The sequence below is a fragment of the Rhinoraja longicauda genome, chromosome 14 (genome assembly GCF_053455715.1).
Source record: "Rhinoraja longicauda isolate Sanriku21f chromosome 14, sRhiLon1.1, whole genome shotgun sequence".
Classification (NCBI taxonomy): Eukaryota; Metazoa; Chordata; class Chondrichthyes; order Rajiformes; family Arhynchobatidae; genus Rhinoraja; species Rhinoraja longicauda.
In genome coordinates, this window is record NC_135966.1 from 43,768,380 (window position 1) to 43,829,327 (window position 60,948).

Sequence of the window (60,948 nt, forward strand, 5' to 3'; positions counted from 1 at the left end):
CTGTAAAGGGGCGAACAGAACTGCATGCAATACTCCAAACGCAGCCTTACCAAAGTCCTTCAGAGCTGTATCATGACTTCCTGACTCTTTACTTCAATGCCTCTCGCAACGAAGGCGAGCATAGCATACACCTTCTTTACCACCCTATCTACTTGGTGCCACCTTCATTGAGCTATGAACTTGGACTCCATGATCCCTCTGCACATCAATGCTGATAAGCATCTGGCCATTAACTCTCTCCTTACATTCAACGTCTCAAAGTGCAATGCCTCATACTTGCTCGATCCATCTGCCATTTTGTGGTCATGCCCACTGGGGAAAAGGCAATTGTGGATTTGGTGTTGGGTAATGAACTTGATTTGCTTATGAAGCTTAAGGTGAAGGACCACTTAGGAGGCAATGATCATAATAAGAATTCAACCTGCAGTCTTAGAGGGAGAAGTTGAAATCGGATGTATCGTTATTACTGTTGAGTAAAGGTAACTATAGAGGCATGGAAGAGGAGCTGGTTAAAGTTGATTAGAAGGGAACCCAGGCAGGAATGACAGTGGAACAGCAATGGCAGGAGTTTCTGGAAATAATTTGGAAGGCGCGAGATCTTTTTATCCCAAAAACAATGAAACATTTGATGGGGAAAAAAGGCCATCGTGGCCGACAAAGGAAGTCATAGAAACATAAAAACATAGAAAATAGATGCAGGAGGAGGCCATTTGACCCTTTGAGCCAGTACCGCCATTCATTGTGATCACGGCTGATCATCCACAATCAGTAACCCGTGCCTGCCTTCTCCCCATATCCCTTGATTCTGCTAGCCGCAAGAGCTCTATCTAAGTCAGACAGCATAAAAGCACTACAATCCTCTGGTTGTTACCATGATGCTAATTCTGTACAAGTTAGCTAACTATTCCTGGATTCCATAGTGTAAGAAAATAACTGCAGATGCTGGTACAAATCGAAGGTATTTATTCACAAAATGCTGGAGTAACTCAGCAGGTCAGGCAGCATCTCAGGAGAGAAGGAATGGGTGACGTTTCGGGTCGAGACCCTTCTTCCAGAGCAGTTTGCCATGCAGAACCTTATCAAAAGTCTTGCTGAAGTCCACACAGATTATGTCTATGGCCCTGCCCTTATTCACCGAAGCTGGGGTGACATTGGAGCAGCAATGGCAGGAGTTTCTGGGAATAGTTCAGGAGGCAGAGGATCTTTTCATCCCATCAAGGAAAAAAGATAAGGGGAGCATGAGGTGACTGTGGCTGACAAAGGAAGTCAAATATAGCATAAAAGCTAAAGAGAATGCATGCAACAAGGCAAAAATTCGTGGGAAATTGAAGAATTGGGAAGCTTTTAAAAACCAACGGAAAGCAACTAAAAAAGCAATTAAGGGAGGAAAGATGAAATATGAAGGTTGGTTAGCCAATAATGTAAAAGACCATACCAAAAGTTTCTATAGATATATAAAAAGTAAAAGAGAGGCAAGAGTGGACATTGGACCATTTGAAAATGGCGATGGAGAAGTAGTAATGGGCAACAAAGAAATGGCGGATTAACTTAATATTTTTTTTGTGAATGGTTCCAGAGGACTGGAATAATGCACATGTGATTCCACTGTTTAAGAAGGAAGCAAGGCAAAAGAAACACGTGAGCCTACTAGGCAAGATCAGAGCCCATGGCAGTAGAGGCAAGGTTACCAGCATTGGAAGAAGAGTGGCTGACTGGCAGAAGGCAAAGAGTGGGAATAAAGGGGGCCTTTTCTGATTGGCAGCGGGAGACTAGTGGTGTTCTGCTGGGGTCAGCGTTGGGTCCACAACTTTTCACATTACATGTTAATGATCTGAATGAGGGAATTGATGGCGCTGTGGCCCGGTTTGCAGACGATACAAAGATCGGTGGGAGGGCAGGTAGTGTTCAGGAAGCAGATAAAGGGTAGAATACTGATCTAAAGTGAGGTTCATGGATACAAAACAGTGAATGGGAAGAGGCCATTTAGGGTTGGGAGGCTGTGGCTAGCGCAGTACAGCAAGGATGGGTGTTGGGGCCCTGCGGTTTACAATTGAAACCAAGAATTTGTAAGACAGGACCAGGCAAAATGTAATTATATTTGTTCATGATAACAACCTGCAGGGGTGTGTGTAATGTGAGGAGGATACAGAGATGCTTCTGGTGGAAATGGGTAGGCTCAATGATTGGACAAGGATACTGGCAGATGTAATATTATGTGAAACAAAGGACTTTGGAAGAGAAGAATGGAAAGGAGGAGTACTTTTTAAATGATGGGAGATGGATGGTCAAATCTGTAAGGTCACCTCGTGTTAGATTCCCAATTAAGGTCTTGGGCAAATTCAGACCTGTTTCAGGATCCAAAATTAATTTGTGTAGGAAGGCACTACAGATGCTGGATCACACCGAAGATAGACACAAAATACTGGAGTAACTCAGCGGGACAGGCAGCATCTCTGGAGATAGGGTATGGGTTATATCCATTCCTTCTATCCTGAGATGTTGTCTGTCCCGCTGAGTTACGCCAGCATTTTGTGTCTGTCCAAAATTCATTTGAGGTTCATTGGCCACAGATATATGTTTTTATTTGTTTTCATTTAAATGTTTTTATCTTCTCGAAATCTAACTTTTAAAATTATTCACGTTTTAAAATGTCTCTAAACATTCTTTTAAATTGTTAAAGCCTTGGCAACTGTGATGGAGGCAGACTGACTTCAGCTTTGCCTCAGCCAGGGCATTTCAGGGGTTGTGCTTCCTCACCTTTCACCATGGCCCATTGTCATACAGACTACATCAGTGGATTGGATAGACTGGAGGCCCAATGGTCTACATCCAGCCCAAGTTAGTGCAGGTATTTTGAGTGATGATTTGTGCAGGGAGACTGGCTCAGTGTGATCCTTCCTAAAATGTTCCCTTCTCATTGCAAACCTGCCATAATGGCAAAGAAACCATACGAAACCATCATCGTCTACAGGTAAATCTCTTGTTTCCCTTTCCCGTAATTTTCAGTCTGAAGAAGGGTCTCAACCTGAAACGTCACCCATTGCTTCTCCAAAAATGCTGCATGCCCCACTGAGGTACTCCAGCATTTTATATCTATCTTCACAGTAAAGCACTAGCACTCCAAACAGATGGACAATGTGTTTAACAGCATGCTGTTGGGAATGATCTTGTGCATTGCCAGAGCAGTAGTCGTTTATTTTGTTCCCTCTACCATCAATTTCAACCAAGATTCTTTCCCAAAATGGATGACGATACAAATGGTGGATGAAAACCAGGCAGGGCCAACTTCATGTTTTGTCCAGACGTGATTTATTGGCCGAAGAAGTCAATTATTCTTTTCCATTCACAGATCTGCTCAACCTGCTGAGTTCCACCCGCTCCAGATTCCAGCACCTGCAGTCTCTTGTCCTCCAGAACTCTGCATGTTCATTCACAGTTTACTATATGTACAGTATTCATCCATCTTCAAATATGTGAGCTTGTGCTCCAAATGTGTGATCATGGGTGTCACACGGCAGAAGCCTGCCCAAAGGCTCAGCGATCGACGGGACCAGGAACCCGCCTGAAGGCTGGGCGGTCAGCAGGATCGGGAACCCGCCTGAAGGCTTGACGGTCAGCAGGACTAGGAACCTGCCTGAAGGCTTGACGGTCAGCAGGATCGGGAACCCGCCTGAAGGCTGGGCGGTCAGCAGGATCGGGAACCCGCCTGAAGGCTTGACGGTCAGCAGGACTAGGAACCTGCCTGAAGGCTTGACGGTCAGCAGGATCGGGAACCCGCCTGAAGGCTGGGCGGTCAGCAGGATCGGGAACCCGCCTGAAGGCTTGACGGTCAGCAGGACTAGGAACCTGCCTGAAGGCTTGACGGTCAGCAGGATCGGGAACCCGCCTGAAGGCTGGGCGGTCAGCAGGATCAGGAACCCGCCTGAAGGCTTGACGGTCAGCAGGACTAGGAACCTGCCTGAAGGCTTGACGGTCAGCAGGATCGGGAACCCGCCTGAAGGCTGGGCGGTCAGCAGGATCGGGAACCCGGCTGGAGGCTGGGCGGACGGCGTAACCGAGAGGGAGCTGGAGAAGTCGGACGCGAGGAGTGAGGACCGGTAGGAGGGTGAACCGAGGTAATGCCTCCAGCACCTTCAGCTAGGCTGCAGGAGGCACCTCCGGAACACAAAGATGGCCGGGTGAGGAGAGTAAAGGGATGTCAGTTCGTGGGAACTGCTCCAGTACATCGAGTGCACGGGCCCACCGCACTTTTGACTTTGAATAATGCAGCCAAGAATGGAGATGCCTGCATATGTAATATATACGAAATGAATTTCACTGTGCAGTTGCATATGTGACAAATAATGCACTATTGCACTATTGAGCTACGGTATAGTTATATTCATGTTCGTTTTGACCACCCATCATGAGATCTTGAAAACCTTCATGGGACCTCTCCTGAATTATCTCACCCCAAGAATAATTAATTCCATTCTTGGGTAGGTGTTAATTAAATTCTATTTTGTTTCTGCTTTCATTGAGGGATGAAAACTTGGCATGGTTTCCCCAATTTTTTCTCGCATGTTCACTGGTTGGATTAGCAGATGTTCTTTGTTCTAGCTTTCTTCTCTCCTTTGTGAAATTTCCAGTCAAGGTGACCATTCAACACCTGATGCTGGATAGTGAAGAAGAAACATAGAAAAATAAGGTGCAGGAGTAGGCCATTCGGCTCTTCGAGCCAGCACCACGAGTAGGAATCCTTTCTGTACGTTTACCAGGAAGCCTACGTGTTGCAAATATAGGAATTATCTTCCTGAGCTGGAATTATTAGACACTAACCCAGCGGTAAATTTTAAGTCCATCTCAGTTTGTATGTAATCTGGACTGCAACTGATTGCCAAACATTCAGAGCATCGTGGTGTTAGTTGTGTTTATATGGCATTAGGAATCGGTAGATTGTCCTGACTTGGGCTGGCAAAGTTGCTGATCATTATCACTGCATCATCTACCTCACTGGTGACCCTGGGACTATCCTTGATCAGACTTTGCTAGCTTAACCTTGCACTAAACGTAATTCCCTCATCGTGTATCTCTGCCCTGTAATGGTTCGATTGTAATCATGTATTGTCTTTCTGCTGACCGGATAGCACGCAACAAAAGCTTTTCACTGTATCTCGGTACACGTGACAATACACTAAACTAAACTGAACTGGCCCCTCGTAGCCAATGCAGGCATGTGAACAGAAATTGGTTTGACTTGCGTTACCTTCATAATCACAACACTCTGTCTAGTGAATGAATCCCCTTGGTGAGTTTCTCTGCATGCTTCTTGGGGATAGCTGGCACGGAGGGAAGCCTCTCCAATATAAGTCTGTGTCCTGAGGAAGAAGAAAATAAAAATATGAGCACATAATAATTATCTGTATAATTTGCCTATTCACTGTAAAAGCCCTGTTTTGATAGTCCTGCACTATATTCACAGTGCATCACGAAATAGTCCTATATTCACAGTGCAGTCCTATATAGTCCTATATTCACAGTGCAGTCCTATATAGTCCTATATTCACAGTGCATTCCTATATAGTCCTATATTCACAGTGCAGTCCTATATAGTCCTATATTCACAGTGCAGTCCTATATAGTCCTATATTCACAGTGCATTCCTATATAGTCCTATATTCACAGTGCAGTCTGTATTGGCAAGCGTACGAGAGAGCCATGCAAGAACAACTAAACACAGGGATTGAAATGTAAATGAGTTTCAGATAAATTCCTTTTCCCTAACCAAAAAAAGCAAAGATGAAGATGATAGAGGAGGGGAATAAATGTAAATACAATGTGAGATGTCTCATCATTCACACCTCTTGAATGACCCAGTTTTGTCACGGTGGATTCAGTATCTTTAACATTATCTGCTTCATGATGATTTGCATCCAAGTGCAATGAAAGATAGCACTACTTTTAAAATGATTAAGTGGGAGACAGAGGATAGAGAGTGTTTCGCAATACTAGCTGACATGGCATTATCATAGTTTATGGATCACTGCAATCTTTCACATATTTGGTAGCCCAATAATTTCCAACCTGCATAAAACCAATGAATCATCCCCTGTCCACAGTGTAAAAAAGATCTGATTTCCAGGCTTTGCCAACATCCTTCATTGGATATAAATAAAATAGGCTGTAATCTGTTCCCTTTTCTATAAAAAGATACCCATTACAATTTGAAGTTGCTGGTGTTTTTTTCAAATTATGAGAGCTATCAAATGCTTTCTCGTCTCCAAATCAGGTGCCAGGAAGATTAAAGGCTGATGGTCAGAAGAAGGGTCTCAACCCGAAACGTCACCTGTTCCTTTTCTCCGGAGATGCTGTCTGTCCCGCTGAGTTACTCCAGCTTTTTGTGCCCGTCTTCGGTTGAAACCAGCATCTGCAGTTCCTTCCGAAACAATGGCAGAGTTATCCTGGTTAATAGTTACGCCAGCATGATCCCCAGAAAATCAGTCATTTCATTTGAATATAATGTTTCTTTTCTTCAGTAAAACTTTTCTGAAGCACTATATTCATCTATTCCAGGCACCATCCAATAGAATATTGCCTCTGAGACTAATGGTGTTGCAAATAAACCTATCGGATACTTAAACCATTGAGGCTCTTGACAGATTTATCATTTAGTATTTATTCCAGCTTATATTCACCATGTCCCTGGCAGGGGTGTTATAAAGTTGGATAGATCTCAGAAAATGGCCCCAAACCCCTTCCATTTTGCTTCAGGGGTGCTCCTCACATAAAAACACACTGACAGCCTCATGCAGCGACTGGTCCCAGATGTGCCCTCCTGAGTCTCACACTGCTGATTTAATACATATCTTTTGTAGAAAATGTCTCATGAGCCTTAAAATGGCCACCAATTCTACACTAAACGTTGAAATCAGCGAGTTACTGGAATGTAGGCTGATTAGGATACAGTTTCTTCATCACACGTTGAATTCTTTGTTAGTTCTAAGTCTGCTGACTGCACCAAACATTGTAGCATATGCACAAAGAATGTGAAAGCTTACTGTCCTCTGACTGCTCAGGAGAGTGTGTGTGGCCAGTGAATTAGAATTGTGGAAATATTGGACAATAAAAATCAAAGATCCACACGCTACCTGAATCCTGAACAAATCTCGTCTCCTTATCAAGAATTCCTCTCACGGTGCTGATCTTGTTTTCTATTCATTTAGTTTAGTTTAGAGATACAGCGTGGAAACAGGCCCTTCAGCCCACCGAATCCACGCCGACCGGCGATCCCTGCACACTAACACTATCCTACACACACTAGGGACAATTTACAATTAATACAATACGATACGATAGAACTTTATGTATCCCAGGAGGGAAATTGATCTGCCAACAGTCATAAAACACAAGATACATGAAACAAACCTACAAACCTGTATGTCTTTGGAGTGTGGGAAGAAACCGGAGATCCTGGAGTAAAAACCCACACAGGTCATGGAGAGAATGTCCATATGGGGAGATGTATACAACTCCCCATACAGATAGCACCCATAATCAGGATCAAACCTGGGTCTCTGATGTTGTAAGGCAGCAACTCTACCGCTGTGCCACTGTTTAGTTATTTTTCGTGTCTGCCTTAACTTGACTTGTCACCTGCTTTAGATGACGCTCCTCCAATTTTAATATCATTTTATAAGACGATCATTTATAAATCAATGAGTTATATTCAGGTACTTCACACAGTTGTGTTATCTACCTCTGTGACACCCAAGATTGGGTACCAATCTTCCCACAGATCCAATACTTGTTCTGTTTAAGGTATTTGAAATACATGCACAAATATTTATTTTTGAAGATATGTTAATGAATTTAATCATATAAATAAACATCTTTAGCCCCATGAATGATTAATAATTCTTGCACTTGGTTGGAAATGATTATTTCAGACTTTAATCTTGCAAATTCTTCAGCCTCGTTACATTACAGTTTTACTGCAGAAATCCCATTGGAGCTCTGTTTTGCAGAAGGGAGAAATATTTCATTTTGTCTTCACAAATTTAAGATGCAGGAGAAACTATTTAGGAATAAAACATTTTCTTAAATCTTCTCAGTTTACTGCATTGTAACTAATGATTGTGGGACTTTTTGTATAAGCATTTAGCTGAACAATAAAAATGTTTATTCCCTTTTTAATTAGAAACTCACATTTACAGATTACCCCTCTGATTGAATCCAGATTGTTTTATATAAGCAATTAAGAATGTTGTAAAGAGTACTTTTAATGAGTACAAGACATGTTTGTACTGCAAGCCTTTTTGCTGTGCGACTAGAAGGTATCATGTTATTGATCTACCCATTACAAACAGTAGATTACTAAGCATTCCTGTCCCAATTCCAAGTATTTCCTTTGTCATTTACAGCAAGGTTGCCACGATGATTAAGTTTTTAATAAAATCGCAGTTTTCTCCTTGGAAATTAAAGGGGGGTATTAGATGCTTTCCTTCTCTTAATAAAACTGAAGCAACCAATGTACGATTGCACCTGCCTATGTTCTGTTCCTGGTCCATCAACCATCGTAGTTTCTCTGCTACGGTTCATGAGGGAGTATTGAAAAATAAGTGCAGCATTGGAAATTAATTTGACTGATGACACTATACATTACACACACCGTCAGACCAGTAAAAGTTTATATTTCAATTTAGTAATCCGGTGACACCCCAGAATTACATGAATGAATCTCCTCTTTCTTGCTGTATTTTCTCTCTGTGCTCCTGCCCTTCTGCCTTGTGAGCGATCCACTTTACTTTGGTGTAGGAAGGAACTGCAAACAGTTAAAAATGGCTTGTTTCCTTTATCATCGTTACTTTTTTGCTTATCTTTCATTCATTGTTCTTTATCTCTCTACATCATCGTCAAAATCTCTCGTTTCCCTTATCCCTAACCAGTCTGAAGAAGGGTCTCGACCCGAAATGTCACCCATTCCTTCTCTCCATAGATGCTGCTGAGTTACTCTATTTTGTGTCAATCTTCGATTGAAACCAGCATCTGCAGTTCCATCCTAAACAATGGCAGAGTTATCCTGGTTAATACTTTTGCCTGCGTCATCCCCAGAAAATCAGTCATTTCATTTTGGTATAATATTTATTTTGTGCCTGTCTAAGGAACTGCATGCAGACGCTGGTTTACACTGAAGATAGACACAAAAGTAACTCAGCGGGACAGGCAGCATCTCTGGAGAGAAGGAATGGGTGCCAGCACACTCTTGAGAGATCAGCTTGTGCAGAAATACACCTGCACCCTACTAGCTTTCCTTTGTCCAAGGAACCTGCAGTGGCACTCGACATCACCCTGCACACTGGGAAAATACCTTGGCATCGTGTAGCTCACTCAACGTCCAATCAAACTATAACAATGTTCGAAAAACAGAATTAATAAACATGACACAGGAAATAAGCCCCTCAAGCTAATCTTCCACCTTACTGTCATTTTCTGCCCGACAAGAACATTTGAAACAAGCAGGAAGGAGTCCATCGTTCGACCCTTTGAGTCTGTTGTGCTATCGAAGCATCTGGAATTCACACATTCTCCTTGTGCTCTGGCTTCCTCCCATTGCCCAAAGACACAAGGAGTTGGTAGTTTAATTAGTCACTGTAAATTCCCCCTAGCGTGCAGGGGAGTGGTAGAATCTGGGAGGAGTTGATGATATTGGTGTGAGATTAGCATAAATTGATGCGAATGAATGTTAAGGAATAGTGGGCTGAAGGGCCTATTTCTATGCTGTGGAAACTTGTGACTCTATTATCACTGATCTACCCAGCATAATTTTTCAGTACAATCCCATATCTATTGTCTTGATGTACAGAAATCTACTGATCTCTGTTTCAAATTTAGCACAATAACTGGATCTTCGAGCTCTCTAGATAAGAAAATTACAAAGGTTTACTATGTGTTGTGTGGCCGCTGCAAGTACCAATTTTATTGTCATACGTACCGTTGACACGCTTAACTTGAAACAGCTGTAACTGGTCTGTTAAACTCTGTTAAACTTTGTAAGAATCTAGAGTCTTCAAGGTTATCTACAGAACACAGTCCCAATCTGCTCAATGTCTCCTCATTAAACAAATTCACTATTCCTACAGTGTCTAGTGATTCATTGCTCCACTTTATGGCAAGAACATATTTTTGTAGATAAGGAAACCAAAACTGCACACACTACGTTGGGTGCAGTCTCGCCAAATCTCTACAATAAAGCTTCCTTGTTCCTCTTTTCAAATATTTGTGTCACAAAGGCCAAATACCATTGCCATGTAAAATACCATTTGCCCTCCTAAATGTTTGACACTTTTTTTTTTTAATCAAAAAATGTATTTGATTATTTTAAAATAATATTTACAATGCAATAAAACAAAACAGAACCCACCACCAGAATACAATACAAACAAATATACCAAATGAAACTATTACACAACTATATTACAATCCCAATCCAGGATGCATCCAATCCCTCGCGGTGCCCAGCGGTCCCGGGAATCCCCCATGGTGCCCGTGGACAGCGCATAGTCCCTCTCCAACACCACCCGGGCGCGGATGTAACCGCAGAAAAGGGGCAGGCAGCTGGCTCGGGCAGAGCCCAATGTTTGACACGTTTGTTACGCCGGAGGTGGAGCCTCACAGAATGCCGCGAGTTGATTGAGACCGCGGTTGACGGCGCCTCAGTCGGCGGAGCCCACAGCCGGCCCCTGGAGAGGACCCGGTGGCGATAGTGGAGAGGTCGGTGAGACTGTATCGGAGAGGCCGACCGCGTGGAATTGAGGACGCTGCTGCCAGGGGAGGAACAAAGGAAGACCCAGCATGGAGGGACCGCCATGGGGGGGGGGGGGGGGAGGGAGGGGGGGAGGGAGGGAGGTGAGGGGGGGAGGGGGGGAGGGGGGGTGAGGGGGGGAGGGGGGGAGGGGGAGGGGGAGGGGGGAGGGGGGAGGGGGGAGGGGGGAGGGGGGAGGGGGGAAGAACAAAGAGGGACCCGATGCAGATATTTTGTAACTTTGTCAGCGGCCTTTATGTGGCGATTATTTGCATACCTTGGGCATGCAAGCAAAGAATCTCTCTGTGACTTGTCACATGACAATAAAGCATGCATGCATTCATTCATTCATTCATTCACATCAGTGTGTTGTCCTCCAACAGCCCTTTAAACACTTTCCAAAGTTTCATTTTCTAACAAATACTGATCTTTTCTGATATACCAGCCAGTGTAGATAACTTCACATTTCTCCATATTCTGTCAAGCCTTTCTGTCCACTGGGAACGTAAATTCAGAATTGCCTAGTGAATAAATCACCAATGAGGATGGATCTCTGTTCTCATACCCCAGAGAGCTATGGATATATATTCAAGGTGGAGGATAATGAACATTTAAACTATAAGGAAGTGGAGAGAAATGGGAAGGCACGTAAAAATGGAGTTGAAGATTGGATCCCATTGAATGCTGGAATGGGGCTCATGATTTTCTGCTTCTGTTTTCTATGTTCTTATACAAGGATGCACCATCCACAAGAGGCACTGTTGCAAGCTACTAACAAGTTATTGATAGCATAGTCCAAGTCCAAGACTTTCATTATCTGGAAACAACAAGGCAAAAGGCAAAACCCCATCACCTTCCAAATCCCATCCCATCCTGACTTGGAAATGTTTGGCCATTCCAGCGTTGCTACTGACAAAGACTTGGAACTATCTTCCTTAAAGCAGTGTTTGCAAACTTTTCACCAAGGATCCCAATCAGCCAATAAGGCATCTCACTTATTATCAACCAGGTCAAAACTCACCAGGCTGTCAATGTTTAGTTTAATTCAGTTGAGAGATACAGGGCGGAAATAGGCCCTTCGGCCCACCGAGTCTGCACCAACCAGTGATCCCCACACACTAACACTATCTTACATACAGTTAACATTTATACCAAGCCAATTAACCTAAAGACCTGTACGGCTTTGGAGTGTGGGAGGAAACCGAAGATCTCAGAGAAAGCCCATGCAGGTCACGGGGAGAATGTGTAAACTCCGTACAGACAAGCACCTGTAGTCAGGATTGAACCGAGTCTCTGACGCTGTAGGTTGTAGCTCTACCGCTGCGCCACTGTGCCACCCTCAATACCTTTGCAAATGACAGATGCCACCCATGAAGACACTTTAAAGAAGACCATGCAATGAGGAGTCAGAAGACGGGAAAAGACAGATGCAGGGGATGATCATCGCTTGGCATTTTATGGGTCAGACTGGAAGAGGATTTCTAAAAACATTAAACATTAAACAGTATGTCGATAAGAATCTTATATATGAAAGAATATTTAATCCTGCATGAGAGAGACAGGTCGGTTCACCACGGAATCATTGAAAGGCACAGCATTTATCTGGCCCTTCGGCCCATCGAGTCCACACCGACCATCGTTACCATTCACACTAGTGCTATGTTATCCCACTTTCTCATCCACCCCCTAAACACTCAAGGCCAATTAATCTACAAACCCGCGCGTATTTGGAATGTGGGAGGAAAGTGGAGCACCCGGAGAACACCCACGCAGTCACAGGGAGAATGCACATAGTGGAGGAAATACACGCGGGATAACTAACGTGCAAGCTTCACACAGACAGACCCGAGGTCAGGATCGAACCCGGGTCTCTGCAGCTGCGCCACCGTGCCGCCCTTATCTTTCCTTGGGATAAGTACAGCGGGTGTGCAGTGTGAAATAAATAACAGGCTTTACTTACACACAACTATGTAGCTGGTTCAGTTATAATCTATTGAAAGGTGACTTTATTTACAGTTTATTCAATTACTCAAACTACTGATGGTTCTTTCCTGCTCATTGAGAGAGGCGCGCACACACACAGAGACACACGCACACACACACACACAGACACACTTAGACATACACACACACACTTAGATCCACACACAAATACGCACACACTTAGACACACGCACACACACACACAAACACAAACATGCACACAGAGGCGAGTCAGGGAAGAGGGAGTCTAGAGTTATGAAGGGGTAAGGTGTGAAAACGATAGATCAAAGCAGGATCTCAGGAAGTAATCAAGATGCACCATCCGTATAGCACATCTGTCTGAATATGGTTGCAAATCCCCCCACTCATGTGCTTGTCTCTGCCTCATCGTAGATAGGGATGTTCCATATCAGTCTGAAGAAGGGTCTCGACCCGAAACGTCACCCATTCCTTCTCTCCCGAGATGCTGCCTGACCTGCTGAGTTACTCCAGCATTTTGTGAATAAATCGATTTGTACCAGCATCTGCAGTTATTTTCTTATACTGGATGTTCCATGTGCTGCTCCCACACTTATTAAACTAGTGTTGGTCCCTTGGTTTCATTAGTAAAGATAGTGGGATAGCCATGAACATCAAAATACTGCAGATGCTGGAAAACTGAAACAAATGTAGAAAATGTGGAAATGCTCAGCAGATCACACAGCATTTGATTTAAATAAATAGTTATCATTTCATGCTCAAAGACCATTCATTATAGTATCAGATATGTTGGGACAATTAAACTACACGTCACAGTAGAATGTGTTGATCACTCTACTGCGCCAGATTGAAACTGAAGCTTAATTGAACACCCCCCTCCCCGATACTTTCCCCCACAACCGCAGGAGATGCAACACCTGTCTCTGTACCTCCTCCCTAGACTCCGTCCAGGTACCCCGACAGTCCTGACAGGTAAGGCAGAGGTTCACTTGCACCTCCTCCAACCTCATCCACTCTATCCGTTGTTCACGATGTGGACTCCTATATATTGGTGAGACCAAGCGCAGAATGGCGATTGATTCGCTGAACACCTCCACTCAGTCCGCCTTGGCCTACGTGATCTCCGGATTGTCAACCATTTTAACTCCCCTCCCGTTCCCACCCTGACCTTTCTGTCCTGGGCCTCCACCTTTGTCAGAGTGAGGCCACATGCAAATTGGCGGAACAGCTCCTCATATTTCGTTTGGGCAGCTTACAACCCAGCGGTATGATTTTGTTGATTTCTCTAATTTCAAGTAACCCCTGCATTCCCTCAATCTCTGCCCCTCCCCCACCCTAGTCATCCTGCCAGTTCCACTGTTTGCATCCATATATCCCTTCGTTATCACCTCTTCCTCAGCCAACAGTGGACCATTGTGGGCTCCACCTTCCGTTGGTCATCGGTGCTGGCTCTGACTTGTTCTGAACATTTTCATCCCTCTAGTTTCCCCCTCCCCTGACTCTCTGTCTGAAGAAGGGTTTTGACCCGAAATGCCAACTATTTGATCACTGGGATCTCTTCTGCGGCAGGGGTGACCTGTACAAAAGGGACGGGTTGCACCTTAATTAGAGGGGGACGAACATTCTGATGCAGGTTTGCTAGTGCTACACGGGTGGGTTTAAACTAAACAGTGGGGGGGGGGGGTGGAATCAACAAAGTGGAAGCATAGGCTTGCAGTTAAAGGGAAAGAGAGTTTAGGAAAGGTCCCGTTTAAACTAACAGGGCAGGGGGATGGGAACCAATGCAAGGAGACAGGGGGGACATAAAAGGAGGACAAAAGCAAAAGGTTGAAGGGAGTTAAGAAAAACATACCTGAAAGCTTTATGCCTTAATGCGAGGAGCATTCGAAATAAGGTGGATGAATTGAATGTGCAGTTAGTAGTTAAGGAATATGATATAGTTGGAATTACAGACACATGTCTCCAGGGTGACCAAGGCTGGGAGCTACAATGCAGGGGTATTCGATATTCAGGAAGGATAGACAGAAAGGAAGAGGAGGTGGGGTGGCATTGCTGGTTAAAGAGGAGAATAATGCAATAGCAAGGAGAGACATTAGCTTGCATGCTGTAGAATTGGTATGGGGAAAACTGCGAAATAGCCAACGGCAGAAAACGCTTATTGGAGTTGCATACAGACTACCAAACAGCAGTAGGGAGGTTGGAGATAGCATCAAACTGGGAATTAGGGATGTGTGTAGCAAAGGTACAGCAGTTATCATGGGTGACTTTCATCTACATATAGATTGGGCCAACCAAATTGGTAGCGGTGCTGAGGAGGAGGATTTCCTGGAATGTATACAATGTATAAAGGATGGTTTTTCAAAGCAATATTGTATTGTATTGTATTGTAATTAATTTATTAGCCAAGTATGTAAAAACATACAAAGAATTTGGTTTGCCAGAGTCATACCAAAAAAGCAGCCAAACACACAACTACATAATATTTAACATAAACATCCACCACAGCGGCTTCCCCACATTCCTCACTGTGATGGAAGGCAATAAAGTCTTATCTTCTTTCCTCTTTGTTCTCCCACGGTCAGGGCAGTCAAGCCATCCGCAGTCGGGGCGATCGAAGCTCCCACGATCAGAGCGGTCGAAGCTGTGGAAGAACCAACAAGAGGACAGTCTGAAGAGTCTCGACCCGAAATGTCACCCATTCCTTCTCTCCGGAGATGCTGCCTGACCCGCTGAGTTACTCCGGGAGTGGGGTGGGGAGGGTGCTAGACTAATGCAGGAGAGGTTTTGGGAAGTTTTAAGGGGGGGTTGAGGGGGGGATGGAGTGGGTGAGTGGGGGGGGGGGACAGGGGTGTAGGGGGGGATGGATTGGTGAGTGAGGGAGCGGGGGAGGAGGGGGGGATAAGGGGGGTTGAGGGGGGATGGAGTGGGTGAGTGGATCAGTGGGGGGGAGGAGTGGAGGAGGGGAGGGTGCTAGACCAATGCAGGAGAGGCTTTGGGTCCACAGCTCCCTCTGGCTGTAATGCTGGTGGCACAGGGCCGAGGTGAGTGGCACCCTCTCCCCTTCCCTGTTCCTCCTCGCCCGCCCAGGACCCCGGGGGACACTCCCCGCCCGGCAACAGGCTTCGTCAGTTGGAGAGGGTTGCCGTGCCCGCAGGATCATCAGTTGGGGGAGGGTTGCCCCAGGAGAGGCACGCCGTGGAGATTTGGACCCAACGGGTCCACCTCAGTCTAGTATCTATTAAAGATGCCACCTTTCAGCAAAAAGGCAAATCCTATTGAGAAAATGAACAGCCAAAATATTAGGAACATTGTCGAAAAACAAGAGAAGAATGAAAAGATATTAAAGATGGAAAAAAAATTAGATTAGAGCATGGAAGAAAGCAGCGCAGAAACAGGCCCTTAAGGAAGAACTTTTTCAGTCAGAGAGTGGTGAAGGTGTGGAATTCTCTGCCTCAGAAGGCAGTGGAGGCCAGTTCGTTGGATGCTTTCAAGAGAGAGCTGGATAGAGCTCTTAAGGATAGCGGAGTGAGGGGGTATGGGGAGAAGGCAGGAACGGGGTACTGATTGAGAGTGATCAGCCATGATCGCATTGAATGGCGGTGCTGGCTCGAAGGGCTGAATGGCCTACTCCTGCACCTATTGTCTATTGTCTATTGTCTATTGTCTATTGTCCACAATGTTTGTGGCAAACATGATGCCAAATTAAACTACTCCCATCTGGGCTATGGGCTATACCCCTCCATACCCTGCATGTCCATGGGCCTGTCTATATGTCTCTTAAAGATCACCATCACATTGGCTTCAATCACCACCCTTGGCAATGCGTTCCAAGCACCTACCGCCCTCTGTGTAAAACAAACTGTGTAAACTCTCTGACATTGAAGCTATGCCCTCCAACATTGGGCATTTCCATTCTGAGAAAAAGGCTCTACCCTATTCATGCTTCTAATTTTCTAAACTTCCATCAGGTCTCCCCTCAGTCTCCGAAGCTTCAGAGAAAACAGCACATTTGTCCAATCTCTCCTTAAAGGTCATACCCTCTAAACTAGGCAGCATCCTGGTAAACTTCTTCCGCACCCACTTCAAATCCTCCACATCCTTCTTGTAAAGCGGCAACTAAAACTGCACATTATACTCAAAATACGACTTTACAAATGTTTTATAAAGCTGCAAGATGACTTCCTGACTCTTTTATTCAATGGCCTGACTGGTGGAGGCGTACACCAATGAGCCAAAACATTATGACCACCTGCCTAATATGCTGTTGGTCCTCTGTGTGCTGCCAAAACAGAGCCGACCTGCTGAGGCATGGACTCTACAAGACCCCTGAAGGTGTCCTGTGGTATCTGGCACCAAAACATTAGCAGCAGATCCTTTAGCAGCACCCCACAAGCCTTGCCGTTTCAGAGATGCTCTGACCCAGTCATCTGGCCATAACAATTTGGCCCTTGTCAAAGTCACTCAGGTTTTAACTCCTACCCATTTCTCCTGCATCCAACACATCAACTTCAAGAACTGACTGTTCAATTGCTGCCTAATATATCCCACCCTTGACAGGTTCCATAGTAACTGATTGATTAGTAGGACTGGATGTTACAATCCCTAAGTTTGCACTAACAATTGACTGGTGTTGTTCTTGGGGGTGACCACTAGGTGATGTTGCCACCATTCAGACTCATCTTCAGTTGTGTACCTCAACGTCACTGGGTGTTTCGGCCTTTTATCACAAGACACCCTCAGTCGAGGCAGGCCCACCACAGGGTGATCAGCCCTGGGTGTGTGTCTTATGGTTAGCCTCTAGATGGTCACGTGGCAGACCAGACAGTATCTTTTCTTTTCAGCCACAGCCAGTGACTGCTCCGTTCGGCGGCATTTGCAAGTTCTTTGACTGCCCTCCTTTGGGCCTGCCCTCTGACTCCAACTTCCCTCAGGAGCCTTGCAGTGGAACTGGCTACAAAGCCCCTGCACCCCACCTCCACTGGACGCACTCTTACACTCCAACCTCGCTCCTCTGCCTCTACTGCAAGGTTGGAATATCTCAGCCTTTTCCTTCCAAATGCCTCGTCCACAGCCTCCTCCCAGGGCACCGTCAGCTCAATGATGAAAACACGCCGACAGGAGCTGGACCAGAGGACGAGGTCTGGTCGCAGGTTGGTAGCTGCGATTACAACTGGGAAGGAAAGCCTCTGGCCTAGGTCAACACGCTTTTCCCCAGTCCCTGGCTGCGTTCAGTGGGCATGAGTTGAGAGGCGAGGGGTTAGTCTTCCGTTTCTCTCCTTCCTGGATGAAGGATGGGATTTGCGGGAATGTTATCTGGGCATTGATAGGCATGGCGTTGGTGGTAACTCTCTTGCACTGGAGTTCAGCTGACAAACACCTCAGCACCTGGTTGTGTCGCCAGGTGTATCTGCCTTGTGTTAGGCTGATCTTACAACCGACCAGGATGTGCTTGAGGTTTGCTGGAACTGCACACAGGGGGCAGGATGGATCCTCTCCCAGCCAAAGATTTAGGTTTGTGGGAGAGGGAAGGACGTCATATGTGGCTCTGATAATCAATGTTATTCACTTCACCTGTCTGTGGTCATAATGTTTTGGCTCCTCGGTGTATGTGCCATATGCCTCCCTACTGTTGTTGCAATTTTCAGTGAGTTTGTAAAAGCACCCCAAGATCCCTCTGTACATCTGTCTTCCTAACATTGACTGTATACGTTTCCGCCCATAGCTGACCATCCAAAGGGCAACACTTTGACCACTGGTTATAGATTTCAATCAGGAGAACACTGCACGTGTGTAGCTGCGTATATTTATATTTGAGGGTCAGTGTTGGAATGTCTGCATGTGATTCCCTTGTATTTTCTTGTTTAGGTGATTGTGTTTATGCATCTTTGCGGAGGGTTATTTTTTAATATCTCTACTTGAATTCCAAGCGGTCTCAGGGTGTGTGTAGAATGTTTGTGTCAGCACTTAAGTATCAGTGTAGAAACAAGAAACTGCAGATGCTGCTTTACACAAAAAGGCACAAAGTGCTGGAGGAACTCAGTGGGTCAGGCTGCATCTCTGGGGAACATGGATAGGGTCCTGGGAAGGTTCCCAAACCAAAACGCCACCTATCCATGTTCTCCTGAAATGCTGCCTGACCCGCTGAGTTCCTCCAGCACTTTGTGTCCTTAAGTATCAGTGTGTTTGTATCTATGTGACTCAGTGAATTAGTGTGTCTGTTTGCATCAGTGTGTCTGTTTGCATCAGTATGTCTGATTGCATCAGTGTGTCTGATTTTTTAACTGTGTATTTGTGCTAGTGTGGGTGTTAGTATCAGCAAATATGCTGGTGTATTTGTATCAGTGTGTCTTTTTGTATCTGTTAGTTTGTATCCGTGTGTCTGTTTAGTATCTTGGGTTTATATGTCTTTGACGTAGTGATTTTGCACATAGTTTCCATATACTTTGCATATAATTTCTATATGCTTTACATGTGTGTGTATGTTGTGTGTACCATTCATGATGTATCTTTGATATTCTTGTGTGTGTGTGCGTGTATTAATGTGTGTGCACAATGTGTGTGTGTGTGTGTGTGTGTGTGTGTGTGTGTGTGTGTGTGTGTGTGTGTGTGTGTGTGTGTGTACAATATATATATGTGTGGGTATGTGTACAATATATGTGTGGGTGTGTGTGTGAGTGTGCACAATATATGTGTGTGTATATGAATTTTTCTATGTAGAAATGTGCGTGTGCATGTGTGGACGGCACGTGCACACATGTATGTGTGTGGGCATTTATACGTGTATGAATGTACGTGTGTGAGTGTGTGTGTGTGAGTGTGTGTGTGTGTGTGTGTGTGTGTGTGTGAGTGTGTGTGTGAGTGTGTGTGTGTGTGAGTGTGTGTGTGTGTGTGTGTGTGAGTGTGTGTGTGTGTATGTGTGTGTGTGTGTGTGTGAGTGTGTGTGTGTTAGTGTGTGTGTGTGTGTGTGTGTGTGTGTGTGTGTGTGTGTGTGTGTGTGTGTGTTAGTGTGTGTGTGCGTGTGAATGTATGTGAGTGTGTGTGTGAGTGTGTGTGAGTGTGTGTGTGAGTGTGTGTGTGTTAGTGTGTATGTGTGAGTGTGTGTGAGTGTGTGAGTGTGTGTGAGTGTGTGTGAGTGTGTGTGTGGGGGGGTTCTCGGATTGTGGCACACCAGACAGACAGTTTTCCAAGCAGGATCTCAGTACCATTGATCCCTCCCTCTAAACCTTCCTCATTTTGCAAGACATGCTCTTCCCCTAAGTGCTGAGTTCACTGAGACATTCTCCTGCGTGCCAGGAGGGCTGTTTAACTGAGCTTTGCTGATGGGATTGGATTTGTGTCACTGACTCAGTGAAGAACTGTCAATTTTCGCATCACTTCAAAAGCCAGATCATTTCACTGATGAATTATTAACAACACTCAATTCGCTTCTGGTCTGTCAATTCTGTTCAGAGATATTGAAGTGAAGAGTAAAGGTGAACATGGTCCACAACCACTGGCCAGACTGAGACATGCTTATGATGACGTTCCATCCAGCAGAAGGTGTATTGGTGAGGTCTGCAGTCTTCATGTCCACTCATCAGATCTGTGGACAGGGCAAGGTTTTGTGTTGAGAGATGAGAGACTATGCAGTTAGTGCCCACAACAATGTCTGAGCAAAGAACATTAGCAGTCTAGTCATGAAAATCAATCGGATGGAACAGCAATCCATTTTCTGGCCATTGCAATAGTTCAACACACAAAATGTATTTGCAATAAAGCAGTTAAGTAATAACGTGCTGAATTGAAATTAACGTTGCTCTTCTCAGCTGCAATCACCACACACACACTGTCCACAAGCCCATTTTTATGGTCTCTCTGCCTTGCATCACTCTCCATAGATGTTGTCCACAGGGGATTCCACACAGGTTCACTCCTCCTAGCTCACTCTGCAGGCATCCAGTCTGCCGGGCCATTCATCACAACGAAGACAGGCACAAAATGCTGGTGTAACTCAGCAGGGCAGGCAGCATCTCTAGACAGAAGGAATGGGTCCTTCTATCCAGAGATGCTGCCTGACCCCATGAGTTACTCCAGCATTTTTTTGTCTATCTTCGGTGTAAACCAGCATCTGCAGTTCCTTCCTACACCATCCGTCACAACGTCATTTTTCACCCAGGATGGCTGTCTGAATAGTTACCCACCCAAGCCACCTGCCATCGTGCCACTCTAACCATGGCCACCTGCTCCACAACCTCTGCCAGCAGCCCTGCTCTCCAGAGCTTCGCTCTGACACGACTAGGTCACTGGTACCACAATGGAACAGTCTCTGCATCAAGGGCTACGTACTCCATTGCCAGTTCTGCTCCATTACGCTCCACTGGGTCATACGTCACAGGCTGATCTATTGAATAGCAATCTCAATGTGTCACTGAGAACCCAAGCAATAACAGAAGGAGGAGATGGAGTAACTCAGCGGGACAGGCAGCATTTCCAGAGAGAAGGAATGGGTGGCATTTCGGGTTGAGACCCTTCTTCGGACTGAAAGTCATGGGAAAGGGAAACAAGAGATATAGACGATGATGCAGAGAGATATAGAACAATGAATGAAAGATATGCAACAAAGTAATGATGGTAAAGGAAACAGGCCATTGTTAGCTGTGGGTTGGGTGAGAACGGAGGTTATTCAGCCCCTTGAGCCTGCTCCACCCTTTAGTGGCTGAACTTCAACCTCAACATCACTTTCCTGAACTACCTCATGTTCCTCGACTACCATTATTATCCAAAGTTCAATTATTGAATATACTCAGTCACCACATCTCCACTGTCCTCCCGAGTCTGTAACCAAATTCCCCAGACCCCACTGAATGCACCCACCCCCTACCTGATGGACATCCAACTCTGCTCCCCACATCCTGGCCCCAACCAGAAGCAGGGGGAGACACACTGGTCTGCACGTGAGACTGAAACAGCAAAAACACAAGCTATTGAAAACCAGCTGGATGAACTTAAAGCTGCACTCACGTACCACAGGGAATTGAGGGACTACTGTGCGCCCTGTTTAACAGAGATATGGCTCATCCCTGCTTAACCTGGCTCTGCCATTTGATCTGAGGGCTTCTCAACTCTGGAGATGGACTGTACCGTGTCCTCAAGCAAGGTAATGGGTAGAGGATCTGCAGATGCTGGTTTACATGGAGGATAGACGCAAAATGCTGAAGAAGGGTGTCGACCCATACCGTCACTCATTCTTTCTCTCCAGAGATACTGCTTGTCCCACTGAGTTGCTCCAGCATTTTGTGTCTATGACGGGTAGAGGAATTCTACTTTGCAATCACTATCTCCTGGTGCTCAGAAACATGGAGGTCCTGGTGAGTTTTTGCTGAAGTCCAGTCCCTATTACCTTTGAGAGGAAATCACTTCAGATTCCTGACTGCAGTTTGCATCCCAAAACAAGCTGAAGCTAAACTTTCACTGGATGAACTATACACTGCTCCCAATAGCCTTGAAATGAAGTTCCCCGAGGCCTTGTTCATTGTAGTTGGGGACTTCGGTCAAGCCAACCTCAAGAGGGTGCTACCAAATACTGTTAGCATGCCCCTGTCCCACCAGATGTCCAAACACCCTCAACTAATGCTACATGATCATCAAGATGCCGACCACTCTATCCCATGTCCGCTCTTTGGAAAGTTTGCGCACCTAACTATGCTCTTACTCCTTGCCTGCCAGCAGAAACGGGCAAGGATCTAAAATACAGAGAGACAGTGAGGGTCTGATGAAACAGATGTGCTCCCACACAACTGCTTTGAGTCGATGGACTGGTCCATGTTTAAGAACTCCACAGCCAACATATCTGAAGAAGGGTCTCGACCCGAAACGTCACCCATTCCTTCTCTCCTGAGATGCTGCCTGACCTGCTGAGTTACTCCAGCATTTTGTGAATAAATACCACAGCCAACGTAAATACGTGAGCTACCACTACCACAGTCATCAGTGTGTGTAGAGAACTGTCTGCCAATAAAAACCATCCATGTGTTCCACAATTGGAATCCATGGATCAACAGCAGGATTTACTACCTGTTAATATACTAGTCCATTGCGTTCAAGTTGGGGGATAATGACTTGCACAAATAATCTATAGAGAACCTTTGCAAAGTCATCAAAGATGCCAAAAGAAACTTCCTAACCAAAGCCAGAGTTGCAGGATAATTACATGAACGTTTGCCGCTAGCATGCTATGATGAACAACAGAGCAGAGGTGGGCAAAATCGCATCTCCAGCAAGGTAAGAGATTGAAAAACGTTACCCCTGACCCCCCTCCCCCACCCCCCACATAAAATAAACCAGAGAACATTAACACATACTTTTTGAAACACTAAAAATAACAAAAAAGGCAAAAAGACAGACAGACCGTTGGCGAGGCTGCAAACTGTTACAGATGTTCGACAGAAAGCATGCACCCTGGATAGTATGGTAACTGCTCTGCTCAAGACTGCAAAATATTGTAAAGAGTTGTGGATGTTATCCAATCCATTACACAAATTTGGGTGGCAAATGTTATGCCTCTGTTCAAGAAGGGCTACAAGGAAAAGCATGGGAACTACAGGCCAGTGAGCCTACAATCTGTGGTTGGAAAGTTACTAGAGAGTATTCTGAGGGATAAGATATACGTGCATTTAGATGGACAAGGGCTGATTAGGGATAGTCAGCATGGGTTTGTATGTGGGAGGTCGTGTCTCACAAATCTGATTGAGTTTTTTGAAGACGTGACCAAAAAGGTTGATGAGGGCAGAGCTGTAGATGTTGTATATATGGACTTCAGTAAAGCATTCGACAAGGTTACTTATGGTAGGCTGCTCTGGAAGGTTAGATCACATGGGATCCAAGGAGAGATAGCTGAATGGATAGAAAATTGGCTTCATGGAAGGAAGCAAAGGGTGATGGTGGAAGGTTGCTTCTCAGATTGGATGCCTGTGAGTAGTGGTGTGCCTCAGGGTTCGGTGCTGGGCCCATTGCTGTTTGTCATCTAAATCAATGATTTGCATAATTAGCAAGTTTGCAAATGACACTAAAGTGGGTGGTATTGCAGATAGTGAAGATGTTTGTCAAAGGTTGCAGCTGGATCATGATCAGTTGGCCAGGTGGGCTGAGGAATGGTTGATGGAAAATATGAAATTTTACATTTTGGGACGTGTAAGCTACACCGTGAATGGTAGGGCTCTCGGGAGTGTTGTAGATCAGAGGAATCTAGCAAGTGCATGGTTCCTTGAAGATGGAGTCGCAGGTGCTATTGGTAGCAGTGAATCCAGTGCAAGTTTTGCATCAGCTTGAGGTGGGATGCAAAGTCAATGTGTGATGGAGAGAAAGGAAAGAGTGTGTGAGAGAGAGAGGGGAGAATGTGTCAGGGGGAGAGTTGGTGGTCAAAAAGACCTTTGGCATATTGGTCTTCATCAGTCAGAGTATTGAGTATAGAAGTTGGGAGGCTATGTTGCAGTTGTACAAGACGATGGTGATGCCACATTATGTTCACTTTTGGGCACCATGTTATAGGAAAGATGTTGTCAAGCTGGAAAAGGTACAGAGAAAATAGACAAAAAATGTTGCACAAACTCGAGGGCCTGAGCTATAGGGGGAGATTGAGCTGGCTGGGACTCTATTCCTTGGAGCGCAGGAGGATGAGGGATCATCTTATAGACATGTACAAAATTATGAGAGGAATAAATTGGGTAAAAGCACAGAGTCTCGTGCCCAGAGTAGAGGAATTGAGAACCAGAAGACATCAGTTTAAGGTGAGGGAGGAAAGATTTAATAGGAATTTGAGGGGTGTCTTTTTTACATGAAGTGGGTATATGGAACGGGCTGCTGGAGGAAGTAGTTGAGGCAGGTACTAAGGCAACGTTTAAGAAACATTTGGACAGGTACATAGATAGGACAGGTTCAGATGGCTATGGGCCAAACGCCAGCAGATGAGGCTATTGTAGCTGGGACATGATAGCCGGTGTCGGCAAGTTGGGCCGAAGGGCCTGTTTCCACACTGTATCACTCTATGACTTTCTCTCTCTGACTCAAAATCAGCCTCCCACTCATTGACTTTGTTTACACTTTGCTAAACAGCCAATGTAATCAGGAACCACTCACATCCGGTCATTCTCTTTATTCCAAGTAACAGTTACAAAAACACAAACTACTAAATTCAAAAACAGATTCTTCCCTGCTGTTATCAGACTCTTGGCAGACCTCGTATAAGAATGTATTCTTGATCTCCTGATCTACCTTCTTGTAGCACTTGCACTTTTTCTTTCCACACTTTCTCTGTATCTTCTGGAATTTGTTTCCTTTCTCTCATTGTACTGTTGTACTCATTCCTAGATTGACTGTACTGCTGTATGGCATCATTCACTGGGATTGCAGGCCTAACATTAAACAAAAGTATTGTAGTAATTCTAAAGGTTATCTGTACAGTAAGTAAACAGGCTGAATGTAGAAAGTGGAGAGGAGAGGTTTTTGCCCTTCATTACAAAGGGTCGGTGTTTAAAAATAGGAAGATTTTGTTACATTTGTAGAGAGTGCTGCTGAGGCATCACCTGGAGTACTGTGCACAGTCGTGGTCCCCTTACCAAAGAAAAGATATACTGGCATTGGAGCCCATACAAAGATCTACCAGGCTAATTCCTGAGATGATAGTTACGTGCCACCAAGGCAGACTAAATAGTTTGAGTCAGTGATAGAGTTACACAGAATGGAAACAACTCCTTTGGCTAAACTGGCCCAAGCCAACCACTTTGCCTGACCAGGCTAGTCTGACTTGCCTGTGCACGATCCATATCCCAGCAAACGTTTCCCATCCACGTATCTGTCCAAGTGTCTTTTGAATGTCATAATTATACCCACCTCTACCACTTTCTCTAGCAGCTGGTTCTATATAGGCACCACCCTCTGTGTGAACAAGTTTCCCCTCAACTCCCCTTTAAATTGTTTCCTTCTCACCTTAAACCTATGCCATTCAGTTTTAGGCTCCCATACCCGGTGGAAAAGATGGTGGCTATTCCCCTTATCTCTGCCACTCGTGATTTTATAAACTTCTTTATGTTCACCATTCAGCTTCCTGCGTTCTATGGACAAAAGACCCAGCCTGTCCTACTTGGTAACATCCTCATAAATATTTTTTGCATCCGTCTCCACACCACAAAAAACCCAGGGAGAGAGAGGGAGAGAGGGAGAGAGGGGGAGAGGGGGGAGGGGGAGGGGGGAGGGGGAGAGGGGGAGGGGGAGGGGGGAGAGGGGGAGGGAGAGGGAGAGGGTGTGTAAAGGAGAGTCAGTGTGTGAGAGAATGTCAGTGTGTGAGGGAGAGCCACTATGAGAGTCTGTGAGACAGACAGAGACAGAGACAGTGGGGGGGGGACGGGACGTAGTCTGTGGGGGGAGAAAACGTGGGGGAGAAAGAGTCTGTCTCAATGAATCTGAATTAGAGAAGGAAATAGAGCGAGAGAGTCCATGATGGAGAGAGTGTCAATCTTCAGTATGTGGCAGAAGAGGAGAGAGTCAAAATGAGATGGAGAGTGGGAGCTAGTGTGTGAGGGAGAGTCGATGTATGAAGAAGAGAGAGCAGGGGAGTGTGTGACGGAGAGAACGTCAGTGTGTGAGGGAGAGAGTCAGTGGTATCACAACATGCTGGAGTAACTCAGCAGGTCAGGCAGCATCAGCAGGTCAGGCAGAGGGAATGGGTGACGTCTCGGGTCGAGACCCTTCTTCAGACTGAAGAATGTGTGTGTGTGTGTGTGTGTGTGTGTGTGTGTGTGTGTGTGTGTGTATGTGTGTGTGTGTGTATGTGTGTGTGTGTGTAGGAGAGATTAATATGAGGAGAGAGGAGTCCAAGTTTGTGTGTAAGAAAGTGACTGATAAAGAGTCCATGTATAATGGAGAGAGTTTGTGTGTGAGATACAAGGAAAATGTTGACAATGTGGTCATAGACTGGAGAGCGGGGGGGATCACAGAGCAGGGGGGATCACAGAGCAGTGGGGAATCACAGAGCGGGGGGGATCACAGAGCAGGGGGGATCACAGAGCAGGGGGGATCACAGAGCAGGGGGGAATCACAGAGCAGGGGGGAATCACAGAGCAGGGGGGGATCACAGAGCAGGGGGGGATCACAGAGCAGGGGGGGATCACAGAGCAGGGGGGGATCACAGAGCAGGGGGGTCACAGAGCAGGGTGATCACAGAGCAGGGGGGGATCACAGAGCAGGGGGGAATCACAGAGCAGGGGGGGATCACAGAGCAGGGGGGGATCACAGAGCAGGGGGGGATCACAGAGCGGGGGTAGCGGGAGAGGGTGTTGCCGACCTCTCGTTGGAGAGAGAAGGAGAACTTTGGCATCATGTTTGGCATGATGTTGTGAGTGGAAGGGCCTGATTCCTGTGCTATATTTTTCTGTTTAGGAAGGAACTGCAGATGCTGGTTTGAACAGAAGATAGACACAAAATGCTGGAGTAACTCAGCGGGACAGGCAACATCACTGAATAAAGGAATGGGTGACATTTCAGGACGAGGCCCTTCTTAAAGGGTCTGAAGAAGGGTCTCGATCCGAAACGTCACCCATTCCTTCCCTCCAGAGATGCTGCCTGTCCCGCTGAGTTACTCCAGCATTTTATATTTTTCTCTTGTCTATGTTCTCTGTCCTAAAGTCAGAAGAGTTACTGCTGGGTGCAGGTCCGGGTGTGCAGGTAACTGTGATGGTGGCAGTCAATTATAATGGATAGTTTGTGTTGGAGGGAACTGCAGATGATGGTTTAAACCGAAAATAGACACAAAACGCTGGCGTAACTCAGCGGGACAGGTAGCATCTTTGGATAGAAGGAATGGGTGAAGTTTCGGGTCGAGACCCTTCTTCATACCTAGTGTGTTGAACAGTGATGGTTACAATGAACTCCAAAGACTGGAAAAAGGCATCATGGCGTGTATTATGAGCTTTTATGAAGTACAGTTAGTAAATTGTCTCCCAGCTCTGAATCTTGGGGTCGCCTGAAACTTTCAGACCGGGCCTGCGAGGGTTTGTTTCTGCTCCTGAGCTGGGACTATTTTGCACAGACACTGCCTGCCTCCTTGTCGACACTTTGAGCCTACTTACGGAATAATACAGATATCAGTTTAAATACATTCTAATATAAACACACTAAAAAGTCACTTAAATATACTATTACTTACCGCTGGGTTTTTTTTGTTGTAATATTGTCCTATAGCTGACAGTTTAAGATTCGTTTTAAAAGCATCTCATTTATAATTCAAATCCCTCTTTGCATATCACTCTGTGCAGGGCAGTGTGAAATTTTACACAGTGGAAATTAATATCAACAGACACACGCAATAATAACAGGGCCGCGGGCACACGTTCACCATTATACATGTGGCCGTCTGTGCTCGCTTCAATTATCTCTAACAAACCCTCATCTCTCGCTCGGCGCTGTCTGTTCCACGTTGCTCTCTGGTCGGCCGGCCGGCCGGCTCTCCATCGGTGCCTGGGGCTGGGCTAAGAGCCCGTGTCTGTCGGCGGGATACCTCCTGCTCTGCGCCAGCTTGCTGGTTTCAAGGCCATACAATTAGCTGCGGCCCATGGTAACTAAAAACTAATGACCCGGACATTCACACACAATGGGGAGGCGAGGAAATCGAATTAGAGCCGTTACAACACCCGGCGACTACTTGAAAGGGGGCTGGTTTTTCCATACCTCCTCTGTAATGCCGGGCTTGTCGTTCTGCCGCCACTCTTCAGGTGGCTGCCGAGCATTTGGGGGGGGGGGGGTTTAAAGCGCAGATCTGAACATTGTACGCTAACGTTCTCGGCCCTGGGTCAACGTTGCGTTTGATGGCAGTAAATTCGCGCAGAGTGTATTTGGCGAACAACAGAGAGACGGGCCGGGAGAGAGGGTGAAACTGTGGGACAGTAAGCGAGAGGGAGAGAGTGGGAGAGAGAAGTGGAGAAAGAGGGGAGAGGGAGAGAAACGTGGAGGGTAGAGAGAGGATTGATGAGAGAGAGAGAGCTAGCACGGATGGAGGGAGAGAGAGAGATGGGTAGAGAGAGAAGGAGAGAAGGGAACAGAGAGAGAAAGAGGGGAGAGAGGAAGAGAGAGAGGGATGGAGAGAAGGTTGGAGAGAAGGGGAAGAGCGAGGGTAAGGAAAGAGGGGGAAGAAAGGGGGGAGGGGGAGGATGAGCCACGATTGAAGATGATGGGTGGAAGGTAAACCCGCTCCCCAGGTCATTCACATCCCTCCTCGTTCATTGGCGCCTCACCTCGTCCCCATCTCTATGAATCAGGTCTCATTCTCCCATCGTTCTCTCTTATTCACTCCCTCGCTTGACTGCCCTCACCCTACACCTCACTGACCCTCCTCATTCAACCATTCCCTCGCCCCCTCAAGCATCCTCTCCTTGTACCTTCCCTTCTCCTCTCTCACCCCTTATTCAGCCCCTACTTTCCCCATCCACTCTCCATTCACCTGCACATTCGTCCATGTCCTCGCCCTCTCGTTCACACACTGTCAGCCTAAAGCCTTTGGTTACATCTTAATGCTACCTTCACTTAAGGCCTAACATCCCTCACTTGCCCCTTGTTCGCTGCCTCGTTCAGTCCATCGTCCGACCATTCACTCGCCCCCTCGCCCACCACTCACCCCCTTTCACTCACTCCCCCCCCCCTTACTCATCCCCTCGATGACCCCTCACAACTCCTCATTCTGCTACCTCGACCCTCAATTACCTCCAATGAGTGTCAATTTTACTTTAATTTAGTTTATTGTCACGTGTGCCGAGGTACAGTGAAAAGCTTCACCAGTCAGCAGAAAGACCACACATGATTACAATCGAGCCATTCGCAGAGTACAAATGCATGATCAGGGAATAACGTTCAGGTCGACAAGGCAAAGCCAGCAAAGTCCGATCAAGGATAGTCCGAGGGCCACCAATGAGGTGGATATTAGTTCAGCACTGCTCTCTGGTTGTGGTGGAATAATTCCTCACACACCCTCTCTGAGCCTCTCCTTGTCCTCTTGCCCTCTCGTTTACTCTTCACTGACCCCTCATTCACTCTCTCGGGTGAGCAGAAGCTTTTCCTACCCGTTCTGTTTCTTTGGTCCCTCCCTTATCTCCTCTCTCCTCATGAACTCCCGTGGTGATGAGTGCCCTCTGCCCCCTCTCCTCGTTCACACTGACCCTCCAGCACGATACAGAGTCTGCCCCACACACTCGTCTCCTCTCACACTCACATTTCCCTTTCTCTCTCTCTCTGTCCCTCCCGCTCCCCACACCCCCCCCCTCTCTCTCTCCCGTTCCCCACCCCCCCCCCTCTCTCTCTCCCGTTCCCCACCCCCCCCCTCTCTCTCTCCCGCTCCCCCCCTCTCTCTCCCTCCCTCTCTCTTTCTCACACACACAATCAACACTTCTCACATTCATTCCCTCTCGTCCATCCTCTTTCATTCTCATTTATTCCCTCACATTCACTGTCCCACCATTCTTTCATTCATCCCCTCACTCTTACTCATTCTACTCTCTCTCTCTCTCCTCTCTCACTCTCCTCTCTCTCCATCTCCTCCTCGCACTACTCGCTCTCTCTCTCTCTCTCTCTCTCTCTCTCTCTCTCTCTCTCTCTCTCTCTCTCTCTCTCTCTCTCTCTCTCTCTCTCTCTCTCTCCCTCTCCCCCTCCCTCCCTCCCTCCCCCTTCCTCTCCCCTCTCTCTCTCCCCTCTCTCTCCCCTCTCTCCCCCCTCTCTCCCCCCTCTCTCCCCCTCTCTCCCCCCTCTCTCTCCCATCTCTCCCATCTCTCTCCCATCTCCCCTCTCCCAGATTGAGAGGATTATCTTCAGGATAGTCCCGAGCACACACAGATTGGAATATTCCTGTCCCCCACACCCCCTCTCTCTCTCTCTCTCTCTCTCTCTACCTCCATCTCTCCTCCTGTCCTGCCCCGACTGTACGGTTCCGCTTATCCTTCCTGCGGGATCCCAGAGATCGGGCCAGTCCGTAAAGACCAGCTCCAACTGTAGTGATGCGGACAAGAACCTGCCCCCCCCTGCCCCCTGCCCCCTGCACCCTCCAGCTCACTCGCCCCACGTTCCTCTGGAGATCCTCGATCAGCCAGACACCACTCTGCACCTGGTCTCTCAATCGGAAACGTCCCGATTCCCAAATCCTGACAATTTCTACCAATCTTGAGCAAAAAGACGAAAAAAGCGTGAAGGGAACTAATTGTTCACGTCGCCTAATGCGCACCCATTCAACCTGAAACGAATGATGTTCTACCTGCACCGACCCAGTCCGCGTTCACCCCTTAAAATATACCTGACGCCCCCCGTTACATTGAGCGCAACGCCCGAAATTCAAAGTACATTTAAACCAGAAATAAGGACACATAGATAAAACTTTCAAACGTGCAATGTAAAAACAAGGTGCAGATAATCTAGAAATATAATTTAATGTAATTTGACCAGCGAAGAAATAAAAAATATTCTGATTCTTGTTCTTGTATTTTTGCGGATGGTGTTTCCTGTTGGTCAGTTTCCCTTTCTCTCACTGGTAGTCTCGATAACGGCGTTATCTGACTCACATTCCTTGCAATAACTGTCGATGTAACATTTTATTTTTAAAGTAACTTTTGCAAATTAAATGTTGAGATTTTCGCTGCTCGCAGCCGCGCTTCCTTCCATTTTATGCTCCGGATTCTCTTTACATGAACCGGTGGGTAATTATCCTCCCCGCTCCGCGCCTCTCCGTTTATTTATAAAGGAAAGAATTCCCGAGTAATTCAGTTCGCTAAATAATAATAAAAACAAACTATTAAAACTCTGTAGCTCCACGCAGTCGGTAAATAACTTGGTTCTTGATACTGCAGCTGCCACTGCTGACTAAATGTATTTAATATATGTTAAATATTATGGCACGGCTGGGACATCTAACGGAGAATAATGTGCAGAAAACTCAGATTCATCCTTATAGATCAACAGTAAGAAAGCACTTTTAATACAACCCTGATATTCTGGGATTAAAGGCAGCAGGAAATAGTATTTCTCGAAACTGTTCTATCCAAATCATAACCGCATTAAATAAATAGAATTTAGTAGTTTAATCTAGTCATTCAAATCAAGCGCAGACGGGATATATTAATAATATTTAGCAGTAATGATACAAAGAAAACATTTGTTGACGCACCATAAATACACAGAATATACATATATAATATGCGTATGTCTGCAAATGTACATATAGTGTTCAGTGTTTGTTTGAATGTGAAAAATGAGGTACACAGTACGTAATTATTTATACACGTCCAAAAATTAATTACTTGTTGTTCTTATGTAGTCACAATTATTAATGCATTACTTTGCATCATGTTGAATGGTTACTTTATAAAATTTGCGTGTTAATGTTCGGAATTAAATGAAATAAACAAAATTCGGTACCTACACATAATAAATTAAATATCTGAATAATTCTCGTTTTTTACCTCTATATATATATTACCTCTCTCTCTATATATATATTAGAGAGAGAGAGAGAGAGAGAGAGAGAGAGAGAGAGAGAGAGAGAGAGAGAGAGAGAGAGAGAGAGAGAGAGAGAGAGAGAGAGAGAGAGAGAGAGAGAGAGAGAGAGAGAGAGAATATATATATATATATATATAACCTCTATATGTATTATATTACCTATATATATGTGTGTATGTATGTGTGTATGTATATATATATATGCATGTATGGGTAATATATATGTATGGGTAATATATATATAGAGAGAGAGAGATAATATAGGTAAAAGCGAGAAATATATATAAATAAAAAACATGTAAATGTATATGTGTATATGTATATATCGATATATATGCTATGTGCTATATATACTATATATAGACTTATATTTATATATCATATAGTTATAATTATATATTATATTACAAATATAATATTGTAATATATGTAGAATATATATGCTAAGTTGTGCGTAATGTTTGATACACACACTTGCTGTGCTTATGAATGTGTTTTTGTAGAAATACTTACACTTTGTGAAAAACAAAATGCACATGTGTTATAGGTAAAGCGATTGTTCCCTGTGTACAATAACGTTAAGCACGAATAAATAAATAATAATGTTGACAAATGTATTATACGCGTTTGTAAAACAGGTAACCGTTGCTTTTGTTTGTTCTTGGGCCATATATTTGATTTACAGGTCTTTATAAAGTCATACACCTCTGTGTGATGGAAAGGATTAATCGCAAGTTTCGAAGCGTCCTCGCCCCCTGATCTTGCCGATTGCTACCAGCACCAAGTGCCGCTATTTATTCAATATTTCACCTCCCAACAATTGATTTAGTCTATGTATCTGTTTTAATGAATCTTCCTTCGTTGAGTTGGTTGAGGTGAAGTGGGAAGTGGTGATCTCTGATCTCAGTGTTGGCGGGAACTGCTCAAGTCTATGGCTTCATTGTCGCTTTTTAATGTGACTGATATTTAACGGACTTGAGGAACTTTTCGTATTTTTCTTAAATCCCCCCCTTCGTGAAGAGTCGTCGGTGTCCAGAAATAAGCTCACAGCAAACGTCCACTAGAAATGATAAGAAACGTAGAGAGAGAAAGGAAACAACCCCATTCTTTCTTCTGACAATGAGCAATCCCTCCCCCCCGGCAACAAATCCGTGTCCAACACCAGTCCACTTTTTTTCCACCAAGCGAAAAGTGGTGGAAACACCGCACGGACCGCGGACGGCTGGCCGCTTTAATTTTGTTCTACGTTCCGCTTTAGAACGAAATTAAACTCTTATTCTTTGTGTTGCGCTCGGGTTTTTTTATTAAAAGCCCCGCGGCGCTGTCTGCGTCTCTTGGATTCGGCTCAGGCTGCCGCGACTGGTGGAGCATGCGTTTATATAAAGTGTTCGTTTTGGGGGGTATTTCCTGAACATTTGCGAAAATGAATATAAATATGTCGAGCGCTGGTAGTGAGTCCAAAATCTCTCCGCTTCGCTCTGACAGCCGCTCACGTTCACTGAGGGAGAAAAGATTCACTCGGATTTCCACAAATCTGAAACATCTATAGAGCAGAAAGGTAGTTTGGATCAGAAACCGGGCGAGTCATTCCTCTAAACAAAATATTGCAATGTTGCACTTTGCCAGTAAATTACAGCACGATTTAGTCCATAACATGTCCACGTTCATAACGCTGCATATTGTGAAGTAGCAATGCTACAATAAACTCTACGTGCAATATTAGACCATAACAAGCTGCAAGAACAGGCAAATTCTCCATGTAATCCTGTTATAGTTGTGTAGATATGAGCACTGCGCTGTATAACTATAATATTGTACACGTAAACAAACTACAGTCGGCGTATTTTTAATATTGTAACAAGCAAAGGTCCATTAGAAATGAAAAAAAGGGACGGAGAGAGGGCACAAAAATACATGTAATTTTGCATATAATATAATGTAGCATATAATTTCGGTTTACATTTAATTTTGAATCCATTTCTTAAATGGATTGTAGTTGTGTGTTGTAGTTTGCACAAATGTAAACCTTTCCATATTTCTTATGACACGTCTGTGTAAATATAGATGTCTTGCAGATAAACAGACAATCCACATATATGGCTCTGCAGCGAACAGCAAATGTAAAAAAATAACCCGATTCATTCCTCGTTGGTAAAGGTCCGTTTTAAATGCTTCACTGTTGCAACCGTTCTGAAGCCGGGTGAGGTGGAACTGGAACATTTAGAACACAGTTCACATGAACTAAATGTTGGAATTTATCTATTTCGTTTGAGGATTTTGTTTATTGACGTTAATCGCCCAAATGTTATTTCATGAAGATGATTGGGAGTGGGAAAATAACGCTTTAAATAAAGAATCTCACACCGAATTACATAAAATATAAGAAAAGTCATTTGTCCTAAAAGGAACACTAATAGATTCGAGACAAATATAGATCAATTTCCGAATAAGAAACAAATAAACACTAAACGCCCTGGTTAATTTAATGAGAAGTAAAATGGAAAATTACAATTTAACATTCCTTGCAAGGAAATTATTTTTTGTTAAGATGAGACTTTTCAATTATGGAGCTGGGAACTGGCTGTCTCGCTGAGGAACCCTGTAATCTGTTTCAATCGTTGTTAAGTGTCCAGCATTTCATCCAGCTAATTTAAAATAAAACTATTGGAAAGGACTCTGCCTTGCATTTCAGGGCCACTTATCTAGAGCTCCACGGCAATCAGCAAATTAGAGACATCGCTTCTGAAGCCGGCTGTTTTGTGCTGTTTTATTGCAGTGATTTCAATTATTCAGTATGTTTGTGTAATTGAATACGAAGGCTCAGCAAAAACTAATAACCCCCGCCTTGTAACTGTGTTTTTTATAAAATCACGGAATGATTCCTAACATACGCTGATAAAATGCTGATTTTATTAATGTAAAATTGTATTCCCTCTTTTCATTTCTCTTATAAAGAGATAAGTGACTGCGTGGCGAGACCGTAGCAGTCTAACCTCGTTTGATTCCTTACTTAGTATCGTTTATTGGGCTGGGCGTGGCTAGGGAGCGTGGCCAAATTCCAAATTATATTTTCTAAAAAATATATTTATAATATGTGTAGAATGGTAATATTTTTTTTTCGAGGCGGGTCGAACATGATATTAATCGGTTGTATATTCCGTCTCTCTGTTCTGGACCGACTCGTTCAGAGTTGGAAGGATATTCGTTCCTACGAAAACAAACTCAAGATTCATCAAACGGGCGACTTTCGGCCCTGATCCGCGATTGCATTTTTTTCCAAAACCAAATTCCGGGTGTTTAAATGAAAAATGATTAGATTTTACACTCAGCCATTTGAGTTTGCGCTGATGGTTTTTAGTGATATATATATAAAAGAACAAAGGCAGGCCAAATTGATATAAATACAATAATTGGGAAACTGAAACCTGATTTTAATAGCCATTCTGCCAATTTCGATGTCATATTACACGGCCGATTGTCGCAATCCGTTAACGCCGACTCTGAACTTGTTAGAACAAACCTTTCTGTTTATTTCATATTTGTATCAGTAAATAATGTACATTTAAAAAAATAAAACTTGACGAAGAACAGCGATTTCATTTCGGATCGATCTTGGCTTCTTAAACCATCTGCCGGCCGGGTCTTTTTTTAAAAAAAGAACGATATAATTACGCGAAGGGGGTGAGCTGCCGAGTCTAAGGCTGTCCAATTCTAAATAAAATGTAATAAATGAAACAGCAGTTTAAAGAGAGGAGTGTGCGCTGATCTGCACTTATTGGATAAAACTCGACAGATCGCCGCGTATCGAGATAAATCCGTCGCACAAAGACTGGATCTGGACCGCCTTCATCGATTGGAGACTTTAATATTGCTGCATTTAACACTCGTCGATGAATAAAACGTTTCATGTTAATAGTTTTCCTCGTCAGTGATTTCGCGTTGGATTCTCGAGTTGAGGAGCCGGCAAATCCACACGCTCCCCCTTCTTGTGCGTTTGCCACTCGTTGGCCAATCGTGGGTGAAGACCTGGTCCGCCTCAGCCACTGAGGGGCGGTGAGCGTGAAGGAAGAGCTCAGGGCATGTAGTCGGAAGCGCCCTAGAGTGATGAACGTTCCCTCTTCCAGCTCCCTCTCCAAGCTCACCTGCTCGCACCAACCCTCTCACAGTCCCGCCACAAGCATGCTTTGTGGATCGGCGGCGGTGGCGAGGCGCTTCTCCTGAAAGGTTATTTTTTGGGGGGCTACATCTTGCTGTCTTGAGGGCGGGACAATGGATCAGTCGGGAAACACTCAGACCCAGCCTCAACACGAACCCATCAGTTTCGGTATCGATCAGATCCTCAGCGGCTCCGACCAGGAGAGCTGCCTGCAGACCAGCGCCAGGGTATCAGAGGCTGGCTACTTGGCCAATCCAGCCAGCGGCGCCTACCCCACCCTCGCCCCTTCCTATCCGGCCATGGGAGCTACGTACGAGGACAGTCTGTCCGGATCTTACAGTGTTAACCTGAGTATGAACGTTAACGGCCTGGCTTCTGCCGGTGTGATCAGAGTGCCGGCGCACCGGCCCATCCCGCAGGCCGCAATGTCTAATATGGCCAGCATCGGCAGCGTCGCGGGCCTGAGCGGCCTCAACTTCCCCTGGATGGAGAGCAGCAGGAGGTTTGCTAAGGACAGGCTAACAGGTAGGCGAGCGCTTTGGAAGTGGGAGAAATGCGGCGGGCCTCCAATACCTGCAAACCAACAGTGTAGGGAGGAACTGCATGTGCTGGTTTACACCGAAGATAAGACACAAAATGCTGGAGTAACTCAGCGGGGCAGGCAGCAAAGCATCTCTGATGAATGGTCTCGACCTGAAACGCCTCCCATTCCTTCTATCCAGAAATGCTGCCTGTCCCGCTGAGTTACTCCAGCATTTTGTGTCTACCTACAAACCAGCCCTCCGTTTAAGCTGTAAGTTGTACACTGCCGCCCGAAGCTGTCCTCACAACAGAGGAGAAGACTGTGATGTTGGTAACATGTGATTGTATTTAGCATCAACCAACAGTCTAAACAATTGGGTAAACTTTGTAAACACTATGGGCTTGTTTTGAAGTTGGTGGGTTTTTTCCCCAACTCTTTTCATGTCAATACCACTTGTCATGAACTTGTCTTGTAACGAACTTGTCTTTTGCCGTGGGTTGGCTTTCGTTGCGTGTGCAGATTGCGATGAAAGAGATCGAGAATTGGGAACAGAATTGGTGGACTCAGCAAATAAATCGAATTTTTAAAGAAGTAAATCATAATATTGTTTTGGGACAGCGAGTGGCTGCCGGGTAATGTGTTAAACTTGATTTCATGAAGTGTCCGGCCACTCACACGGAGATCGCAGGGAAATTGACCGCAGAAAACTTATACCCCCCCCTCACTCTCACGCTAAAACATTCATTCCCTCCCCCAGAACGAATGTGACAATGAACGAATAATTGAGGAAGGAACTGCAGATGCTTGTTTACACCGAAGATAGACACAAATGCTGGAGTAACTCAGCGGGACAGGCATCGTCTCCATTCCTTCTCTCCAGAGATGCTGAGTTACTGCAACATTTTGTGTCTATTTTAAGAATAGTTTAGTCTGGTATCTGTCTGACTGGCTTAGATTAAAATAAAACAATACGTTAAAAAGACCGCGTTGCAGTGACACCTGACAAACATTCAGAATAAACACCTCCGCTCTCAAACTGAACCAAAGATAGACACGAAAAGCTAGAGTAAAAATCTCCATTTCTTAACAGGTATCTGCAGTTCATTCCTACTCAAACTGAACAGGCCGGGCCTGGGCAGAGCAACCCCGGTCCCAGCGACCAGATCCCGTCCCAGAAGCACTAGACTGCAGATGCTGCAATCTGCAACAGAAGGCAAACTGCTGGAAGAATTTAGCAGAGTTCACGTCGACCAACCCCTGATGCTGTTCGACCTGATGCGTCTCGCCAGCAGTTTTATTTTCTGCTCCCGTCTCAAAGGGAACAGATCCCAACCCAGCGAGCAAGTCCAAGGTCTAGAGAGAATAGTTTCTAATTCAGAAAAAGCAGTTCGCGGCTCCGAAAGATCAGGCCCAGCCCAGAGGAGAAGAGATTTCAGCGAAAGAAAAGGTCTTGGCCCAAAGAGACCGGGTCACCATTCAGAGACCCAGGACGCAAAGATCAGGCGCCGCCCAGAAACAACACAACCCGGCCTTGATAGGGTAGCTCCCACCTCAGCCACTCCAGGGCCCAGACAGGACGAGACGCATTTTAGTTTCAGTTCATTAGTTTTATCAATTTCCTTTCAGTTTTGTGTGACGTTTAACAGGTGGACAGTTAACACACACCGCAAATCCTCTTCGCTCTCTCTCTCTCTCCATCTCTCTCACTCTCTCATTCCCTCCCTCTTCGCTCTCTCGCTCTCTCTATCTCTCCCTCTCTCTCGCTCTCTCTCTCTCTCTCTCTCTCTCTTTCCCCCTCTCTCGTTCTATGCAGCCGCGGTATTCCGACCTCAACTAAATACTAACCGGACAACAAGTTATCACCGTGAGCTGCAATTAAACCGGCATTGTAGAGGGTCAAAGAATCAAAAACCAAAGAATTAAATCAATGAGCCAACATTGTGGCGTTCAGTTACGTGAAATGAAGTAAGCAGCGGCCTCGACGAAACGATGTAGCGAGAGCTCAAAGTCAGTTCATCTTTCACCGGCTCCACCCTGCCCTGTTGAATATAAAATGATATCCAAAGTATTGCAAGAAAGTTTGTAAATACCCAGTTAAAAAAATATCGGAGTAGTTTGATAGGTTCGAATATCAATGCCACAAGCTTGGATTGATTGGTCAGTTTGGGAAGACTTGTTTATAAACCTGTGCTGCTGGGTGTGTCTGGGTGCGTGACTGGATCTGTATTTGGGTTTCTGTGTATGTGCATTTATTGAGTGCGGTTAAAGTTTCTTCCTCAGTTATGGATATAAAGCCCTAAACCCTATAGAGGACGGAAGAGTTAACTGATGCGAACTTTTGAACTCCAATCTTGCATTATTTTGCTCTTTGTGTACCCGTTGCTGTATTTATTGCAGTCTTTTTTCATGACTATATATACATTTTACTATGTGAGCTTCATGTGAACAAGGGATTTCATTGCACCCTATTGTATACGACAATTATCTGAATCTGACGCCTGGTTTCGGCGGGCTAGTTTGTGGCAGATCACTTATATGTCTTTTTGTTTCCATTTGGCAGCTGCCTTGACGCCCTTCACGGTAACCCGGCGGATCGGTCACCCCTACCAGAACCGGACCCCCCCGAAGCGAAAGAAACCGCGCACCTCCTTCACCCGCATTCAGATATGCGAACTGGAGAAGAGGTTTCACCGACAGAAGTACCTGGCGTCGGCGGAGAGAGCGGCGCTCGCAAAATCCCTCAAAATGACGGACGCTCAAGTCAAAACCTGGTTCCAGAACAGGAGAACTAAATGGAGGTGAGCCACTGCAACCGGGTTCATGGTGGGCATAGTGGGGGCAGTCCGGTAGACGGAGCGGGGCAGGTATGGAAGGGAGAGACAGGCAGAGTTAAACAAGCACGCTGGGAAGGGGTCGGATTGATGACTGGGTGACAAAAAACTAAAAGAAGCGATGGCCTAGAGGGGAAACAACAGCGCGGGGGTTAAAGATGTGACAGAGATGGAATATGTGGGTTTGACGGAGGTACGAACTCAAGCGGGTCAAAGTTGCCAACATTTGAGTCCATCCCGATTCTGGCTCCGCTCACGGACTGACAGGAGTTGTGGGGACACAGATTGTGACAGCAATTGAAGGCAGTGACTTTAATCTCCCACCCCCCCCCCCCCCCCCCGCCCCCTGTATTTGTTTAGAGGGGGACAATGGATAGAAGTAAAATGGTGTGTGTATGCGTGTGTGTGTGTGTGTGTGAGTGTTTGTGTCTGTGTGTGTATGTGTGTGACGGTATGCGTGTGTGGGTCGGTGTGTTTGTGTGTGTGTCGGTGTGTGTGTGTATGTGTGTGTGTGTGTGTGTGTCGGTATGCACATGTGTGTGTGTGTATGTGTATGTGTCTGTGTCTATGTGTGTGTGTGTCGGTGTGCACGTGTGTGTGTGTGTGTATGTGTGTGTCGGTATGCACATGTGTGTGTGTGTCTGTGTCTATGTGTATGTGTGTGTGTTGAGGAACGTGGTACAATTCTATTTCGACGAGCAGCAGGTGATGGAAGGTTTGGAAGAAAACTCGAGTGAATTCGCTGCAGTTGGAAGCGGCGGGAATGGAAATTAGATTCAAAAAGTAGTGAGCGTGTGAAATTGATAATTCCACCATTGATGGGAGTGAAACATTCGACCCCAAGAGGGACTGACATTTTAAATCTGTCACGTACGGGGGAAAGACGGGGAACAATACATTCTGAAATACGGTGAATGGCGGGGAGAGAGAGAGACCAATATTAAAATAGAAATGATGATGCGAGAAAACACATTATTTAAAACAAGGAGTGAGCAGGGAGAGGAGAACCGTTAATATAAAATACACGGGAGTGAAATTAAAACACAACGAATTGAGCAAGGAATACAGCAAAGAAGAGTAACGGTGGAAAATACGGGGGAGTGAGGATGGAGTAGATAGACTCAGAAACATTGGGCGTGACAGGGTGAGAGATTTCATCGGATTTAATTTTTCTGTGGCAATGAAGAGGGAGAAACCTGAATATATTTTTTTTAAATCATAATCCAAGGAACTGAACTGGGACCAGTGATCTTCAGTCCAATGGATTCCAACATTAATTGTAATCTGTCGCAGTGTAGCGAGCCGGTCAAGGTACACTACCAGATTGAGCTTTACGTGACGAGCTCTTATTGCCCATCAAGTACGATTGGGGTGAATTCATTTGGTCAAATCGATGTGACATAATACAATTAAATATGTTTCTAACCAGGCAAGGCATGTTTAATGAAGTTCGTTGCGAAATATAATTCCAAGTTCAACTCTGTAATAGAACGAGAAACTGTTTGAAATGATCTACTACCTGGCGACCATCTTTCAAGCGGTGACGGATCTGAATCAAAGTTTTACACCTGTTTCGTGTTTGGAGGGGTGGGCAGTGTAGAGAATGATCCTGATGGACTGATCGACATGGGCGTCCTATTTAATAACATTTTCGGGTCGGATTGATGTCTAAGATAACTAACTGCAGCTGCGCCATGCTTTTTTTTTGCAGCAGCGGGTTTTTTATGTTTGTAATTTTCATTTTATTTAATAATTAAATAAGACTCGCCTGTCTGTAAAATCTGGCTTTGTACCGTAGGGCTGTTTTAATTAACTTTCCCACCAGTAATAACACCTCTTTGATGGCGAGACAATTACTTTCTGCTGGTAAACTAGAATAAGAATGACAAAATAAAATAGGCTGGACAATCCTGTAAATCTGTAAACACCAGCGCAGGGGAGGGGGGGGGGGAGGGGAGGGGAGGGGCGTGCAATTAAGGGAAAGAGTTACATAAATTAAACAGATGATGGAAACATTAATTTAAATTAATTTAAAACTCCAAAACTTAAACCTCAATTTAATTACCAAAATTCTGTTTGCAATATTTTTCTTCTGAATATATCTGGCTCATTATTTTGGTGTAAATGTTATTGATTAAATAATAAAACAAAGCAATCAAACAATATCAGAACAGGAAAGGCGCCAATAGCGCATAGACTTAAACCGGCCCTAATTGAGATGCGCAAACTGTTTTGTTTTGTCTTGCCAGGATTTTGTTTATTGAGAAAAAGGATGCTCCTTTAACATAAAGAAGGTATTTATGCATGCAGGGATGACATTAATGGCTCGTTAGTGGGGACTGACCTGTTTACAGCTCTCTGTCAAGTGTAATAGATTCTGGACAAGATGATAGCATTTGTAATAACAGCAGCAAACAGCAGCAACAGTGTTATTGGACAATCTGTTATCGAAACTGACTGCGCTTCCTGCCGCCAAACAGCGGACTGTGATAAAAAGGATCGTGTTTATTTCTCCGTGTGTCCCATAGTTATAAATCTGAAGGGCAAGGCAAACTTCAAGGATGAATGGCAACAAAGTGCACATTTGTTTTTTTTGCTGTCTGGCACAGTCGCCTCCAGTGAAATGAATGATGAAGATTTTGGCGCATTGCACTAAATCAGAACTAAAGATTTGAACCGCTCTGCCGTGAAAATACCACATATTACTTACATCCGCGATTTATTATTTTAGAATAAACCGGTTACAGTGGAGTTTTCAATGAAATATTTGTGTGGGCGTGCGGAAGAGTGTGTGGGTGTAAGGGTGGGTCATTGAGAGAGCGTATCCGCATGGGGCACGCGTCAGTGAGCTTGCGTGAATACGTTATTTTGTGCCAGATTATTTTGTGTGAGAAACTGCGTGTGAGAATATGTTCGTATGTGAGTGTAAGTAGATGCGTGTGTGTGAGCCTGTATGGTGTGTGTGTGTGTACACGAGAGAGGGAGGGACAGACTGAAACACACACACACACACACACACACACACACACACACACACACACACACACACACACACACACACTCACACACACACACACACACACACACACACACACACACAGAGGGACAGACAGACGGGCGACATTGTGTATTTTAAACTGTGAGAGTGAATGTTGGGATCAGCACATGGAGAAAGTCTGTCTTTCCACAAGGGGGGAGAACTCAGGGATGCGTTTGTTCGTGGGTGTGTTAGAATGTAAATCTGGGAGAGTGCTTGTTAATGTGAGTATTAGAATGAGCGGGTGGTGTTTTTTTATGCTGAAGAATTAGAGAAACTTTCGCCTGCGTATATGAGAGTATAGATGTGTGTGAAAATGTGTAGGGAAAATGTGACTTAAATCCCGTCTGAGTTTTAGTTGGTGTGTAGTTGGTGTTTAGCTGGTGTGTAGTTGTTTGCCGTGTGTGCGCCTTTGTATTGTTGTTTGTCTGTTTGTCTGCGTCTATTCGTATGTGTGTGTGTGTGTGTCTATGTGTGCGTGTGTGTGTGTGTGTGTGTGGGGGGGGGGTCTATGTGTGTGTGTGTCGTGTGTGTGTCTATGTGTGTGTGTCGTGTGTGTGTGTGTGTCTATGTGTGTGTATTTGTGTATGTGCGTGTGTCTCTTTATGTGTGTGTGCGCGCCTCTCAATGAGCAGGAAAGAACCATCAACCAGTTTGATGCTGATTGAATAAACTGTAAATAAAGTCACCTTTCAATAGATTATAACTCAACCAGCTACATAGTTGTGTGTAAAAGCCTGTTATTTATTTCACACTGCACACCCGCTGTACTTATCCCAAGGAAAGATAAGGGCGGCACGGTGGCGCAGCTGCAGAGACCCGGGTTCGATCCTGACCTCGGGTCTGTCTGTGTGGAGCTTGCACGTTAGTTATCTCGCGTGTATTTCCTCCACTATGTGCATTCTCCCTGTGACTGCGCGGGTGTTCTCCGGGTGCTCCGCTTTCCTCCCACATTCCAAATACGCGCGGGTTTGTAGATTAATTGGCCTTGAGTGTTTAGCGGGTGGATGAGAAAGTGGGATAACATAGCACTAGTGTGAATGGTAATGATGGTCGGTGTGGACTCGATGGGCCGAAGGGCCAGGTGAATGGTGTACCTTTCAATGATTCCGTGATGAACCGTCCTGTCTCTCCCATGCAGGATTAAATATACTTTCATATATTAGACTCCTATCGACGTTAAACAGTATAATTGAAGATTAACACAAAATGATGGAGTACCTCAGCGGGACAGGTGGCATCTCTGGAGAGAAGGAATGGGTGTGTGTGCGTGTGCGTCAGGTCTGAAGAAGGGGCTCGGCCCGAAATGTCTCCCGTTCCTTCTCTCCAGAGATGCTGCCTGTCCCGCCGAGTTACCCCGGCATTTTGTGTCTATCTTCGGTGTAAACCAGCATCTGCAGTTCCTTCCTGCACAAACAGTATTATTGATATTTGTACCATTACAAACGCATATATTTGCATCTGTATTTATCGTGTACATTTTTAAATGTTCTGTGCGTTGCCTTGAAACTACGAGTTTCTCATATTTTAAAGTCATTTTTTAAAAATACATGTCAATTGCAGCAAGCACATATTTCGGGAAGTGGTGACTTGCTCGACTCGTTCCCCTTCCAAATTAACATCGGATATCTGAAGAAGGGTCTCGACCCGAAACGTCACCCATTCCTTCTCTCCTGAGATGCTGCCTGACCTGCTGAGTTACTTCAGCATTTTGTAGATAAATACCTTCGATCTGTTCCAGCATCTGCAGTTATTTTCTTGCAGTGTGCAGAGCGTGTGGGTCGGTCGGTCGCTGCGTCCCGTCTCTTCACTCCACACAGGCGACGTCGAGAGCTTGGACCATTCCGTTTCAATCTCTTCAAACGTCGTTTCGTTTACAGTTTATTCGCCCAGCATCAAAACACCCATGACTTTTTTTGCAGCCGCTTCTTAAATCTAACATGAACAATAGATTTGTGATGTGGTAATGGGAACAATTTAAGCTAATCTCTCAAGCAAAACACGGTAGATGGTGGAAACTCGAGCCATAACCAGAGAGCGCAGGAAACACTCAGCATATCAGGCAGCATCAGTGGGGAGAGAAACAGGCTCAAAGCTTCACGTCGACGACTTGATTCAGAAGTGGGAACAGTAATCGTCTGTGTGGGAAGGAACTGCAGATGCTGGTTTAAACCGAAGATAGACACAAAAAGCTGGAGTCACTCAGCGGGTCAGGCAGCATCTCTGGAGAAAAGGAATAGGTGACGTCTGAAGAAGGGTCTTTTCTCCAGAGATGCTGCCTGACCCGCAGTGTTTCCCTCCCCGGGCGCTGCCTGGCCTTTTAGACGCGCCAGCGTTCGCTGTTTAATGTTAAACGACGAGGCGGATACTTAACAAATGAGAGAGTGGAGAGACAGGAGGGGAGCGGAGTGCCAAGCGAGACTTCACTGTCTCTAACATCTACCACTGATGATATCTGGAGGCTCAAGTTCAGGGGTGAGACGGCGAATCATTGAGTCAGTGGTAAGGAAATATTCCAAGTCATAGTCGATGCACCATCCAGGTCCAGTGTCCGCAAATTCCCCGGAATCTGTACGCGAATATATCCCTGCTTGTGCAAGGAATCAGCGTACGTTCGTCATGTAAGGACCGAGATACTACCTGTACTATTAATCATCGGAAGGACCCATGCACAGATCATCCTACGCACAGAACACCTCCTTGTTTTCTTGGTATTTACCATCCGGCCTCGGCTCTTTAATACCGTACCACATTACACATATTCCGAGGATGTTGCCAGGACTAGAGTGTCTGAGCTATAGGGAGAGGTTGAATAGACTGGGTCTCCATTCTATGGAGCGCTGGAGGATAAGGGGCGATGTTGTAGAGCTGTATAAGATCATGAGAGAAATAGATCGGGTAGATGCACAGAATCTTTTGCCCAGAGTAGGGGAATCGAGGACCAGAGGACATAGGTTCAAGGTGAAGGGGAAATGATTGAATAGGAATCCGGGAGGGGGGGGGGTAATTTTTTCATACAAAGGGTGGTGGGTGTATGGAACAAGCTGCCAGAGGAGGTAGTTGAGCCTGGGACGATCCCATCATTTAAGAAACAGTTAGACAGGTACATGGATAGGACAGGCTTGGAGGAATGTGGACCAAGTGCAGGCAAGTGGGACTAGTGTAGCTGGGACATTGTTGGCAGGTGTGGGCGAGTTGGGCCGAAGGGCCTGTTTCCACACTGTATCACTCTCTGACTCTATGACACATGCGTTGGGATGGGAGAGCCCACATTACAACCCAGTTACTCACCCCCCCCCCCCCCCCCACACACACACACACACACACACTCCAAGGGCACTGAGCTCCCACCTCTTTACTGACTCACAATTCTCCCCACAAATAATGCTGGCCCACTATTGCCCCCATGCCTACATTACTGATTTAATACCCCTGTCCACAGCCCAGTCCAATTACTGAACTTGCATCAGCTCCCAACACCTTCATGCCAAGTACTGACTCTTCAGCTGTCTTCCTCACTCCACTTAATTCTGGAATTCTATGCCACAGAAGGCTGTGGAGGCCAAGTCAATTAATATTTTTACGGCAGAGATAGATAGATTCTTGATTCTTGATTTGTACGGGTGTCAGGGGTTATGGGGAGAAGGCAGGAGAATGGGGTTAGGAGGGAGAGATAGATCAGCTATGATTGGATGGCGGAGTTGACTTGATGGGCCGAATGGCCTAATTCTGCTCCTATCACTTATGACCGTATGATTAGCAACCCTTTATTCTCTGTCCCAAATTATTGATCACCCTCTTCCCCACTTTACCCTGAGTACTGACCTTTTACATTCTCTCACATCTGAACTCTATTACCAATGAATTCCACACCCTATCTAGCCCCACTTTACAATAATCATAAAGTAGGCCCTCCACAAAGGGTGGGTGGGTGGGTCTATATGTTACTCACCCATTCTCATTATTAACCATGCATGTCCTCCCCCCACCACCTTCCCCACATGTTCCTGATCAGTCCTTTCCTCCCACGTACACTCCAACCACTGACCTTCCATCTCTTCCCCATGTCCACTCTTTCACCAAAGAACCCCCCACCAACCTACCCTTGTCCCGCTCGACCACAGATACTGACAACCACTAGAACGCCATTTAGGCTTACATCGCCATGGGGATGGCATTGTAGAGAATATCCCCACCATCGGCCAAATGACTCCATGGGTAAATTCAGAAAGGAGAAGACTTGCAGTAGCCAGTGGACATCAGATAGGTTGGGGTTTAGGTGTGCAATAATTCCACCAGTGACGTGGAGTGTCCCATTCCTGCTGCCCAGATAGAGTGGATGTGGAGAGGATGTTTCCACTAATAGGAGAGTCTAGGACCACAGGTCATATCCTCAGAATTAAAGGACATTCCTTTAGGAAGGAGGTGAGGAGGAATTTAGTCACAGGGTGGTAAATTTGTGGAATTCATTGCCACCAAAGGCTGGGGAGGCCAAGTCAATGAATATTTTTAAAGCAGAGATAGATATATTCTTGATTAGTATTAGGTCAGGGGTTATGAGGAGAAGGCAGGAGAATGGGGTTAGGAGAGACAGATTAGTCACGATTGAACGGTGGAGTAGGGTTGATGGGCCGAATGGCCTAATTCTGGAAAGGCGATGAGGATTTTGCCCACGTGGAAACCAGGGAAAGGAATGGGTTGAGTTTCTGCAGTCAGAGCTTTAGGTTTTAAATTGGACCTCAGTTGCAGAAATTTCTGAATTAATCTCAGTGGCTAATGAGTAAAGGAAAGGTTGGATGAAGCAAATCTTTGTTTGGCTGGAGAAATCATTACGAAAGGTGGGGAATTCAGAGTTCCATCACCTCTTCTGATCCTGCAAGACCCTCTTGCATTTGATCCTGAGAAATTTCTTTGCTAAAACCTCATGATCCATCCCTTTAGGGGAAAGGAGACCCACTCAAAATGTGTGGGTTCCACTTCAGTGGAACAGAGGCTAATGTACTCCTGGAAAGATGACACATGCTCTGAGAGAGGGTTTACCATCATATGCCAAGGGGGTGAGTAGTGGAGAGAAAGAGCAAGGCTCTAAGTTGAGACGAGCATTTAAAAACATAGAAAATAGGTGCAGCAGGAGGCCATTTGGCCCTTTGAGCCAGCACCCCCTGCATTTGATGGCACTGGGCCTGTACTCGCTGGAGTTTAGAAGAATGAGGGGGGGGGGGGCCTCATTTAAACGTACAGAATAGTGAAAGGCTTGGATAGAGTGCCAGAGAAGGATGTTTCCACTAATGGGAGAGTCTAGGACTAGAGGTCATAGCCTCAGAATTAAAGGACGTTCTTTTAGGAAGGAGATGAGGAATTTCTTTAATCAGAGGGTGGTGAATATGTGGAATTATTTGGCACAGAAGGCTGTGGAGGCAAAGTGAGTGGATATATTTAAGGCAGAGATAGATAGATTCATGATTAGTACAGGTGTCAGAGGTTATGGGGAGAAGGCATGAGAATGGGGTTAGGAGGGAGAGATAGATCAGCCATGATTGAATTGGCATAGTAGACTTGATGGGCTGAATGGCCTAAATCTGTTCCTATCATATATGATCTTATGAAATGAGCAGTGATAAGTTCATAAATAACAGCGATCAATTGGAGAAATGGAATGCAGTCTAAGATGGGATTGGCACTCATGTAAAGGCACTCATGTGAGGAATAGATCAGGTAGATGCACAGAGTCTCACAGAGTGGGTGGAATCGAGGACAAAAGAGCATAGGTTCAAGGTGAAGGGGAAAAGATTTAATAAGAATATGATGAGTAACTTTTTCATACAAAGGGTGGTGGGTGTGTGGAACGAGCTGCCAGAGGAGGTAGTTGAGGCTGTTAGACAGTTAGTCAGGTACATGGATAGGACAGGTTTGGAGGGATACAGGCCAAGCGCGGGCAGGTAGGACTAGTGTCGCTGGGACATGTTGGTTAGTGTGGGCAAGTTGGGCCGAAGGGCCGAAACACCACTTTGGCCTTTGTTGCAAAGGGATTGGAGTTTGAAGATAAGGAGCAAAGAGGTTGCATATGTATGGGATGTTTTGTTGGGCCCTCACCTGGAATAGGCAGTTTAGGTCCCGTTGCACAGAAATATTATATAGTAACAGTGGAGGCACTAGAAAAGAGATTCACTGGGATAATTCCTGGGAAGAGATAGTTATCGTACCATGAAGAGATCAAATAATTTGTGCCTGTATTCATAGAGTTATACACACGGAAAATAGGCAATTGATGGTTCACGCCAACCACGTTGCAACCAAAGAAGAGCACCTCATACTTTGTCTGGGTAGCTTACACCCCAACGGTATGAACATTGACTTCTCTTACTTCAAATAGCCCTTGCTTTCCCTCTCTCTCCATCCCCTCCCCCTTCCAAGTTCTCCCACTAGTCTTACTGTCTCTGACTACATCCACTCCCCTGACATCAGTCTGAAGAAGGGTCTCGACCCGAAACGTCACCCATTCCTTCTCTCCAGAGGTGCTGCCTGTCCGGCTGAGTTACTTCAGCATTTTGTGTCTTCCTTGCCTAATTGATCGAGTCCCATTTGCTTGTATCTGGCCCATATCCTTGCAAAACTTTCTTATCCATGTACCCATCCAAACATGTTTTACATGTTGTGCTTATCCCCACCTCTGCTACTTCTTATGTCAGCGTGTTTCAAATACATATCACCCTCTATGCTCAATGTTACGCCTCAGGTTCCTTTAAAAATCGTTTTCCTTTCACCTTAAACCTACTATATGCCATCTAAATTTTAAACTCCTTTTCCCTGAGAAAAATATTGTGGCTATGTGTCTTTTGCATGCACTTTATGATTTTGTAAACCTCTAAAGCCTTATCCTCCCATCTTCCAGGGTAAAAGACATTGCTTATTCAGCCTCTCCTCATCACTCAAACCCTCCAATCCTGGTAACATCCTCATAAATTATTTTTGCACCCTAAAAAAGACACAATGCACAGAGTATTTTACCCAGAGCAAGGGAATCAAGAACTGGAGGGCGTAGGTTTCAAGTGAGAGGGGACAATTTAATAGGAAGCTAACAGGCAACTTTTTCACACAGAAGGTGGTGGGTGTCTGGAATGAGCTGCCAGAGGAGGTAGTTGAGGCAATTACTATTCCAACACTTAAAAGATATTTGGACAGGTACATGGATAGGAAAGGTTTAGAAGGATATGGACCAAACGCAGGGAGGTGGGTCTAGTGTAGATGGCGCATCTGAGTGGGCAGGTTGGCCCAAATGGCCTGTTTCCGTACTATTTTACTCTATGACTGGAGTAAATCGGCCGGTCAGGCAGCATCTCAAGAGAACATGGATTGGCGACATCAGTTTGGGACCCTTCAGTTTCCTTCCTATAACACTGTACTCTAAATGTGGTGTTACCAATATATTTAACAGCTGTAACATGGTGTCCTAACTCAGTACTCTGCAGCCACCCGATCAAGGGAAGTGTGCCAATCACCTTCCTCACCACCCTGGTTACTGTGTCACCAGTTTCATGGAACTGTGTATCTGCACCCCTAGGTCCCACTCTTCCAGAGCAGCACATCATATTTATCTGAATTAAACTCCATCTGCCAATCCTTGGCCCTTGACCCAAATGATCAAGATCCCATTGTAACCCTGGATAGCTTATATCACTAAAGGACACCAAGTATTGAAGTAACTCAGCAGGTCAGGCTGCATCTCTGGAGAACTTGGATAAGTGACGTTTTGGGTCGACATCCTTCTTCAGACTGTTTCACTGACCAGTATACCACTAATTTTGGTGTAATCCACAAACTTATTAATCATGCCATCTACAGTACATTCACATCCAAATCCTAAATATATCCAATTAACAACAGTGTACACATCACTGATCCCTGTGGCACATTCATTGTAGTCCCTGGAGTTTAGGAGAATGAGGGGTGACCCTGTCTTCAAAATATAAGATCCTAAGGACCCTTGACAAGTAGATGTTCGGATATTTTCACGGATGGGAAAAATCTTGAATAAGGAGACATTCAAACACAATAAGGGGCTGGTCATTTAAAACTGCACAGTGGCGCAGTGGTAGAGTTGCTGCCTTACAGCTCCAGAGACCCAGGTTCGATCCTGACCACAGGTGCTTATCTGCACAGAGTTTGTACGTTCTCCCCATGACCTGTGTGGGTTTCCCCCGGGATCTCAGTTTCATCCCACACTCCAAAGACATACAGGTTTGTAGATTAATTGGCTTGGTATCATTGTAAATTGTCCCTAGCACGTGTAGGATAGTGTTAGTGAGCAGGGATCGCGGGTCGGCGCGGACTCGGTGCGCCAAAGGGCCTGTTTCCGCGATGTATCTCTAAACTAAACTAAACTAAACAAAAATACCGAAGTTTCTTCTCCGATAGGGTGGTGAATCTTTGGAATTATGCCCTAGTCGGTGGTGGAAGCTGGATTATTAGAGTGGGTAAATAAAGGGACATGGAGAAATGGCACAGGAGAACATTTGAGGCCAATGCAGATAATTGAAATACTTGAAAGGTCTAATGGCCTACTCCAGCTCCCATTTTCTGATGTACTTGTGTGACTGGTTTGAACACATTCCCATGGAGATGGAAAGAAAGATCCAAATCTCGAGCTTCCCAAATGACTGAAGAAATAGAAGTCCAAATTAGACAAAAATATCTCATAGTAATTAGAGTGAATCTACACAGGAAGGAAATAAACTGAATATGGAAAGTGGAAAGGAACTATAAAATGTAGAAAGGGGTGAGGTGGGTTGGAGAGGAGGGCCTATCAAAATAGATTTGCAGCCAGTGCAAATCCAGTGTAATCAGCCAGTCCTTTCCCCTGACTCTCAGTCTGAAGAAGGGTCTCAACCCAAAACGTCACCTATTCCTTTTCTCCAGAGATGCTGTCTGACCCGTTGGGTTACTCCAGCTTTTTGTGCCTATCTTCAGTGTAAATGTCTAGTTGGAGCAAGGCTGGGGCCAAAAGTAATCCAAATAAATGTCCTGAAAGAGACAGGAGGCATGGTCCAGGTACCTTTAGAATATGCTACCTGTTTTCACTAGACTGGAGAGAATGCAAAGGCGGAGGCATAATTATAGAGGGTACAATAAAGAAATACCTGTTCTCCAAGCAGTGGACACACCATCCAGATGATTAGTGAGTGAACTAAGAGTGGGCATTGAGGAGGCTCATGTTTCAATCTTGCAAATCCTCTTTGGATATTGGAACAGTGTCAGGATATAGGATGGTGGGCATGGTGTTTGCTAAATTAATAATGAGAGGAATAAATGGAGCAACTGCCATCCCAACGTCAGTGATGTGAAAAATGGAAGAGACAATAATTGAGGAAAAGTTTGGGCTAATAAATTTGGTGACAATATGTATATACCCTATAGATCTTTCTTTTTATGCACATCCTTCAATTTAATTCCATTTATGTTTTGATGACATATTGGATAGGGTTGATGGGGATGCAGTTATTGATATGAATATGGGTTTAAAATCAAATGTGGTGAAGCAGCACATGACAGGTTTATTTGTAAAATTAACGATCATGCGCTCAAAGATCCAGTGGGAACATTCATAAAAAATGGTCAAGGGGAGAAGCAGAGATTAGTTTTGATCAGATGTTTTGGACTAAAGTAAATAATGCTGTTCTGGGGAGTTGTTATTGGGACATCTACTATTCCTGATACATATTTATGTATGATACAAACATGTTTGAGTATACCGGGCATACTTACAGCATTTGCAGTTGTATGAAAGAAAGTGCCAAATAATGGGGATGATAGAAACAGTAGACTCTAGCTGGTAAAATGGGCAATAAACATGAATGCAGGAAAATGGGAAGCAATATATTTAAGCAGGAAAATGAGGAGAAGCAATATAAACCAGATGGCACGATTTTATAAGGTATGCAGGAAAAGAGACCTATGGGTGTGTATATATGTACATTTCCAGAAATTGAAGAATTTTGACAATCTTGTTTTAAATTATTGAGGATGTTTGACTTTAGTCCTAGAATGTGAAAACAAGGTGTTTGTTAGTTTAGTTTAATTTAGTTTAGTTTAGAGATACAGCACGGAAACAGGCCCTTCGGCCCATCGAGTCCGCACCGACCAGTGATCCCCGCACATTAACACTACCCTACACACACTAGCTCCAATTTACACTTATACAAAGCCACTTAACCTACAAACCTGAACGTCTTTGCAGTGTGGAAGGAAACCAAATATCTCAGAAGGAAACCAAATATCCCACGCGGTCATGGGGAGAACGTATAAATTCCATACAGACAGCACCCATAGTCGGGATCGATCCAGGGTCTCTGCCACTGCAAGCGCTGTAAGGCAGCAACTCTACCGTAATGCCACTGTGCCGGCCTTGAGTTCTGAATCTTGATTAAATGGTAATGGTTATTGGTTTATTTGGTACAGTGAAAAGCTTTTGTTTGCAAGCTATCTAATTCAACTAGATAATGTTACACATAAACACAATCAGACCATCCAGAAATTCAATGGGTAGAGCAAAGAGAAAGATAGCAGTTGCAGATTATAGTGTTCAGCAGTGGATTGGTACAGTCCAAGAGAAGGCGGCCAAAATCCACAATGATGTAGGTTGGGAGATTGCAGCTACACCCTAGCTTATGGCTGAACTATTCACAAGCTTGATAACAGAGGGGGAGAAACTCTTCCTGGGTCTGGTATTACATGCTGTCCATCCTTTGTGCCTTCTACCTGATGGGGAGGTGAGGGGATGACCTGGGTGGGAAAGGAGATGTCGGCTGCATTCCAGAAGTGGCATGGTGCGTTGATGGAGTGGGGAGTTTGGTTTGAGTGTTGGACTGGACACAACTCTCTGCAATTCCTTGCAGTCTTGGACGGAGCTGTCCCCAAACCAAACTGAAGTATTCCTGCATAACGCTTATATGGTGCATCTCTAGAGGTTGGTAATACTGGATGAAAGGACGCTGAATTTCCTTAGTCCTAGGAGGAAATACAGGCATTGCTGGGTTTTTTGGCCTTCAATGTGGCTGGTCCAAGACAGAATGTTGGTCATATTTGCCCTAGGAACTTGAAGCTCTCAACCATTCTCATGTCGGTATACTACGTTCAGTTACTACTTTCGGTTCCTGGGGGTACACACTCCAGCAAGCCTACAGTGGTCTCGGGGATGCCGGTTTGAAAGCCCTCCGTTATCCAGATTGATTTGCTTCCTTTACCACAGAGAGGATCGAGATGAGATTTCTTTAAAGGTGTTCATAATAATGTATGGTTTTAATAGAGTGAAGGAAACTGGTTCTCAGTAACAGAGCAGCGCAGATTTAAGATGACGGTGAAAGAAGCAGAGGCGATTCTGGAATTTAGAAGGATGAGAAGAGATCTTATCGAAACGTATAAGATTATTAAGGAGTTGGACATGTTAGAGGCAGGAAACATGTTCCCAATGTTGGGGGAGTCCAGAACAAGGGGCCACAGTTTAAGAATAAGGAGTAGGCCATTTAGAACTGAGATGAGGAAAAACTTTTTCAGTCAGAGAGTTGTAAATCTGTGGAATTCTCTGCCTCAGAAGGCAGTGGAGGCCAATTCTCTGAATGCATTCAAGAGAGCTGGATAGAGCTCTTAAGGATAGCGGAGTCAGGGGGTATGGGGAGAAGGCAGGAACGGGGTACTGATTGAGAATGATCAGCCATGATCACATTGAATGGCGGTGCTGGCTCAAAGAGCCGAATGGCCTCCTCCTGCACCTATTGTCTATTGATATGAGGAAGTTTTGCTTCACGGGTCATTGTGATCCCCAGGTCACTGTCCAGAAAAGCAGATTCACTGGTAGCATTTCAAAGTGAATTGGCGAAAGGTCGAGGAAGAGTTTAGGGGAGGGGGGGGTCAACTGAATCAGTTGGAGAGCTTCTTCACTCTGTCAACACACACTCCAACTCCACCCCTGCCTCCTCTATCTTTTGTCAGTAAGAAGGATACGGAACCCATTGCCTTATAACGTCCTGACGATGACCTAATATACTCTATAATGAATGGATATGTTTTTGAAGTATTACAATCTGCCGTGGCTTTGGTTCCTGTGTTAGTTTAGAGATACAGCAGGGAAGCAGGCCCTTCGGCCCATCGAGTCCACGCCGACCAGCGATGCCCGCACATTAACACTATCCTACACACACTAGGGACAATTTACAATGATATCTTTGGAGTGTGGGAGGAAACCGAAGATCTTGGAGAAAACCCTCGCGGACACGGGGAGAACGCACAAACTCTGTCGCGATCGAAGCCGTGTCTCTAGCGCTACAAGGCAGCAACCCTACCGCTGCACCACCGTGCTGCCCACTAAGGCACCAGCAAGGTTCTCCACATATTCCAAACCTACCTTGGCTGCCTTCTTTCTGTTTCTATATCCACAGAAACCGTGGATGCTTGCTTTGATATTAGGCACGTTTTCTCTCAAAATCAGTTTTCTCCCTTCTTAGGAACTTTATATTTGTTTGCTATGAAAAAAATTAACCAGTCATACACCCAAAGTGCTGGAGTAACTCAGCGGGGCAGTGCTGGAGAGAAGGAAGGGGTGGCGTTTTGGGTCGAGACCCTTCTTCAGACTGCAGTTTCTCCCAACAAAATTAACCAGTCTCCTGGTCTACCATCAGTTCTTGTTAATGTGTATGCCCGAATGTTGAATGTAATATTATCCTTGACCTTCTTTGCCAGGCTCAGTTTGTGCTTCTTTCTCATGGAATCCTACTGTCTTAGTGCAGTTTTAATGTATGCTACGTGTCTACTGAGCCGTCTTTGCTTATTTCCCCAGTGCACCTTAGATAATGCTGTTATAATTGTCCTTATTTAGTTTCAGTTTAGTTTATTGTCACGTGTATCGAGGTACAGTGAAAAGCTTTCGTTATGTGCTATACAGTCAGCGGAAGGACAATACATGATTACAATTGAGCCATTTGTAGTGTATAGATACATGATAAGGGGATAACGTTTCATGCAAGGTAAAGGCAGTAAAGTCCGATCAAAATGTGTAGGAAAGAACTGCAGATGCTGGTTTAAATCGAAGGTAGACACAAAATGCTGAAGTAACTCAGCGGGTCAGGCAGCATCTCTGGAGAGAAGGAATGGGTGGCGTTTCGGGTCGAGACCCTTCTTCAGACTGATGTCAGGGAAGGGGGTGGGACAAATATAGAATGTAGTCAGAGACAGTAAGACTAGTGGGAGAACTGGGAAGGGGGAGGGGATGGAGAGAGAAAGCAAGGGCTATCTGAAGTTAGAGAAGTCAATGTTCATACCGCTGGGGTGTAAACCACCCAAGCGAAATATGAGGTGCTGTTCCTCCAATTTGCGCTAGGCCTCACTCTGACAATGGAGGAGGCCCTGGACAGAAATGTCAGATTGGGAATGGGAGGGGGAGTTGTAGTGCTGAGCCACCAGGAGATCAGGTTGGTTGAGACAGACTGAGCGGAGGTGTTCAGCGAAACAATCGCTGAGCCTGCGCTTGGTCTCGCCGATGTAGAGAAGATGACACCTGGAACAACGGATACAGTAGATGATGTTGGAGGAGGTGCAAGTGAACCTCTGCCTCACCTGGAAAGACTGTTTGGCTCCTTGGATGTAGTCAAGGGGGGAGGTAAAGGGACAGGTGTTGCATCTCCTGCGGTTGTAGGGGAAAGTACCTGGAGAGAGGGTGGTTTGGGTGGGAAGGTATGAGTGGACCAGGGAGTTACGGAGGGAATGGTCTCTGCAGAAAGCAGAAAGCGGTGGAGATGGGAAGATGTGGCCAGTAGTGGGATACTGTTGGAGGTGGCAAAAAAGTTGGAGGATTATATGCTGTATGTGACGGCTGATGGGGTGGAAGGTGAGGACAAGGGGGACTCTGTCTTTGTTATGAATGGGGGGAGGGGGAGCAAGAGCGGAGCTGCGGAATATCGAGGAGACCCTAGTGAGAGCCTCATCTATAATGGAAGAGGGGAACCCCCGTTTCCTAAAGAATGAGGACATCTCCGATGCCCTGGAATGGAAAACCTCATCCTGGGCGCAGATGCAGTGTAGTCATAGGAATTGGGAGTTGGGGATAGAGTCTTTACAGGAGGCAGGGTGGGAAGACGTGTAGTCAAGATACCTATGGGAGTCAGTAGGTTTGTAGTAAACCTACTCTCACCTTTGCTTTCCTTCCCTTGCTGTGCACGATCTCAACTCAAATCAGATCGATTCTATATCACTGTCCACTGCTTTTATACGACAACTCATCATAATTCTGATAGATAGCATCCTTGATATCAACGCCACCCCATCTCCTTTCCCTGTAAGCCTTTTTCCTTGTTAAAGTGACCGGACATTGTCGCCCAAGTCGCTTAATCGTCATGGTCCGATTACAGACATTGCACTGAATCAGGACATGCATGGGCAGTGCATCCATCTTGGGGAGGAAGGAGCGACACAGTAGTTCACCATTCATTTCCAAAGAAATGTTGGCTCCTTATGGCTTGATTAGTTTAGCTTAGTGATACAGCGCGAAACATGCCATTCGGCCCACCGAATCCGCACCGACCAACGATCCCCGCACGTTAACACTACCCTGCACACACTAGGGACAATTTACATTTATACCAAGCCATTTTAACCTGTGCGGCTTTTGGAGTGTGGGAGGAAACCGGAGCACACGGGGAAAAAAACCCACGCAGGTCACGGGGAGAACGTACAAACTCCGTGCAGACAGCGCCGGCAACTCTACCGCTGCGCTTTCCTTTACTTGAGGACAACTCTACCCCATTCACCGCTGGTCTGACGAAGGGTCTCGATTCGAAACGTCACCTATTCCTTCGCTCCAGAGATGTTGCCTGTCCCGCTTGGTTACTCCAGTATTTTGTGCCTGCCACCGCTTTATCAGAAGCGGACTCCAGGCAGTGTGTCACCTGTCACGTTCCAAGCCTGGGATGGACTTGGACGGTCGTTTCATTTTACAGGTACCCGACTCCCTCGTGATTTTGCTCATCTGCCCGAGTCGCTATTGTTGGCCAATAAACGTTACATTGCTGGCAATTTCCTGCTTTGAGGTTTGTGTTTTGGGAAGGAGGTCGGTCTTTGGCGCTTGTTTCATGAATGTGAATCAGTCGAAGAAGATGACAATATTTTACACCACGTCGCTGGAGAGTGTTTTTTTAAAAACTGTTTGGGGAAGACGCGGGTATGAATTGAACGGGAGATTTTGCTCCGTTTAGGAATTCAATTAAATTATATTCCCGAGAGGTTGCTGAGATAGATAGCGCCGGCCGAGTTGGCCAGTCGTTGTGCTGAATGGGGAACGGCAAAGTGCTGGAAGAACTCAGCGGGTCAGGCAGCATCCTTGTTATTAGAGATAGAGTGCACCGAGTCCGCGCCGACCAGCGATACACTAACACCATCCTACAACACACACCAGGAACAATTTACAATTTTACCAACACAATTGACCGACAGACCGGAGCACCCGAAGAAAACCTCCTCTGGAGGACATGGGTCGACGATGTTTCGGGTCGGGACCCTCCATCAGACAGCGTGATAAATGTCCAATGCGAGGACGAGGGAAGGGTTTAAGTTGAACAATGAACGTCAGCAGCCAAGGATTGGTCTTGCTGACTGCAGGGTTGAGTCGCGGACAAACTATTCTTGTTTCAGGAAAGCGGAACAAATATTTGAATCCGGAGAAAATAAACGAGATTGTGAGGAGACAGCGGACACTGATGGTCACGGCAACAAACTGTGCATCGAGAGTATTGATGGTGGTAAAGTAAAGGTGCCCGCGGCGTGGCTAACTCTGAATTATTATTAGGACACTGCGAGCTGTAGGTGTAATACAACTGAGTGTAGGATTTGTCACTACCTGACACGTCTCCGTTGGCGGCGCATTGCTATTTTCGGTACAAAACACACGCGGTTTTACTGCGGGCACGGATAACGTTGACCAGGCCCCGACAATGGATGTCCACAGCTGTTGTATTGACATCTCATTTGAACGATGTTCGCCCTATTTCACTCTGTCAGGAACGGCGAACCCGCGCCTCTGTGCGCCACCCGAGCGCGGAGCGCCACCATAAATTCATGTCATAAGTTCTAGGAGGAGAATGAGGCCATTCGGCCCATCGAGTCTACTCTGCCATTCAATCATGGCTGATCTATCTCTCCCTCCTAATCCCATTCTTCTGTCTTCGCCCCCTAATCACGGAAGGCTGTGTAGGTCAAGTCAGTGGACAGTTTTAAGGCAGAGATAGATAGGTTCCTGATTAGTATAAGTGTCAGGGGTTATGGGGAGAAGGCAGGAGAATGGGGTTAGGAGGGAGAGATAGATCAGCCATGATTGAATGGCGTAGACTTGATGGGCCGAGTGGCCTGATTCTACGCCGATCACTTATGACATGATCTTATGAACCACTGACACCCATACTAATAAATAATCTGTCAATCTCCGCCTTAAAAATGTCCATTGACGGCCTCCACAGCCTTCTGTGGCAATGAATTCCACCACAATGACGGAAGTGCAGCCCACTAAAAGCTGGATGCCGCGATCCACTGATCCGAGGTGTATTTGGAAGGAGATGAGATTAGAATATGTTCAATGTCTTTCAATGCACGGCGGCAGAGTTGCTGCCTTACAGCGCTTTCAGCGCCAGAGACCCGGGTTCGATCCCGACTACGGATGCTGTCTGTACCTTCTCCCCGTGACCTGCGTGGGTTTTAGAAACAGACATTTTCGGTTTCCTCCGACACTCCAAAGACGTGCAGGTTTGTCGGTTAATTGGTTTGGTATAAGTGTGAATTGTCCCTAGTGTGCGTAGGCTGGTGTTAATGTGCGGGGGTCGCTGGTGCGGACTCAGTGGGCCGAAGGGCCTGTACCTTTAGCGCTGTATCTCTTAACTAAACTAAACTCAAATGTCTATTGCGTGGCGCTAATGAGCGGATGAGAAGGGGTTGTGGAGCGAGCGGGCGGCAAAGGGTGGGAGGGCAGACGATGTCATGAGTTGGTCTCGGAGCACGATGTTCACCAAGGCAGGGGGAGAGGGCGGTAGATTCACTTAGATCAGGAGTACACCAACCCGACTGTCCCCCCGTCCCCCCCTCACAACCACAAACACCCGTTCATTAGAATTCATTTGACTCTTTATGATATATTGAAGGACCGTGTGCTGGAGGCTTGGCACTACATTGGGGCGATTACTAAATATCGCGGACTAATGTGGAGCAACGCAGCTACTTGGTACAAAGCAGCAAAGCGACCGTCAACAACTGAACGTTAAGGTCCCAATCCTTCACCCTCTTTGACTGGGATCCACTCAAGTCCCACCAGCTTCAACGTCGTCTTGTTGAGTCTCATTGTCTGTAACTCGTTTTCACCCAGCCTACAGCTAACAATGGCCTGCCTCCTCCGTCATCGTTACTTTTGTTTTCATATATTTCATTCATGTGTTCTATATCTCTCTACATCACCGTCGACATCCCTAGTTTCCCTTTCCCCTGACTCTCACCCTGAAGAATGGTCTTGGCCCGAAACGCCGCCAATTCCTTCTCTCCAGAGATGCTGCCTGACCCGCTGAGTTACTCCAGCATTTCGTGTCAATCTTCGAGGTTTGGAAGGGCTGGCCTCTCCTCTGATCTAACGGCGCTGTTGTGTATTTTTCTCATCCAGGCGGCAGACAGCGGAAGAGAGAGAAGCCGAGAGGCAGCAGGCCAACAGACTGATGTTGCAGCTTCAACACGACGCCTTCCAGAAGTCCCTCAACGACTCCATTCAGCCCGACCCGCTCTGCCTCCACAACTCGTCGTTGTACGCGCTGCAGAACCTGCAACCTTGGGTCGACGAGCACAGCAAGATCCCAGTTGTCACGTCCTTGGTGTGAGACTGGGGAGAGGGTTCCCTCCGCGCACGATTCTCCACGGCGCTTATTTGTGTTGTTTCTTTAAAAGATGAGTTGGAGAGAGAGAGAGTGTAACGGATAGGGGTCGAGGGCTCGCTTTGAACCCAGTGCTCGGCAGTTTGAACCAGCGGGTATATATATCCCAGAGACATTAAAAGCAGGGCACTCCTTGAAGCGAGCCCGGCCGGCAGCAGAGTGCAGCGAGTCGCAGTGAGCCTCTGTGCATTAAGAGATTCACTCCAAACTC

General features: G+C 45.6%; 1 protein-coding gene across 1 annotated transcript; it reads left to right on the forward strand.

Moving 5' to 3' along the window:
• The first annotated feature begins 36,514 nt into the window (after positions 1-36,514).
• Positions 36,515-60,683, forward strand: LOC144599949 (T-cell leukemia homeobox protein 3-like). The gene is made up of 3 exons (XM_078411227.1): positions 36,515-36,926; positions 39,485-39,722; positions 60,473-60,683. Exons 1-3 carry the CDS (start codon positions 36,515-36,517, stop codon positions 60,681-60,683), a joined length of 861 nt encoding a protein of 286 aa, XP_078267353.1.
• The last annotated feature ends 265 nt before the right edge of the window (positions 60,684-60,948 follow it).

Bases quoted from the DNA above. Each gene is read 5' to 3' on its own strand.
- LOC144599949 (XM_078411227.1), top strand. From the start codon at position 36,515: ATGGATCAGTCGGGAAACACTCAGACCCAGCCTCAACACGAACCCATC. The intron at 36,927-39,484 runs GTAGGCGAGCGC...TCCATTTGGCAG, and splicing joins TGCTAAGGACAGGCTAACAG to CTGCCTTGACGCCCTTCACG. The intron at 39,723-60,472 runs GTGAGCCACTGC...TTTCTCATCCAG, and splicing joins AACAGGAGAACTAAATGGAG to GCGGCAGACAGCGGAAGAGA.